General features: G+C 37.6%; 1 protein-coding gene across 1 annotated transcript; it reads right to left on the bottom strand.

The window, feature by feature from the left end:
- Nucleotides 1-56,535: 56,535 nt before the first annotated feature.
- Nucleotides 56,536-60,860, bottom strand: AGTR2 (angiotensin II receptor type 2). Its single transcript, XM_001488224.6, has 3 exons — nt 60,729-60,860; nt 60,516-60,577; nt 56,536-59,262 (listed from the first exon to the last, which is right to left on the bottom strand). The coding sequence occupies exon 3, from the start codon at nt 59,225-59,227 to the stop codon at nt 58,139-58,141; it is 1,089 nt and encodes a 362-aa protein (XP_001488274.1). The 5' UTR covers nt 59,228-59,262; nt 60,516-60,577; nt 60,729-60,860; the 3' UTR covers nt 56,536-58,138.
- Nucleotides 60,861-72,089: the final 11,229 nt, after the last annotated feature.

Below are 72,089 nucleotides of genomic sequence, written 5' to 3'. Positions count from 1 at the left end.
ATAAAATTCCAATATTTAAGGGATAGACAGAAATCAAAGACTCTCTAAAGCAGATTGAGAAAAGCGTAGAACACAAAGAAAGACTACTATCATGACATTCAAAAAGGAGAAAGTGGTCCAGAGTGTCCAATGCTATTAAGAGTCAAATAAGATGAGACTTGAAAAATGTCCACTGAATTTTGCAATAAGGGGGTCATTGGTGACCTTGGCAAGATCCTATCAGTGAAGTGCTTATGCTGGGTTCCATATTTACAAGGGTTAGAACGTGAATGGGAATTGAGGAAGTGGAGATGCAGGTGGAGAACACTGTTATTCTAGAAATCTTGCTAATAACAATAGCTAAAGACAGCGAGTGGTGTAGAGAGACGTAGGATTCAGAGAAGTGTTTATTGCTTTGTTTTTTGTAGGTCGCAGAGATTTGGCCATTATATCTTGAAGAGAGAGGATATTTGAGGATATAGGAGAAATAAAAGATAATTCATAGACTGAGGTTCAGAGGAGGCAGGAGAAGGGTATAAACGAGAATGAAGGAAGAAAGATTATTTCTGACAGGGGAAGAGCTAGATACCTGTTCACCTGAAGGTGCACAGGAGAAGGTGAAGCCAAGTACACAACAGCTGTTTGTATAGTATGTGCCCTAGGTGCTCTGTTCCCCCATCACTAGGCCAAATCCTTACTCATCATTCAGACTTCAGCTCAACTGCCACTTCTGCAAGGCAGTCTTCTTGTACTTCCCAGAGACAAGGATAGGTCTCCCCCTTGTATGCTTCATAGCACTGTTTTCTTCTCCCTCATAGCACTTTTGACAGTTTGTAATCATGCATCCATTAATGTGATCATTTGAATGTCTGTTTCAGCCACCAGACTGCGAGCTCCACGAGGAAAAAAGTCACACCTTTTTTTTTGCTCACTTCATTATCTCTAGGATGTAGTGTATAGTGCCCGGCATAGAGTAGGTATTGAATTAACCCCTGTTGAATCATCTTAAATGTACACAATTAATGGCACTAGGTGCTGACCAAACAGAAAATCTCCATTTTGTTTCCTGTAAGGGGCAGTTCCTATAAGGGAACTTTAATCTAGCAGAAAAGATAAACCACATATCTAAACGATTACAAGGCAGAGATAGCACTTGGCTTAACTCCACTTCTTCCCAAAAGTGGAGCCCCATCCTACCCAGAATCAAACACTCCTTCCTTTTCACTTGCATTGCACTTTTCTCATACTGATATTCTAGCATCATCTTTGATTTACAATTTATTAGCTTAGTTCTCCAGTCTTCCTGTCCATTCTGTCCACTTCTCTTCTGTTAAATCAAGTCAGAGTCAGTCTCAGTGGCTTTCAACTGAGAATCCTAATACATGTGGCAATTTTCACTTCAACATTGAACCATTGGATTCAGAATCATTTCAAAACTAGGTTTTCTCTGTAACAAATTTTTATCAAATGCAGTTTTAAAACACATTTGGTAGAAATTTTAAAATTTTATCGAGCAAATGGAATTTTTTGCCTTTGCTTTTGTCTGCTCAATGGCAGATTAGATTTTTGCAGAATATTTAGGTAATTGAACTGCTCAGTTTGCTCAAAACGACCAGCTCGCTGGCATAATCACAGTGGTTTAAGATTATGCTAGTGTCGTGACAGATTTGGTTCTTTCTTTCCTTTCTTTATCCTTTTTTTTTTTTTTTTTTTTTTTTGAGGAAGGTTACTGCCAATCCTCCTCTTTTCGCTGAGGAAGACTGGCCCTCAGCTAACATCAGTGCCCATCTTCCTCCACTTTATATGTGGGACACCTACCACAGCACGGCTTGCCAAGCAGTGCCATGTCCGCACCCGGGATCCAAACCGGCGAACCCCAGGCCGCTGAAGCGGAACATGCGCACTTAACTGCTGGGCCACCGGGCCGGCCCCTCCTTTCTTTATTCTTTAAAATAAAGATACTGCTAGACTCAAAAGCACAAGAGCAGCTACGCATTGATGTGGGTTTTTGCCAGTTCAGATGAGCTATGATCTCCCATAAGGGCACAAATTGTAGCATGCTTTGAGGCACTCAGGGAAAGCAACAAAGAAGAGGCTGCTAGAGAATCTGGAAAGTTCTATCCAAAACCCTCTGATCCAGAAAAGGCATTACTGTGCTTCTGGGAAATATTTTAGGGTATTTGGGGAAGCACTAGGCCAGAAGTTGGGAATTTGCAGCAGTTGGCTGGGACGCCTAAGTGTAACATGGTATTTATTTGTTTCTGTCTTTGGCGAAATCATGACAGAACCTCGTCATTGCCAACAATTTCCTGAAAGTCTTTGAGTCAAATTTTGTGGATGTCACAATGCCATTTAGTCTGATATGATCTGGTCCGGTGCATAGAATTCTACGTCAATGGTGTCTAGGAGGTAGTATCCGTATTTTCAGCAAAATTGCCAGAAAAGGTGTATAACATTATAGCTGATTATAGCTAATAAATTATAGCTGATAAAGCCAAGAGTTTCAAATTTCATCTAAACTATGTAAAAATGTTTTCTTTCCTACATTCCATTTCTTAACCTGATAAAGAAAAGTTGTGGGCTTTGTAGTCAGGCACACTTGGGTTCAAATTCTAGTTCCACCACTTAGCAGTCCCCTTCAGGCGAGCCACTTACTCTCTTTAATCCTTAGCTTCTTCATCAGCCAAATGGGAATCATGCCACTTTCCTCACGGGATATTTGTGAGGTTTAGGTAAAGTAACCTTTGAAAAGATCCTGTAACACAGTGCCTGTCTCAGAATACACTGTTCAGATCTTACTGTTCTTCCCTTCTTTTAAATACTGGAGATGCAATTTAAAGCTTTACTTTCCACTTACTTTCATGTAGAAATTAATTGTATTTGGGGAGAAATTTGTCTTGTTCTTTTGCTATGAAATGAACAATCTTTGGGAAAATAAATTCATATTTTATGTAGTGGCATCTAATGCATATGACTTTGCATTCTAGAAAATCATAAAATGAGAAAATCGTAAAATCTTTTAGAATAGCAAACAGACCACAGACAAGACCAAGATTCGGGAAGCATATGAATAAGAACGACTTGAGTATTTTGTCAACATGCTATCAGAAAATAGCTCAGAAAAGTATTTGAGGAGCAGACTAGTAACATGGCCCAGAGAGTTGTATGATAAGAAGGATCTCCTTGTGATGAAGAGGTCTTCTGAGAAAGAACAGAGGTTTGAATACAAATTAGGTTTGGGAGAAATAAGCTTGTGCTTTACAAAATGAAGGTTTCTTATTTTTCTCAAATTTTTTGAAGCATTATACTTTGCATTGAACAGTAAAATGACCTAAAAATATTTGGGTATTGGTTTTTAGCATAGTCAAGATTTCACATTCCAAATTTTGAAGCTGGTTGAAAATAAATATAATCACAATCTTGGAGATTTAATTTCTTTCTGTTCTCCTTGATTTTGTATTTATGGTTTTAGAGACTTTTTTTTTAATTTGAGAGTAGTGCCATGGCTGATAACAGAAGAATATTACTCCTTTTAGACTTTTTTATACTTTATGTCTTTATTTACTCTTTTTTCTTTAGTAATTAGGAAGAGAGAAGGAAATCAGATACTCAGTGGAAAAAGCTATGTTAGAAACACGTCATGGGTTCTGATGTTCCCTTTTTGCAAAGTCAGCTCACTTTGTCTACTAGGGATCTCTTTCTGAATCGTTTACCTATGCTGCCCGTGGGAAGATGGAATAACACAGTCGACCAGTAAGTTTGGGAGGAATATCTGGGTATGATTGCCTTGATTTTCCCCCTTTTTCCGTTTTGGAGCCAGCCTTCCCGCAGACATCATAAGTTATCCTCTGTCCCTCCGGATCATAGCTTATACATGTGCTTAAACCTGCAAACGGAGGTACAATCCAGTTCTGTCTAAGACTGGGCGAGTATATTTGCCTAATTCTGGGAATCAGTGAGCAGGCCAACTTGGATACCAGACTTAAAGACAAATCCTTGAACCAGACTTTCCCAATAATGTAGGTGATATCTGGGCATCCATGTTATAGTCTTTGTTTCGTTTCTCAAAATATTTACAACTTGGGTTAAAAGAGAGTTGGTATTTATTGGGTGCCTTTTCTCCCTTTCCCCAGAGAGCATATCACGTAAGAAAAATGTTTTTTCTAAATCCTAATAAAAAACACTAACTGAAATAGATCTGAATGAAATAGATCATATAGATCTGAAGTAGCATATTGCATTTTTAACATTTGCTCTTTTAACGTGTTACAACATTATATCTACTAATTTTCTCCACATTTATTGGAAGGAAATTGGGATTTGAAACTTTAAAGTTCTTCACAATGACTAATGCTAACCCTTTACTTAGTGATTATGGGGAAAAAGCCAAATCAATGAAACAGCTGAGGAAAGGTTGGTATACAAGAAAAATTAATGTTCACAATTTGGAAGGAGTCTGGAATAGCATATGATATCTGGCATCCAAAAACAATTCTCCATTTCATGATTAAAGGAACATTTTTGAACCATAACCAAACACAAATGCAGCATTAAATAGAATTCAGATGGTCAACTTTCAACCTTAAAGGGAGTAAAAGTCAGTGTTTTGCTTTTTTAATTACTAGCAAAATAAAGACAACCAATGGGATGGAAGTGTTTTAAAAGATTTTGTGAATTCTTTAGCATTGGGCATTAAACTATTTAACAGTGACTACCTAGTATTTTACAAAGGCCAAAATCCAAGATAAATTCCTAAATCACCATGTTCTGATATCGCCACCAGAGGTGTACTTGTTTTTATTTCTTGAATTATAGACTATAAATAGGACCTAATAGGAGCGACTATAAAGTAACATGCCTGTCTCACACAAAAGTGTCAGGACAAATATGATCACATTCACATTGTCTCTTTAAAGGAGCGCCTCCTGTGTTTATTTCAGTGACGCTGCCATTCAACAACGTGTGCTCAGACTCCTCTTTTAAAATGGTGAGTAACCACAGCAGAGTGCGCAAATCTTAAGTATACAGATCGATTACTTTTACGTATGTGTTCACCCACGTAACCTCCACCCAGATCAAGATGTAGAACGTTTCAAGAACCTCAGAAAGTTCCTTTGTGTTCACTACCAGTGATTACTCTTCCCCAAAAGAAACCATTTTTCTGAACAGCATCAACATAGACTAGTTTTGACAAGTTTTGAATTTCATATAAATAGAAGCATACATTATGTATTCTTGGGTATCTGGCTTCTTTTGCTCAGCATTGTTAAGTAATCCATGTTCTTGTTCTGTTTATAGCTATGTAATATTGCATTGTGTGAATATACCACAGTTCGCGTATGCCTCCTATTACTGAAGTGTGTTTGCATGGTTTCTAATGTGGAGCTATTATGAATAACATCACTATGTATCTTACTGTACACATTTTCTTATGGACATAAGCATTCCTTATCCAAAAGTGGAATTGTTAGGTTATAGAATGGTATTTAGCTTTAAAAAATAATACTACCAGCCAAGAAGAACTGAAAGCAGAACCTCGAACACATATTTGTACACCCACTTTCGCAGCAACATTACTCTTAAGAGCCAAAAGGTGGAAACAACTCGAGTGTCTATCGACAGATGAATAGATAAATAAAATGTGGTACATACATACAATGGAATATTAGTTAGCCTTAAAAAGAAATTCTGACATGCTGCAACATGGATGAACCTTAAGGCTATTATGCTAAATGAAATAAGTCAGTCACAAAAAAAGGAAATATAGTGAATAATTCCATTTATATGAGATATCTAGAGTAGTCAACTTTATAGAGATAGAAAATAGCATGCTAATTGCCAGGGGCTGGGGGGAGGGAGGAACAGAGAGTTGTTATTTAATGGGTACAGAGTTTCAGTTTTGCAAGATGAAAAGTTCTGGAGATGGATGGTGGTGATGGTCGCACAACAATGTGAATGTACTTAATGCCACGGAACTGTATACTTAAAAAAGCTTAAGATGATAAACTTCATGTTATGTGTATTTTATCATAATTTAAACATTTTTTTAAATACTACCAAATAATTTTCAAAAGTGATTGTTGTAGTTTATACTTCCACCAGCAATGCACAAGAGTTCCAATTGTTCCACAGTCTCACCAACACTTGGTTTTGTTCATCCATTCTATTTTAGCCATAATAGTGAGTGTGTACTAGCATTTCATTACAGTTCTATTTTGCATTTCCTTAATGGCTAATGATGTTGAGCATCCTCTATGTTTATTGTTTATTTGGATACCATCTTTTTGTCAAGCGCCTGTTCAGCTCCTTTGCCCGTGTATTTTTGTTGGTTTGTCTTCTTTTTTTCTTTTTGATTTGTAGGAGTTCTTTATATATTCCAGGTATAACCTCTTTGTCAGATTAATGTATTACAAATATCTTCTTGCACACTGTAGCTTGCCTTTTCACTCACTTAATGGTATCATTTGAAGAACACTTCTTATAGCATATTCTTTTGAATTTCCTAAATAGAAAAATATTCATTTAATTTGGGTGGATTTGATTCCTAGAAAGAATTTTTCAATCTTTAAAGCTGAGATGATGATAATGCTGCAACTCCCCACCCTCTCCAAGTCTAACCAAAGGGATATAAGGGCTGTCTCTGAGGTCACACACTGATAAGGGTGGAAGTAAGTTCTTATTATAAGTAGCTAACTTAGAAATTGCCTTGGCAGAAACTAATCTTTCATGTATAACTTGTTTATATATCTTGGCTTCCTCCTTGGAGCTGAGAGGGAAGCTTAAAGGGGAATAACTGGGTCAAATAGTAATGTTTGATAAAGAATATTAATAGAGTAATTAATCTAGCCATGTATTACCATTTGAAGTTTAAAATTACTCAAGACAATGAAATAACATCTATGGGCAGGTGTATGTGCATGCATGTGCAAGAAAAAAGAGAGAAGAACAAACTGTCCCCGAAGATAATACGAAAGGACAAGTCCTAAAAATGATTTGGATGATGGCAGAACCACTGAAGTATGTAAATGGTCTTCCAAAGTGATGGCAATGTATGTCTCATTACTTTTTAGTCATAGGTACAGTTGGGCAAATATCCACTAGGCCCCTTGGACATGGGCCAGTGGAAATTAGTGGCCTTTGTGAGATTTGCCTCACCTCTTGCCCACCTCACCCACTCATAAGATATTTTAATCTTCAAACCAGAAACTGAGGGAAGTAACTGCCTGATCCTCAATGGAACCTAGGCGCAGCCCTAGCATCTAAAATGCCACAATTATTGACTGTTACAAAGTTCGTAGATTGGTCCAAGTTCAGACAAGTTAATACAAGGAACTATCTTTCCTTTTTTTCTTTTCTTTGTCTTTTTTTTTTTTTTTTGCTTTTATTCATTTAATGAAGGAATTCTTAAAGTAAGGTAAATAGATTGTAATTGCTGTGCATTGTATAGAGGAATGGGCCTGTTCAGGCCGAACACAAAATCAAGCCTTAGTGAAAAGCCAAGGAATCCTAGTGAGGAGACAAAGCCCACACACGCATTGTTAATATGAGCAAATGTAAACATCTTTTTGAGTACTTACCGTTTTCCAGGCACTGGGATAAGTTGTTTATATTAATTTCTCATATTACCTTTACAACAACACAATGAGTTGAGCACTATGATCATCTCCAATTTATAGTTGAAAGAACTGAAATATATGGTGGTTAAGTAACTTACCTGAATGAGTAACATGGATAACATATGACAGAGCTAGAACTTAAACCTGACCTGTCTGGCCTCAGAGCTATAAACCTCTGTTGCCTCCACCACTGAAGCCTACCTAACCTGAGTACTCAAAGGGGCTTACATGTCAATTGGTGCATTTGGTCAAACGTGCTTATGAGACAAGGCTAGTCTCACGTATACTGGTCAGAGCTCTTAGGTATAGACAACTCAGTCTACTCCAGCCAGTTTAAGGAGAAAGAGATTTAGTAAAATAATTTGGGTACCCTGTAGAATCTCTGGGAGTGCCAGGAACCAGGCTTGGATACCAAATAGGCAGGAGCAATGATTCAGCAATGAGAAATGCCCAACCATACCCCAGGATGGTTATAGTGCAAAGACTACTGCTGCTGCCTCCTGCTTCGCAGGTTTAACTTGAGCCTGGAGACATAAACTCTGCCACAGTTGTTTCAGAAGAACCAGGTGCCTCAGCCGCCCTGCTTGACAGAACATCCATCTCCCCAAATGCATTTTCTGCAGAACCAGGTCGTAGGCCAGCGCTCTAGCTGCAAGGGAATCTAAAAAATGAAATTTTAACTATTTGGTCACCAAGTATCGAAAGACAAGTTAGCAGAAAGATAATACAGATAGTGAATGATTTAACCTATAACATCATTGATACTATGTGGCAGAGATTTTCACCTTGGACTTCTTCTGGCAGTAACCATTCCGTGGGTAGTTAGTTAGGGACTTTATTGAGTATTTCAGGTCAGGAAAATTGAATGAAAATTTTAAACAGAAATTCTGACTTCCTTCAAATTAATTCATGTAGAGAAGCACCTAGCCCGCCTGAGCACAGACCTAGACCTGAATTATACTCTTTATCAAAGAGTTATACTCCATCTCTCTCTCTTTCTATATATATATCTCTATCTACCTATATAGTACTCCCATCCAGTAGCTCAACAAAAAACCTGAAGCCGTCCTCAATGTCTTGCTCTCCCTGCTTTCACCTCAACTAATCAGTTACCAGGACCTGTGATCGCTACCGCCTACATCTTTCTCAGAATATCTCCTTTCCGTCATTACTGTTTTTGCATTGGAGTTCACTTAAAGATTACACAATCTCTCACACCATAGTCTATTCCCTGTGGCTGGAATACTCTTCATTCTCTAGTCCAACATAAAAATCCATGCTTCAAAACCAAATTTAGGAGTCATCTTCCTTTACATCTACCCTAACTTACCAGGTTTCCAAAGTTCTCTGGTCACACTTCTAGTATAACATTCTATTTTGTTGTTGCCCATGAGTCTTTCAACTGGGCTCCAAGTTATTAGTGGGCAAAAGTTATCATCTTATTCCTGTCTCTATCTATGGCGCCCAGCCTTCTGCCATATACGTGATAGTAACTGCGTACTGAAGTGATCTAAATGGAAGTCCATATAGAGGATATGATCTTATCCATGCTCTGATTTTGATTTATCATTCTGTAGCAGGGTTATATTACTAGTTCGTTTTCACTATTGCTGTTGTTAGATTCAACCAGTTTATTTTATTACTTTTAACTGTGGGAAAATACACATAACTTTCCCATCTTAAACATTTTTAAGTGTACGGTTCAGCAATGTTAAGTATATTCACATTGTTGTGCAACCGATCTCCAGAGGTTTTCATCTTGCAAAACTGAAACTCTATGCCCCTTAAAAAACAAACCCTCGTTTTCCCCACCCCCAGCCCCTGGCAACCACCACTCTATTTTCTGTCTCTACAAATTTGACTACTCTAGATAGCTCATATAAGTAGAATCATACAGAATTTGTCTTTTTGTGACTTGACCAGTTTATTTTTAACTCCAAAAATGTTACATTACCAATGAGCATCAGAACAGCAAAACTTTAAAGAGGAAATCTTCTTCTTTTAATTATTTCTTCACTCACAGAAGGGTTTGTCCTAATTGGACATCTCCAAGTTTATCAGAATTCTCTATTTCCTGTATTTGAGGAGCTAATATGTGTTTTCTTAGTGTACAAGTTTCCAGATTCCTTGGAGAAAAGACAAGATAGCAGTTGGCATCGCCTGGGAGAAGAAATTCCAGTTAGGGTCTGTAAGCTCTTCAGTGAGTGCTGTGCAGTGGGAAAAAACAAACAAGTGTCAGAAAAGACAGTAAGCAAATTAAAGAAATACCAGAAACATGACGGCAACCATTCTAGGGAAAACGGTATCTGTTTCATTCACTCTCAACAAACTATTGGACTAACTGAAAGTTAAACTTAAGATTTATCTAGATTTTTCCTCGGGGAAAAAATAACAATGTGAAACTTGTGATGTTGAAATTTTCAAAATCTAATGCCATAAATGATTATCTCTACACAATATCAAACCGTCTAAATTAAAATGACAAATTCAAGTCGGCTTCGAAATGTTGTCTTTCTTGTTGTTGTTTTTTTGTATTGCTCACGCCTCATCTCGTTCACAATCAAGTCCAGAGCACTTATGATGGTCTGCAAGGCTCTACGTGACCTGGTCCCTGTTAACCTGCCAACCTCATCTCCTGTCACTCGTGTCTGCATTTACCGTTCAGCCTTCACCAGCCACAGTGACCTCCATGTTATTTCGTAAACACTCTCAGCAGACCTCAGGGCCTGTCCCTGTACTCGGAAAGCTTTACCCCAGACGTTCTCATGGTCCACCCCTTTACTTTATTCAGGCCTCTACTCAATGTCCCTTCCTCAAAGAGGCTTCCCCTGGCCACCTTTCATAAAAATAGTACCCCATTTCTGTCATTTTCTATCCCCTAACTTGGTTTTACTCTTCTTCACAGAAGTAGTCATTATCTGGTACATTTTAGTATTTTTTTACTGTCTGTCACCCCCTACTAGAATGAAAAGTCTGTGAGGTCCACGGACTTTGTGTAATTTGCTGACGCTATATCCCTAGCAGCTAGCACCGTGCCTGCCACATAGTAGATATTAAAAGAAGTATTTCATGTTAAAATTAAAAAAATTTATAATAATAAAATACCAAATAAATAAATAAATAAAATATTAAAATAAATATTCACTGAACTGATGGTTTAAAGTCCCATTTGCCAAGTCATTTTGGGGCAGGTGGAAACAGTCTCCATGCTGTAGGCAAATAGTATTAGATTCTGTGCTCTAATTGGCTACAAATACAAAATCTCCATGACCTTTCCTCACGTGAATTCAGGTGCTCTCCAAGTATAGCTCCCAAACCAATAGCATCAGCATCATCTGGGAACTCGTTAGCAGTTCCCAAAGGAATCAGAAATTCGGGGGCTTGGGACCCAGCAATCTGTATTTTAACAAGCCTTTCAGGTGATGCTTAGAGAACATCAGTCTAATCCAAGTCCTTCACCACAATCAAAATCTCTAAGAAGGATATTCCAGAAAGAAGTTCTCTTAAAGGTAAAAACTGAAAAAGAATAAATGTATAAAACCTAAGTCCATAAAAGGCAAGAATAGAAAGATTGCTGATGCCTTTTCTAGAGTTTCTTTTGTTTAATGCTAGCAGAGGATTTTTTTTCTGCATACCCTATTAGATCTGGGTCACTATAGCTTGCTGTGGATGTCATTTAAAATGACCCTTATACCTGCTTCCTCACGATGAACTTAAGTATCTACTATTGAGGCTGAATTTGAGCTTTCTCTTTGTAGATATCTAAAACCTCTTGATTCTAATTGATTTTTACTGTCTTCACAAACATTAAAACATTTCAAGGATATATCCCTATATTCTGGATAATTTTCAAAATGACATATTGCAACTTGATAACTATTGAGCATAAAGGCCAAGATCTCATTGGACAAAACTGGATGCAGAAAGGACAGGCATCTTGAATGGGGTGTGTACCTACATTGGTGATCATTCCATTAGGAGAAAATGCCAACATTCTTGAAAGCTCTGCCTTTGGTTTTGACTTTTTTCAGGATTATTAGGACATTTGAATAAAATAACATTTGAATAGCTTTAGAAAAGTATAAAACACTATACAAGTAGTAATAATACAAATAACAGCTAACCATTAATTGGATACCTTTCAGTGTTAGGCACTATGCAAAGTACTTTACATACATTATCACAATCTCTCAGCAATTCTTCAAGGTAAGTATTATTATCTTCATCTTATGAATGAGTGAGGTTAGGTAACCTGCCCAAGGCCATAGAATTAATAAATAGTACAGGTGAAATGTGAACCAAGATCTGTCATATTTAAAATCGTATGCTGCTAACCACTACACTCATTGACTCAGCATCACTTTCACTGCATCTATATCTACATGTATATATTGAGATAAATTTCTTTTTTTGTTGTTATTGTTGATGTTACTTTTTTTTTTTTTGAGGAAGATTAGCCCTGAGCTAACATCTGCTGCCCAACCTCCTCTTTTTGCTGAGGAAGGCCGGCCCTGAGCTAATATCCGTGCCCATCTTCCTCTGCTTTATATGTGGGACGCCTGCCACAGCATGGCTTGCCAAGCAGTGCATGTCCGCACCCAGGACCCAAACCGGCAAACCCCAGGCTGCCGAAGCAGAACGTGCGAACTTAACCGCTGCGCCACCAGGCCGGCCCCTAGATAAATTTCAAATATGGTACATTCTCATTGTAGAAATTAAAACATAAAAGAACTATTTAAAACAAAAAGTTAAACTCCCCTTTGCCACCATCCAACCGCAACCCCACTTCTATTCATATTTGAAATGGGCAAAATTCTGTGTTTGCCTCGACAGGAATATTTTCCTACTATAAGTTAAGCAGAAATGTTCTGAAAATATCTGTCTGTTTTAATAGCTCCCCTATAAAGAGAGATCTGTTTTAATTATAATAAATGGAATAGATATTACATTTCTTAAACATGATTCATGTAAGTGCACTTCAATTTTTGAGGCAAACATTTGCACTATTAAGATAGTACCAACTAAGCTTGTTACTTGCAAAATAAGTGCTTTAGTTAGTTGAGCTGTCAGTGTGGACACAGCCCTATATCTCTGTCTTCCCATTCAGCTGTGATTCCTCCTCTGTCAGCTCTATCATGTGATGAATTAGTCAGAAGCCTGGCAATTCATCCAGATTTGATTCATTCTCCAGAAGGGCAGGTGTATTTATTCAACAACTCTTTGGCAGTAGCACAGATTTTTTTTTTTTTTTTTTTTTTGATCTGCTGAAAGAGAGAACGCTTGGTTCTACAATTGTCTTTAATGAATGCTGGGTTGATCCTGGCTTGGAGGAGTCTCACTGCAGCTCTAAATACCACAGGTCAACCCCTGAACACTCCCTTTCTGTACCCACTCCACTGATATCACCTACTAGGACTTACAGTAACATAGCAGAGAAAGAATTGGGTGAAACGTTGTCTTCTTTCTTCTCCACTCTTTTGGGCAATTCCTGCTCAGCAAGTTCCAAGCTGGCTCAGTGCTACTGAATTATTCTTTGATGCTTTTCTCTGGAATTAAAAGAGAAAGGCAGCATCCTGCCGCCATCGACATTTTACTGCTGCTAACAAAATGCACTGCAGTAAGTGACTGCCTCGGCTCACGAATCCTGGCACCTGAGCCTTTGCTCTTTCCACTCAGTTTTAGGGGCCAACTTCCAAAAAGTTGGCTCCAAAACCCAATATGCTCTCACTGAGTCATCCTGTTGCGATGCTATTCAGACCTTCTAGACGATCCCATTTTGATCCTTCTTTGTCCAGAGGCAATAGGACTCTGAATAATTCCTGGGGGAGTTGATATTCTGGCTGAGGTTCACCTGAGCACGTACTCACCTGTCTGTGCCATTTGCTGTGGCCGCACTGGGACTGCCCTATTGCGATGTGAAGAGAGGCAGCCCCAGAATCCTACGGTAAAAACCTACCAGCCTGAGTATTAGTGTAGGAGTTGGAGACAGCTCTTACAGCCGCTCCTACCAAGAATTCTACAGATACTTAAGACAGAATGGACTTTTTAGTAGAAAGAGAGAAAGGGAGATACTTATACAGTGCTTGCTATGTAGTCCATTAACAATTAGCAGCAAAGGGCTACAGATCAATGTCCTAAGAAGAATGGAATTTTTAGACTCTGAGTATAGAGGGAAGTTCAGCAGAGGCACTCCATCCACTATTCTCCCTACTGACTCACCATCCCCTTAGTCTCTCCCCACTCCCACCCCGATACATTCCAGAGACAGACACTCTCCCTGTGGACGGCAAAATTGCTATATCCATCTTGAGGAATCCAGACCCAAACATTAATTGAAATTCTACTAAATACACATGTGGAATATGCTACAATAGAATAGATGTAATAAGCTAGAAGTCAGAGAGGTTGTTTGGATAGAGGCTGTATAAAATATTAACCATATTTCCATAAGGTAAAGCTGAAGTGGACAAAGGTGGCTTCAGCATTTCAGACATACACAGGTGCTCCAAACATGAGAGAAAAAAAAACAAGGCTTTCTTGACCACCTTTGTGAGCTGATCAGGTAGGAGGAATGAAAGTTGCATGAACGTTAATGGAGCACCAGCCAGGAAGTCCCGGGCAGCCTGCCACTCAAGGTTTAGGGAAAGGCGCCATGTGTACATATTCAAGTGCTGGTTCATCTGCGGGCACCTGCTGCACTTCTGCTTTTATACAATGGACACTGCAAGACAAGACTGAGGTGAGGAAAAGCCCAATGTCAAAGACTGGGAAACTAGCAATACATGGTGGCCTCGAGAAGGTGAACTGTCTTTATTACTATTCCTTGCCATAATAGGTAGGGAACAGGAAAAGTGGGAAAATTCCTTGTTTCAGAAAGATAGTCTGCTTACATCCAGGACAAGTCTAGGAAGGTGCCTCACTGATACCAGAAGCAAAAAGACCTGTGAATACAAGGGAACTTCATTTTTAGACGTTCCGCCAGGCCTGGCTATCCGCTAGGAAAGAAAGATTCTGAGCAGCCATACGCCATGAGATGCGTGGCTTTGGGCAAGGTTTGAACCCCTCTGAGCCTCAGTTTTTCATGAAAAAGGAGAGATTCTCCCATCCTATCCGAATAGTATTGTTATAAGGATCATTTATGGTCCTCAGTGAAAACAGTGCCCCTGCGAATGTGAGATACTTTTTTGTTCTTTCTGGAGTCCACGAAGTTATACTTCCAACTATTTCTGTAACTACAAAGGAGAGAAGCAGACCATTCTGGGCTCCGTAGATCTTCCCTCCTCACACCCTCCACACAGACACAGACACACATACAGAACGACGCCTGGGCTGCAAGTAGTTCCTGGGTACACAAACCGCAAACTTTGCAGAGGTACACCATACCCAGGTTTCGTTCTGGCACCTTCTATTCATATACCGTCTTTTACTTTTTGTGCTGTGTTCAGATGACCGAGAGCAGTCTAAAGGTGATCGAGAAGTAATTGGAGGTTTTTGGGTCATTTACCTGGAAAGTGTGGATACAAGAGAGACTCAAGAGAGAAAAATGAAAAGATGAAAATATAATCCCCAGAGGAAGAAATATTTTCACAATGATATAGGATTCTATCTAGACCCCTGCTTTCACCCTCCACACCTCATTTCTCCTTTCCTAATGACTTGCACACTCCTGACGTCTGTATAAGACCTGGAGAGAGGATCCAGAAAGCTGACCTGCATACTAGCTGAGGAGTCACTGGGTGAGATAACTCACATGACTGCGCATTCCTCTTTCTCTCTCAAAAAAACGTAAATGATTGCAAGTGGCAGAAGCAGTAGTGTTAACAAAATTATATTCTAGTAAATTATTTACAACCTTCAGCAACTTAAAAATTATTGATAACAAGTAACTTGTGATGCCTATCACAAACACAGTGCATTAGGATATGGTCATGGAAAATTGTGACCAGTTTGGGATTATCCTGTCTGTACCACATATTTTATCATGATAACACAGGTTTCGTGTCCCCAGTAGGCATATGAGCTACCTGAGGTCAATAGTCACATTATCCATCTTTGTATTGTCTTCAGTGACTAGCATAGTGTTGTGCACGAAGTTGGTAGCCAATCAGTATTTCATCCCGCTTCTACACTTAAGCGGGTTGAGCAATAGTAGCTAATAGAAACTGTGTCTGGAGACTTTGCATTGTGGGAGTTTGCTTGCTTACATCCTGGTGGCCATCCTCTGAGGCAGACCAAAGAATACTGACAACTGGAAAGTCATTGTAGATGTGTTAGAAATAAAATCACTTTCTTTAAAATAAACTCCTTTCCTGTAAAGTTTTCTCCATTTGCTAGGATGAGGCACATTCTTCTATAGAAGCTGGAGCTTCAGCACATTATGATTGTAGCCTCCACCTCGTGTAGGTAGCTTTTATTATTCTACACTGAAGAGCAGCTATTACATTAGTAGGTTTAAAACGGAGTTTTGAATTTTGTTGAGTAATAAGACTGTAAATGCTGCACAAAATTAGCTAATTTTGTTTTTAGAAAAACCTAGCGCAGCTCCACAGATGAGCTTATCTCTAAGTCCTCAGCAAGATGTCTATTTAAGATAATGTCTATTTAAGATATTTTCCATCAATGAAAGTGTAAATTGATTTTATAATTATTGGTTTAAGTTCCTCTTGAGGGTACTTTTGACTCTGAAGGTTTAAAAAAACTCCTCTATTTCTAAAAATTCTTTCCTTTTCTATTTTGGAAATAATTCTAACACTAACCATCATGTTTCAGAAAGGATTTTTATAGAGTCATTTAGATACACATAATGATGTACATTTTTTTATTAATTCAACACAAATTGTTTACCACAGCTGGGGATTCATGGGCAAAAACAAAGAAGAAACTCTCTTGGAAAATTCCCTTCACATTTGAGTTAGTCTATAGCCATCTTGAGACACTAACGGCAGTGATAGAAAGACAGGATGGTGCACAGTGCAAACCAGTGACATTAACAGGAGAATTCCAATCAAAACAGACATCAAGATGAGTTGATAACTAAAGTTAAACTGTTTGTTATATACGAATTACCTCATTTGGGAGTCTGGAGGAGGGGCGCGGATAAACCCACGTCTATGAGACCAAGCTCTTCAGAGGTGAAAATGGAAACTAACTCAACACGATTTCTGTTCCTCAAACCCACTCTGAGAGAATAATTTATCCAGTATTGACCAAATTAGTTTGCTGGATAGCAACTGTTTCATTTTTTCAAGTGTAATTCACAGGGGTTAGTGGAGATTATCTGTTTCTCGGCTACCAGTTCTTTAGGTCATGGACACCAATCCCTCATAGCATGCAACCAATTGAACTAATTGGACCTAGAAACTATTTCCTTCCTTTCAACATCTGAGCACCTATTCTATGTAGGCACCATGGCGGGCCCTGGGAATACCCTCTCCCTCCATATAAATGAGGGAAACTTCATTGGGAGGAAGTGAGATAAGAAAGAGGGGAAAAAAGAATATATTACAATAATTCCAACTTTTAGGATTGCCAGAAAAAATACAAGATGCCCATTTAAATTTAAAGTTCAGGTGGACAACAAATAATATTTTAGTATAAGTATGTCCCATGCAATATTTGGGACATATATGTATCTTTATTTGCTAAATATGGCAACCTTAAAATATGTTCCTGTATCTAAAACCTTCAATAGAAGCATGAAAAATACAGTGGGAACAGTGAAAAGGGAACATTAAACCCTCCATGGGTGGACCAGTGTGGTGTTCATCAAGGAAGAATTATCTGCAAGCAGACCTAAGAGGACCACAAGGATGGAAGAAAGGCATTGAGATGATTAGAGGTGACCCCATATGTAAAAGCGACCGCTAGTCTAGACTCAATCAGACAAGAAGAGCTGCAGAACAAATAGCATTGTTGTGCCAATCAATATATGCCAGTAAAATACCCCCAAAAATAAGAGACCAAGAAGAGATAGAGACACCCGAGAATAGATACAAAAATCTTGCTCCTGCGTATATATTTGTAGTGGCTGGGGTGGCAGGGGGCAGGTAGAAATTCATCACAGAGCAAACTAATAAGATTAGCATCAGACTCATTGCCTGATCTGGTACATTATTTTTAAGTAATGTCAGAAGAGCTGGCGTCACTGACTAGAACAGGATGGGAGACCTGATCTTTCTCATGGTAATATATAATGAATTTAAGAAGAATTACGTGATACCTAGCTAAAGATCTAGATTAAAATCCTGGATCTACCATCATACAATAGCCATGACTGTATAATATTGTATGATAAAACGTTAGTCATATGATCTTGAAAAAGTTACACACCTCTCTGAATCTCAGATTCCTTGGCTGTAAAATGTGACTAGTAATCGTGACGATTACATGTGATACTGTCTATAAAAGCTCATACCACAAGGCTTAACATATAACAAACTTCAATGAATATTGGTTATCTTCCATCACCAGCACTCTCCCCATGCATCCCACCCCAGCCATCATATGGCTGGGATAAGAGACAGTCCAGGAGGCAATACTGAACCAGCACTTCAGCAGAGCTGACCATAGTACCAAACAACCACCTCACCGTTAGAGAGCAGGGCCCTTCCTATCAGCTGAAAGTGGTGAACCAACTTTATAAATTCCAATACGGAGAAAACGTCCTTCCTGGAAGTATGACAGGAGAAGCTACTCCTTATAGAACAGGTTACGGGACTTTCAGGTACTTATGACTAAACTTTTTCTTTCCCTTAAGGAAACATCACTTAACGTAATTGTGACCAGAGGGCTTACCAGTAGTAGACAGTGCTTGGTTTCCCAGTACCAGGTTTAATCACTCTACCAGGAGGCAACTCAAGAGGCAACTCAGGCCTCTCATGTTAGGAGCCTCTCCAACGCATGAATCATTGATAGCAAAAACTAGTAAAGAACTTCCTTCACAGCAGGCACACTTTTAAATGTTTTACTTATATTAACAGCTAATAATTTTACATTTGAAAAAAATTAAGGCTCAGAGAGGTTAAATAACTTACATAAGGTTACACAGAGATGGGATATAAATCGAGGCAGTATAGCTCTAGGGTCCACACTCCTAACTTTTGTACTCTGTTGCCCATGCTGCTATGACCATTCTATAACTGAGCACTCGGCTAAGTGAGTCACGCGTTTAGCATGAAAAAGTAGAATATACCTCTTACTCATAAGGACTTTATAATCTAATTTTTTAAAAACACACAAAGGATACAGACTACACCATAGATCCGGGCATGATTAAATCCCAAAGTGAGTGGTTTTGGCAGCAGCTGTGATAGGAATTCAAAGGAAGTGAGACGAGACTTCACAGAGGAGGCTGAGATTAAAGGAGCAATGTTTTGAGCCTGAGTGATGTTTCTAAAATGGCTTTCCTCTCATGGTTTGGCTCTCTTAATGATTGATGCAGTTTACCGAACCATTGATTCAGCAACCAAGATGAGCATCATTGCTGGAATGATCAAGTAGCTATAATGAAACCTGGATCCCTCATCCAACTTATACACTGCCATTCTTCTCCAAGATCCTGCGCATCTTCTTTATAAAGCTCATGCTTTCTATCATTTGACTTTAAAGTCCTTATCTAGGACTTTCCTTGGCTAACAATCAATACCACTCTCCCAATAACTTTAAAGATCTATAAACCCAGAAAAATCTTGGCAGTGTATATATTTGATGGCAAGGTCATATGTACCGTGGTTTTTATAAATTTGTATACGGTTAGAAGCAAAATTTGAAATTCAATTTGCACTTCATTAATGAAAGAAAAGAGTTCTGCACAACACTGCCCACCTACCTTTGCCATATTCAAATGACAATTGCTTAGCTGCCATCTTGTGGCAAACAGCACGCACTGTAAAAAAAAAAAAAAAGTATCCAGCATTTCATAGTAAGAGTCAAGATTTCCATTTTAATGTCTTCTTAATGGATGGTTCCATATCCATTTCACCTTCCCTTCAGGTAAGCACTTTTTCTATTTTTTCTGATCTGAGGTTTGTTTGATGCCAGATTAATTTCAACATTTATGCTTCAGTAGTTCTTTTGTGACACCGATTTTGCTTTACTTGAAAAAAAAAACAGATGTTCTGTGGGTTGAATGAATGTTTATAAATGCACAAGAATTTAATATTGCCCTATTTTAAGACAAACTATGAAGAAGTAGTTGAATGTGACACCCCCCCACACACACACACACAGTGTTTTTTAAAATCTCAGCACTGTGTACTTCATTCTGAAAGACCACCAATTAGAGACACTAAAAGGAAATCTGCCTTCACAGTTTATTTCCAGTGAGCACACTCATTATTCTTGAAGTTGGTCAGTTCCATTTTTGAGCCTTATTTATTTGTGTTGAGAAGAGCTTGGCTCCCATCTCTCATATACTTTGATTTGCCCTTAGATATGCATACTTATTCCCATCTTTAGGTTAGAACTTAGATATTAAGGCCTTAAATATAACTCTGGCTAATGAATGTATGAAGGAGAATTGGCTTCAGAATCAAGTTTGTTTTGCTACCTATGTTGCTGTGCAACCAAGGAAGGCAGTGTACGTTAGTGATGAAATGTACTGTGTATGGACTCAGACTATCTAGGTCTATATCCTGAATCCTGGATTTCACCTTTACTAGCTGTTTGATCTTGGGCAAGTCACTTAACATTTTTATGCCCTAGCTTCACAAATTTAAAACAGGAGTCATAATGGCGTTTACCTCATATGGTTGTTGAGAGGATTAAATGAGTTAATGCAGATAAAGTTCTCCAAACAGTGCCAAATAGAGAGTAAGTATTCAAAATATACGAGCTAATATGACTTACTATTTTTTATTTATTGTTAAACATTATATATTAACAACATTAGTTAAACAATGTTGTAATTCAACAATATTATTATTCTTTATGCCTTTTTTCTCCCTAATGCCAGGTCACTCTGCGGATGTCTGACTCTCAGTATTCAATCATCCTGCTCTTTTAATTGATTTAGCAAATGTTTATTGAGTCCTTAATATGTGCTACACATAATTCTAAGTCCTGAAGCTACAAGAGTGAAAAGGACAGGCAACATCTTAGCTCTCATGTAGCTCACAACTGAGAAGATATTAGATGATAAACAGATAATTCATGAACAGCATACTTTCAGGAAGTAATGTGTACTGGACAAAAATAGGACAGAGTGATGCAATAAAAAGTAAGGGAAATAGAATATGCAAAGGCTCAAAAGCAGTAATTTAAATTATCTACAAAATCAGAGGAATGAAAAAGAAATGGTATGAAATGAGGTTAAAGAAGTAGGTAGTGGGCCAGCCCAGTGGCACAGTGGTTAAGTTTGCACGTTCTGCTTTGACAGCCTGGGGTTCACCGGTTCGGATCCCGGCTGTGGACCTACACACTACTTGTCAAGCCATGCTGTGGCAGGCATCCCACATATGAAGTAGGGGAAGATGGGCACGGATGTTAGCTCAGGGCCAGTCTTCCTCAGCAAAAATAGGAGGATTGGCGGCAGATGTTAACTCAGGGCTAATCGTCCTCAAAAAAAAAAAAAAAGAAGAAGAAGAAGTAGGTAGGGACCAGATACCAGAGGGCTTCGTACAGCATGGTAAGGGCTTCAGATTTCATTCTAAGCACAATGGGAATCCATTGGAGGGTTTTAAAGCAGGAGGTTACATGATCAAATGTATATTTGCTTTTTAAAAGATCATATTTTATGTTTCATCATCGTAAAAGCTGAGAATGACTTGCTTCATTTTTCTCTTCAGAAAGTGAAGCAGATGTGTAAATAGAAACAAATGTGAGGGATGACAAGAGTTCCTTCCTCAAGATGGGTTGCATTCACAACCTTGAGTTCCATGAGATACCACTTTATAACAAATTCTCCCCTTTTTGCTTAGGATATTTCTGATTGTTTTTGGTTGATTTCCAGCCAACCAAAATCCTTCTAACCACTTCACTCTTCTCCCTCTAAACTTGTAAAATTCCTTCTCTCTACCTTTCTCATAATACTGATTTTCACCTTTATTTCTCTTATAAGCATCTTCACAGTGAAAAAATTATGGTCTTCTAAGGATCTACAAGTTCAAAGCATCTGAATTTACAGTCTTTTGGTGATACTCTTGTGTATCATTCTGTCTTTGCCTGCGACAGAACTAGAAGCCAAAGAATTGGCAAAAGTAGGACACATTGGGGCGCTGCAGACCATGGGAAACTGATTAATGTCAAGTACCAGCAATAGACCCCGACCAGACAAAAGAAACATGGTCTCCAAGGAAATACCATAATAGTCATACGGCATGGAAAAGCTGTTGACAGACTGATAGCAATGGGTAAAAGAATTTCCCAGCAAGTGTACAGAGCACAACCACAGAGAGTTTAGAAGCACAGAAGTCAAAGATCTAAGCTGGCAGGCAGCACCAAAGACAGTCTGGTAGCTGGTAATAGGGCTTCAGTCACAGGAGCATAGCTTGGGATCAGAACTGGCAAGATAAGTCAGGGTCCTCATCTTTCGAGATCTGTAGCTTATCAATACAGAAGTCTCAGGGACCAGGTAGAGACCAGGTTACCTGAGCTAGGGTAAATGGTTGGAGAAGAACTACAATCAAGTTTGCCTTGACTTGAATTCCTCGTGTCTTTTGTTGCAGCTCCACGTATTTGTCCTAAGGCGGGAGATATGGACGAATCTGCAGTTGGTAGGGGGCTGAGATAAAAGACCCCTAAACGTAGGACAAACTTACTCTATTGCCTTTATTTGCTAATTGTCTATGGATGCAGAAAGTAGCTTAAAGCAGTGAGAACTCAAATTACTTGCCTCTTTAACTACTGTTCTCTTTGGAAAAGGTCAGATTTTTGAGATGCAGGACTAACAACTCAAGTGAGACCAAAACACATCTTCTCAGAGGCACTAAACACTTCCCATGTGATAATGTTTTTGGTCTCGAGTCCTGGAAACTAATACCTTTAGAGAAGAGCAAGAAAGAAGGCATGTGTGCACAGGGAATCAGGCAGGTCACTGAACACATTGCTGGCCAAACAGCTAACTGCATAGTAAAGTAGCTCAGAGTAACATCACAGAGAAATTGCATTTTTTATAGCCCTATGTTCCCCAATCTAAAGGGACTAAGGGTGAAGTGAAACCAACACATGGCTTCAAACGAAAGCTGATGTTAGCTTGCAAGTCTCAAATTAATGTTTATACTTACCTCCCCTGCAAATGCTGCTGCTTCAGTCAAGCAAGAAAACTTTGTGATCTTAGTGGAGGTTTCCAGTTTCAGATTAAAAGAAAAATGTATGCTTCAGATGAGTCATTGACTCTGGACCAGGGCAAATCTTTCTGATCTTAAAACGATTGGGCTTCTTCCCTGGGTCTTTGAGAAAGAGACTGAAATTTGCTATGAAATGCTGCTTTTATTTTCGACTATGCCTAATGCAAAATCACAAACAAATAATCACAAGAGTCAGAACAGAATCTATATCTTTCATTACCCTACAATTGGAGAGAGTCATACGAGATGCTGAAGTATCTAAACCACATAGCCTTGAAAAGTCAGATGTTAAATGCTTGCTACGTGAATACTGCGGAAGTTTGGGGACTCTCACTTTTGGTGCTAGGGTCAACACTTTCAAAGACATTGCTTGCTGGATCTTCCATTAGAAAGCCTTATTAATCACATAAAGGCTGATTTCTCAGTTTCACTATGGTATTTCTATCACACTCATTCTGAAATCACCAGTAACTGACAAATTGATGCTGAATGCTTCTGGGGAGATGACACAAAACTGTAAATTAGTGCCATCCAAATTCACAAACATTGCTTGGAGATTCTATTACATTCTCCATCTCCCATTCCACTGAAGCATTATTCCAAACACTAACTGCCCTTTCCAGGGCCCCTGATCAGAGCCAGCTACATAATTTTTGGGACATGGTGCAAAATGTAAATGCAGGGCCCCGTGTTCAAAAAGGATGATAAAAGCATTTTTCTTCCTTCTGCAGACGCTGTCTCAACTTGTCATGATATTCTTTTAATTACCATATAATGCTGCACTCCCTTAAGCACAAGGATACTCCTGGGACAAATGTAGACACAGTTACCCAGGTCCCTGCCCCACCGCTTAAGGAAGGGGACATGAACACCTGACCCCGACCCTCACCATGCTCATACCTAGGTTTCTGCCAGTGACAGAAGGTGGCAGCAATAACTAGATGGGGGCAGGGAACTGGGCAGCCAAGAATCAGTCCTGGGGAGGCCAAGAGGCAGCAGGAGATGAAACCATGCATGGGCTGAGGCAGCCTGATCCAATGCTCCAAGACCCGAGCACATGCTCCATTTTCCCATCAGACTTAACTTACAAAACAAATTCGAAAGTAAAATGATTAGAAATTTCAAGATGGCAACCACAAAGTATTAAACCCCAAGTGCAGAGCCCCCTTCTGAGCAAGGGACCCTATGTGACTGCATAGGTCACTATCCCATGAGACCGGCTCTGCCCCTAATGCAATTTTGCCCCACTACAAAGAAAATAGAGGTACCAAGGCATGGATTTCTTCACGTTCCTATCAACCATCTACAACCATAGCAGTATCCTGTACTCATCCTTTTCTTTTTTCACCATTTCATCAAAGTATGCTTCCTTCTTGTCAATGCTAATTCATTTAGGTGTGCTCTGTAGCCCACCCCATTATCCCTTCCTCTGAACTTTCCTCTGTCAAGTATACTCTTTCCTGATCTTTAGCATCTTCTTCTTTATTGTCTCTTTCCCTTCAGGTTATAAGTATATAACCTGAAACCAAATCTTTACCAAATTGTAAAACTCCTTCACTGACACTGAGTACCCCTCTAATTTCTATCCCATTTCCTTAATTATCTGCACAGCCAAGGCTCTGGAAATAGTCATCTATCTTCACAATATACCCCAAATCTTACCTCTTTTAATCATCTGCATTATTCCCCTCGTCCAGAATCATCTTTCTCCTAAATTACTGCAACCCCCTGCTAGTCTATCTGCTTCTAACTCTTGCCCTTCTAGAATCCATTCTCCACAAAGTATTCACAGTGATTTTTCAAAACACAAGTCGAGCCCTATCCATCTTCCACTCTAAATCCATGGCAGAAACCACCTATGGGGTACTTTTTATGTACATAAGGTTTTAATTTTTATGTAGTCTTATTTGTCAATCTTTTCCTTTGGGATTTCTTTCATTAATTTTTACTCAGAAAGTTCCTTCTCAGCTCAAACTAAACAAATATTCACCTTTTTTTGTTGTCTTCAAAAATATTTTGTTTCTCATATTCAACTATTTAATGAATTTGATGGAAGGAGTATAATTGGGATATAACTTTTTTCCCAAATATTTAAATAATTGTACCAGCACCACTTACTGAATAACCTTTCTATTCCCCCCACTAGTTTGTAAGACTGTGTCGGTCATATTCGAATTTCTTTATAAAGTCAAGCGTTTCATTGCTGTTGGTGATGGGAGTGGGAGTGGCGGTGGTTGTTTTTCTGCTGGACTGTTTCTTTACATTGATCCAGATATTGATTCTTGTGCCAGTTCCACATCTTCTTGGCTATTGTAGTTTGGAGAGAGGCAGGGGTGGGAGGCGGGTGAAGTTAGAATATGTGGTGTGACAAGGCCTCTCTAATGACTCTTCCTTTTCAAAATTTCCTTGGCTAGTCTCACTGTTTATTCCTCCAGATGATCTTTAGAATCTTTTTATAATATTCCAATATAAATTCTTCAGGAGGTTGGAATAAAAATTACATTGGACTCATAAATTATTTTGAAAATGATTTAACAATTTAGAACTATTCAGTGTTGCTGTCCAGAATTATGATGTGCCTTTGCATTCATTTGTCTTCTTTCATAGCCCTCAATTTTTTTTGCTTTTCTTCACATAAATCCAAAGTTTTGTGGGGTAAGTTTATTTCTAGGTTTTTATTTTTTTTTCTAATCTTGCAAAATGAACTCTTTTGGATAATATTTTCTAATGAGGTTTTGTAGTTTATATGCAAGCTGTTGGTTTTATATGTATGTATGTCCACCTTGTTCATTCTCATTCTAACAATTTTTAAATTAAACTTCTTGGGATTTTTCAGGGAACAATCATATAATCTGCAAATAATGAAAATCCTTCCCCCTTGTTTTCAATAGCTGTAGTTGTCATTTCTGTTTTATGATGCATTGTTCTTACTAGAGCTTCCATAATATGACAATAACAATAACAATAATAAAAATAAATTATAATAATAGCAGCCACAGGGATAGGAGGCAGTCTTAAATTATTTCTGACATTAAATCATTTTAGTATTTTACCTTCAGAATCTTTGCAGCAAGATATTCTGGCCTCATATTTTGCTATTCCTTTACCCACACATATTCGTCATAATCACACCAGTCTATTAATGACAGCCATTATAGCATGTGTTTTTCTCAGACAATAACTTTTTTATTGATATATACTTTACATACCATAAAATTCACATTTTAAGTGGAAAATTCAGTTGTTTTTAGTATATTCACAAAGCCATGCAATGATCAACACTATCTAATTCCAGAACATTTTCATCACCCTCATAAGAAATCCCATACACGTTGGCAGTCTCTTCCAATTCCCCTCTCATCCCATCCCTGGCAACCATTAATCTACTTTCTGTCTCTGTGGATTTTCCTATTCTGGACATTTCATATAATTGGAATCATACAATATGAGATCTTTTGTTTCCAGCTTCTTTCACTTAGCATGTTTACAAGGTTCATCAATGTCATAGAATGTATCAGTACTGTGTATCTTTTTATCGCTGATATACCACTGTACACTTTTATCAAATTTTGTTTATCTATTCATCCACTGATGGATATTTGGGTTGTTTCCACTTTTTGGTGATTATGAATAATGCTTCTATCAACATTCATGTACAAGTTTTTGTGTGACTATATGTTTTCAATTCTCCTGGGTATATACTTAGGAATGGAATTACTGGGTCATATGTTAACTCTACATTTAACTTTTTGAGAAAGCGCCAAATTGTTTTCCACAGCAGCTACACCATTTTACATGTGTGAGCAATTCAGCAATGTATGAACATTTCAATTTCTTCACATCATCACCAATACCTTTTACTGTCTGTATTTTTCATTATAGCCATCCTAATGGATGTGAATTAGTGTCTTATTTTGGTTTTGATTTATTTTTCCCTAATAATGAATGATGTTGAGCATCTTTTCATGTGCTTAATGACCAGTAGTATATCATCTTTGGAAAAATATCAATTCATGTCCTCCACCAATTTTTCAGTTGGGTTGTTTATCTTTTTTTGTCCAGTTTTAAATGGTCTTTAGACACTCTAGAAAAAAAGTCCTTTATCACATATATGATTTGGAAATATTTTTTCCAATTCTGTGAATGGTCTTATCACTTTCTTGATACTGTCCTTTGAATCACAAAAATGTTCTTTTAATTTTGATGAAGTCAATTTATCATTTTTTTCTTTCATTGCTTATGTTTATGACTTCATATCTGAGAATCCATTGCCATGTTCAAGGCCGTTAAATTTTATGTCTGAGCCTTCTTCTAACAGTTTTATAGTTTCAGCCTTTATATTTAAGTGTTTGATCCATTTTGAGTTAGTTTTTGTATATGGTGGGATGTAGGGGTCCAATATCATTACTTTGCATGTGGCTATACAGTTGTTTCAGCACCATTTGTTGAAACAACTATCCTTTGCCCATTGAATTGTCTTGGCACCCTTGTGGAAAATCAGTATGAATGTGAGACCTTATCTCTGTACTCTCAGTTCTAGTCCAGTGTTCTATATGTCTGTTCTTACACTAGTACTACACTGTATTGGTTGTGACAGCTGTGTGTTAAATTTTGTAATGGGGAACTGTGAGTCTTCTCACTTTCTTCTTCTTTTCAAAATTATTTTGGCTATTCTGGGTCTCTGAAAATTTCCATGTGAATTTTAGGATCAATTTATCAATTTCTGCAAAAGCAATAGGTGTGAGTTTGAGAAGGTTATATTGAATCATTAAATCAATTTGAGGAGTACTGCCATTTTAACAATATTAAATCCTCTAATCCATGAGCATGAGATACCTTTCCATTTATTTAGGTTTTCTTTAATTTCTTTCAGCGATGCTTTGTATCTGTCAGTGTACAAGTCTTGCACCTCCTTGGTTAATTTACTCCTAAGTATTTTTTTATGTTGTTGTAAAGGGAATTTTCTTAATTGCATTTGCAGATTGTTCATTGCTATCACAGAAAAATGTAAGTGACTTTCATATATTGATCTTGGGTCCTGCTGAAGTTTTTTTATTTGCTTTGTTAGGATCTTAGTGGACTCCTCAAGATTTTATAGGATCATGTTCTCTGTAAGTAGAGAGAGTTTTACTCCTTTCTTTACAATCTGAATGCCTTTTATTTCCTTTTCTTGCCCAATTTTCCTTGCTAAAACCACCAGTAAAATAGAGGTGGTAAGAGTGGACACCTTTGTCTTATTCCTGACATTAAGGGGAATACTGTCAGTCTTTCATCATTAAGTACGATGTTAGCTGTGGGAATTTTGTAGATGCCCTTTTTAAGGTTCAAGAAGTTCCCTTGTAATCCTAGTTCTTATCATGAAAGGACGTAAGATTTTGTCAAATGCTTTTTCCACATCGATTGGAATGCTAGTGAGGTTTTTATCTGTAGATATGGTGTATTCCACTGATTTGGGATATTAAACCAACCAACCGTGGCTTAGATAAATCCCCATTGGTCGTGGTGTATAAGCCTCACATAATATAATATATATAATCACATAATACATAACTACATATAACATATAATCACATAGCATATATAATATATATAATCCTTATACGTTTCTGGATTCAGTTTGCTAGTTTATTTTTGAGGATTTTTCTGTCTATATTTTTAAGAGATATTGGTTCATAGTTTTCATGTGATTTTGCTATCTGAGTAATACTGGACTTACAGAACAAGTTGGCACATATTCTCTATTCTTCTATTTTTAGAAGAGTTTGTGAAAGATTAGTGTTAATTCTTCCTTAAACATTTGGTATGAATCACCAGCGAAGCCATCTGGTCCTGGGCTTTTCTTGGTGGGAAGTTTTTGATTACTAATTCAATTACTTTACTTGCTATAGGTCTATACACATTTTCTATTTCTTTTGTAGTTTTAATAGTTTCTGTCTAAGAAAATGAGCATTTCTTCAAAGTTATCTAATTTGTTGACATACAATTATTTAGTATTCCCTTAAAATCTTCTTCATTTCTGAAAGCTTGATAGGAATTTCCCCTCTTTAATTCTTGGTTTTAGTAATTTGAGTACTTCTATTTTTCTTGGTCAGTCTGTCTAAAGTTCTGTCGATATTGGTGAGCTTTCAATCAAGTTTTGGTTTCTTTGATTTTCTCTTTTGTTTTTTATTCTCTATTTCTTTTATTTCCATTCATATCCTTCCTTATTCTGGATTTGGGTTGTTCTCTTTTTTTTTTGTAGTCTCTAAAGGTGAAAGCTTAGGTTATTGATTTGAGATAAATTTTCCTCTAAGTACTGCTTTAGCTAAATTCCATAAGTTTTGGTATATTGTATTTAATTTTTCATTCATTTCAAAGTAATTTCTAATTTCTCTTGTGATTTCCGCTATAACCCACTGGTTATTTAGAAGTGTGTTGTTTACTTTTCACATATTTGTTAAGTTCCCAAATTTCCTTCTGCTACTGATTTCTAATTTTACTCCATTGTGATCAGAGAACATTGTATTATATCAAAAACTGAAATTTATTGTGGTTTGTTGTATGGACCCCTCTACAGGGTTTGTTGTTGTTACTTGTTGGTGGCGATTGTTTCTTATTTACTGACATTTCTGAACTAATTCTGTAAAGTCTGTTCTTTTTCATGTGCAGCCACTGAAGTCTGCTTGGTTAGCTTAGTGGTCAGTTAATGATTGGACAAGGATTTCCTTAAGCATTTGGACCAATAAGTCTCCCAATCTTTGCCAGGGACTCTGTGTGCGTGCTGAGGAACAATATCAACATTGAGTCAGGCAGTTTCAAGTTCTGCTTTAGCTTTCATTTCCTGCTTATGCAGAACCTCAAAATCAACCAGAGTTGAAAGCTTAGTGCCTTCTCAAGTCTTTCCTGAGCATGTGCACAGCTGCACACAGCTTTGGGCATGCCCATAGCCTTCTAAATTTCCTTTTCAGAGGTTTTCAAAGCCCCCATGGACCTCATGCCCCAACATTTCTTCTTAAACTGTATGGATAGCTATTGTTTGTCTCAACTGTTATCCACAACCTCAGGTAGCTGCAAAGTTAATTATTTCCCTATAATTGATTTCAGCAATCACTCCTGAAAAAAAGCTTTTCACACTGGGTTAGCTCTAGGTCAAGTCAAGTAAAGATAAGTCTTAAAACTGGGCTTATGCATGGAACTGTCAGACAACTCAAATAATAGTGATTTGATGAAATAGCGGTTTTGAAAGAGCTCCAACCCCATTCTGACTCCTCCAATGGCTGCTAAGCTGTTAGTTTTCAACATAATTGAGGGCTTTGGGATTTCACGGTTAGCGATAGAGTTTGGGAGAGGGGCATAAGAATAGGACATGTTAGTATGCCACAAGGCTCACTTTTCTTACAGCGATTCAGCCATTTTTCTTAAATAAATACACTACCAAATGATCCAAACATTTGTTTAATTTCTAGAGCTCTTAAAAATGTTGATTTTGACTATTTTTGTCAGTGTTCTCATTTTATCATGGGCGAGAGCATTTTCAGAGGTCCTTTATCTGCCATTTCCACTGACATCACCCTACTTGGTTTGCTTTTTGAAATAACAATCTTTAACATAAATTTTATTTAAAAAATGCATCTGTCATAGAAATTCATGAAATGCCATTAGAAAATAAAGTGGAAAAATTTTTAAATGGCCCAAAATATTATCCTCGATTATTAATATTTTGATGTATATGAGATGTCAAAAATATTTTATCTCTGTATAACACAGGGAATATAGTCAATAATATTGTAATACCTTTGTATAGTAACAGATGGTTACCAGACTGGCTGGGGTGATCATTTCATAATGTATATAAATGTCAAATCGTTATGTTGTACACCTGAAACTAATGTAATATTGTAAGTCAAGTATACTTCAATAAATAAATAAATAAAATATTTTATCTTGAGTGCCAATTTTCCTTGATTTGTAATAACTATAGTCATGTGCCGCATAACATTTTGATCAATGACTAGCTGCGTGTACAATGGTGGTCCCACAAAATTAGTACCATATAACCTAGGTGTGTATTAGGCTATACCATCTAGGTTTGTGTAAGTACACTCTATGATGCTCACACAACAACAATATCTCCTAATAACACATTTCTCAGAACATATCACCATTATTAAGCAATGCATGGCTGTATAGTGGAAATGGGATTGACAAGGTTTCTGAGACCATACCTGGGCTTGTACGGACAGTTTAATTAGTCATGTCTGCCGTGAATGTAGAAGGGGAAGTGGCAGGAAGTATGCTATACATTTGTTATCTTTGGAAAATATTTTTCAATTTGTCTTATGTGAATAAATAATTTTTTCCACAATAATGGAATTTATCATATATATGTTATTTTTTTTACCTTTCTTTATATACCTTCTTTTTCACTTAGTAATATATAGTGACTATTTGTGTCAATAAATATCTCTATCTGCATTTTTCAACCTTCTCTTTATAACATCATATGAATAGGTAATGATTAATTTAGCTTATCTTTTGTTATTCAAGTTGTTTTAAGATTTTTACTTTTAAAAATAACACTGTGATGAACAAGCTTATATGCAACCTTTGTACTCTAGACAAATCTTTTCCTTTAAATAAATTTGCAGGATTGAAATTTCTGTATTAAAAAGTATTATAATTTTAACATTTTTATTTATATTACTCAATATTGCCCCATAAAATTTGTAACAATTTATAATCCTACCAGCAGTATATTAAAGTACTTAATTCTCCAAAACTGTATCAACATTGTATGGTATCATTATTACAATCTTTACCATATGATAATTTTAAAAAATGACTATTTTATTATTTCTTTAGTTTTCATTCCTTTATTAATGATGTTGATCTTTTTAAAAAATATTTATTGCCAAATTTATTTTTCTCTTTGGAATGGCCTATTTTGAGGTATTGGGAGGTTAATCTTCTTCTAATTGTCTTGGAAGTAGTCCTAACTATGTATTTTAAAAATTTATCCTATATATGCAAAAATACTTCTTTCAGTTTCAAAATTTTGCTTATAGAATTTAACAATAAATTAAAATTACTCTGGAAACCAAAATCATTTCTTATATAGACTCCAGGTACAAATGGATTTGTATAGTCTTGGGACTATTTTCTTTTTATTTCCCATTGGTCTTGGTCTACGTGTAGCTTTTTATAATTTAGCCATAATTTGTTATTATTCAAAATATTTTATTTCTGGCCAAAAGGAAAAAACCTCACAGGGACTTAGAAGTTATTATTACCACACTGTCAGACTGCTGATCGCCACTCATTGCCCTTTTTTCTCCCCCAAAGATATAGATAGTCTCTATTTTTTTTTGAAATTTGTAACTCATTTAGATCATTTTTGTCTGTTCTCTTCTCTCCCCAAAAGATTAATTTGATAATTGTCTCCATCCATCTAAACGTTTTAATTTTTAACTTTAACAGGAATATGTGAACATAAACTTATTTTAAAAATAAAAATCAAGCGTAAAGGGAGAACTATAGGGAAAAAAATACAAATGAACCATCAACCTTCCTAACTCACTTTTCCCCACTAGAAAGTAAGCTCTCTGACCAGAATTTTTTTTTCTATGTTTTATTAATGTATCCCAAGTACCTAGAACAGTGCTAGACACTTAAATAACTGCTTCATCAACATCTGTTGAAAACTTTACCAAATGAATGAAATAACATTTAAGTACAGTTACAGTTTTCTTTTTTCTTTACTTTGCATAGATATGTGTATGTATAAAGCTTTTCTCTTATTTTTAAATCTTTATACTAAGCAAATTGTTTTGCAATTTAATATTTTTTCCATAATATTATAACTTGAACATCTCTCCGCTAAACTTTGATCTACCTTATTCTTCTAAGAGCTGCATAGCGCTCCATGGTCGAGATGGATCATGATTCATTTAATCATTCCTTATTGACACAAGCTTCTCCCATAATGTTTTGTTATTTAAAAATTCTGGAAGGAACATTCCTGTGTGTGTGTGTGTGTGTGTGTGTGTGTGTATAACATGTGAGCATTTCCATAGGATAGATTCATTCCTAAAAGTAAAATTTTGTGTCACTTTGTCCCAAATTGCTCTCCAAAAAGTTTTACCAATTTACCTTTATAAAGGGCTGATATTCTACTGGTACGCACTGATGGAGTGCATTGATCAGTGTCCATTATTGGTCGGAGCCAGTGCCATACCAATTATTAAATTTATGCAGCATCATCCCTGTTCACCGAAAAATAATACGTGAAAATTTTCTCCCACATCTTCATCCACCCTGTATATTAACAATCCTTTAAATTTTCAGATCCAGTGAGTGAAGAATAATACCCATTATTGATTTAATTTGCATTTCCCTGATTGCTAATTAGACTAGGCATCTTTTTTTTTTTTTTTGAGGAAGATTAGTTCTGAGCTAACATCTGCTGCCAATCCTCCTGTTTTTGCTGAGGAAGACTGGCCCTGAGCTAACATCTGTGCCCATCTTCCTCTACTTTATATGTGGGATACCTACCACAGCATGGTTTGACAAGCTATGTGAATAGTTCCGCACCCGGGATTCAAACCGGTGAACCCCGGGCTGCTGAAGCAGACTGTGAGAACTTAACCGCTGTGCCACTGGGCTGGCCCCTAGATCAGGCATCTTTTAACGTATTCATTGGTATTACTTTTTCTGTGAAATGCCTTTATTTTTCTATTGGATTACTGGTCATTTTCTAATTGATTTGTAGACTTTCTTGAGATATAGATGTTAATTATTTTTCTGTTACATGCGTTGCAAATATTTTGTCACTTTTTTGTCTGTTTGTTATTGATTGTCTTGCCATATAGAAAGTTTTATAATTTGGGAGACTTCTATTCTGCTGGGAGGCCCTTCACCATGCCAAATTATAACATATAACTGAATAACTTTGTGTTAAATTCATATTCACATTCTTTGGCCACATGTTGACTTATAGATTTCAAATCATTTCCTTTGAAACTTTGAAGATCTTGCTTCACTATCTTCTAGTATTTAATGTTGCAGGCATCAACCTGAATTTTGTTCCTTTCTAGGTATCCTATTTGATTCTCTTTGGAAACATTTTTGTAATGCTGACATTTAGAAATTTCACTAACGTGTGTTTTGATATAGTTCATCTCTAATTATTTTTACTCTGCGTTTTGTGGGCCCTTTCAAGATAAATCCTCCAGCCTTCATTCATCTCATAAAATTTATCTTCTACTATTTCCTTGGTCATTTTTTCCATTCTGGCATTCCTTTTAAATGTATGTTGAAACTTCCAGGTCTAATGTCTATGTCTTTTAACTTTTTCTAAAACTTTTCTTCTCCTTGACATTTTGCACTCCATTCTGAGAGAATCCAAATATTAATTTTTCTATTCCACTAATTTTCGACACTATCAATTCTGTGATTCAGCTTATCAGTTGTGGGGTTATTTTTAGCTATTTCCTTAATAATTACTTTATACTTTGAAAATATAGTACGCAAAGTTAGAAAATACAAAATTTAAAAATTTAAAGGGTACACTGAAACAATAAGATGTTCAACCACTCATGTCCCTGAGATATCCACTTATTCATCACAGGGCAAATATTGTGACCAGTTCCTTGCATCAATTTCAGAGATATTCTATCTATATAGAGAATGTTCATGTATATGTATATACATATATATATATCTCAAATATATATGTACACTTTATAAACAAATGATAGCAAGCTATACACACCATTCATCAGGTTAGGTTTGTAAAGATTTTGTTTTACTTAACAATTTATCCCAGAGATTGTCCCATATTAGCTCATATAAAACTGCCTCCTTCTTTATAACAGTTGCAACGTCTTATATTGTACCAATATCACATAATTTATTGCAAAAGTCCATTTTAAATAGGCACATGAGTTGTTTTCAATTTTTTCTATTATAAATAACACTTGAATAGATGTCCTTTCATAAATTTCAGTGCTCACATGTGCCAGTATAAACTTAGGATAAATTCCTAGAACTGAAATTACTATGAAAAATGTTATGGACATTATTGTCAAATTTTCCTCCATAAGAGTTGCACTAATTTACCTTCTCAGTTCCAATGTATGAGAATTTCTATTTCCACAAACTTTACCAACAAAATATTCATCTTGGCCAATTTGATAGGTTAGACTTTACATTGCAGTTTAAATTTGCATTCTCTTAGAAGTCAGGATTAGATTTTTTTATTGTTTCAACAATGTATATCCTCTCTGCAAACCACCATCCTCAATGTATCAAAGCTTTCCTCATCATTTTTAACAGAATATTAAAGTATAATACAATTCCTGAAAGTGCACATATCATAGGTGTACACCCCAAGCTAAACACACTCATGTAACTGCCCCCACATCAAAACTCCTAGCATTATCTCTCACTCAGAAGTACCATTCATGCTCCCTCTGAGTCACTATCCCCCTACCAATGATAACTGCTGGTCTGACTTCTTTTTTTTTTTTTTTTTTTAAAGATTTTTTTTTTATTTTTTCCTTTTTCTCCCCAAAGCCCCCCGGTACATAGTTGTGTATTCTTCGTTGTGGGTTCTTCTAGTTGTGGCATGTGGGACGCTGCCTCAGCGTGGTCTGATGAGCAGTGCCATGTCCGCGCCCAGGATTCGAACTAACGAAACACTGGGCCGCCTGCAGCGGAGCGCGCGAACTTAACCACTCGGCCACGGGGCCAGCCCCTGGTCTGACTTCTAACACAATAGTTTATTGCACTTTATATTAATAGAATCACACAATATATACTCTTTTGTGTTTGATTTCTTTCACTTAACATTGCTTGTAAAGTTCATTCATATTGCTGTGTAGTTATTACCAAACTTTTCCAAAATAGTTGTACAAATGTGTACTCCTAGTAGAAGGATATAAGAGTTCCAGTTGCTCCAAATCCTTGACAAAACTGTTTTTTCTGTCTTTTTCATTTTACCTGTTCTGGTGGGTGTGCAACAGTATGACAAGGTCTTCCTTTTTTTTAAAGATTTTATTTTTCCTTTTTCTCCCAAAGCCCCCCGGTACATAGTTGTGTATTTTTTTTTTAGTGGTGGGTCCTTCTAGTTGTGGCATGTGGGATGCCGCCTCAGCATGGCTCGATGAGCGGTGTCATGTCCGCACCCAGGATTTGAACTGGTGAAACCCTGGGCCGCTGTGGCAGAGCGCACGAACTTAACCACTTGGCCACGGGCCGGCCCCAACAAGGTCATTTAATTTTCACTTTTCTGATGGCTAATAAACTTGAGGAAATTTTCATATATTTATTGACCATTTGGCTGTTCTCTATTGTGAAGTGTCTGTTTAAAGCATTTTGCACATTTTTAACTTGAGTTGAATGTCTTTTTTCTTATTGATTTCTAGGAGTTCTTTATATATTCTGGCTACAAATATTTTTAAGGCATATGGATAAATTGCAAAATATTACAAGTATTGTCTCTCACTTTGGCTTGTTTTTTTTACCTTCTCAATTGTGTTTTTTGATAGATTATTTTCTCAATTAAAACGAGGTCCAATATGTTCTCTGTCTTTTTGTGTGTGTGTGTGGTTAGCATTTTTGTGTCCTGTTTAAAATGTCACTGAAAACTCCAAGGTCACAAAAATCCTCTGTGCGTTCCTCTACATAAAACTATTCTATAACTTCTCACTATTGGATCTGCAACCTATCTGCAATTAATATTTGATATTTATGGATGATGTGAGGTAGGAATCAAAATACACTATTTCACATGGACATACAATTGATCAAGTAATATCTGTTGAAGAATAAATGTCATTAAATATTTTTTTAAAGCATTTGTATTTATTTTTCTCTCAGATATCTACCTAAGTCCTCTAATTTTCTTGTTGGTTTATTCATCTTTTATATATTTATTTTGAAAGACATTTTATGTGTTAACAAAAATTAGCCCTTTGACCTCCATAAGTTTAATATTTTAAAATTTTAATTCAGATTGTAATTTGTCTTTTTATTTTATTTGTAGTAGATTTCTCTGGCTATGCATATTTTTGTAAAGTTTATATAGTGAATTTTTTTTTAATGACGTCTGGACTTTAAGACATGCCTAGAAATATCATCCCCACATGACAATTATAAGAAAATTCTTCCATGTTATCTTCTAATGTCCTTAGAGTTTTATGTTCAAATCTTTTATTCCTTTGGAATATATTTTATTTTAAGGAATATATTTTATTCTAATGAATCTAACTTTATTTTCTTCCTGAGGGATATCCATTTGTTCTAAAATCATTGATGAAATAATCCAATTTTCTCTGATGTCATGACAAATTTTAGTACTTATATGCTTGTATTTATTTGACTGTTTCCATACTCTTTATTGTGTTTAAATGATCTGCTTATCAATTTATGGATCAAAAGAACATTATTTAATGATTGCATCAATTCCTCCAAATTAATCTTCTTTTCCAGTATTCCTCAACATTTTTGCACATTTATTTTTTCAACATAAGGGCTATAATCAGCTTGTTCTATAAATTAATAAAAATTGGGTTTTTTTCATTGGCCATTTACTGTGTGCCAGATACTATTTTATTTGGTTTTTGTTCTGTTTTGTTTTTTTGTTGTGGTAAAAAGCACAAAGCAACTCAACAATAAGAAAACAAACACCACAAAAAAATGGGCAAAAGATCTGAACAGACATCTCATCAAAAAAGATGTACAGATTAAAAGTAAGCATATGAAAGATGTCCAAAATCATGTATTATTAAGGAATTACAAGTTAAAACAACAATGAGATACACTTTATATGTATTTGAATAATGAAAATCCAAAACACTGACAACACCAAATGCTGGTGAGGATGTGGAGTAACAGAAACATTGCTGGTGGGGATGTAAAATGGTACAGCCACTTTAGAAGACAGTTTGACAGTTTCCTAGAAAAAGTGACACTGTGTTACCATATGAGCCAGCAATTCTGCTTCTTGATATTTACCCAAATGAATTAAAAACTTATGTCCCACAAAACCATGCTCATGGATGTTTATAGTAGCTTTACTAAAAATTTCCAAAGCTTGGAAGCAACAAAGATGTCCTTCAGTAAGTGAGTGGATAAGTAAGCTGTGGTGCATCCAGACTACGGAATATTGTTCAGTACTGAAAAGAAACGAGTGATGAAGCCATGAAAAGACATGGAGGAGCCTTAAATGCCTATTACTAAGTGAAAGAAGCCAATCTGAAAAGGCCACATACTATTTGATTCCAACTATATGACATTCTGGAAGAAGCAAAACTATGGAGAGAGCGAAAAAGATCATTGGCTGCCGGGAGTTCAGGGGGAGAAAGGAATGAATAGGCAGAGCACAGGTTTTTTAGGGCAGCGAAACTACTCTCTATGCTATTGCAATGATGGATACATGTCATTATATATTTGTCAAAACCCATAGAGTGTACGGCACCAAGAGAGAACCCTAAAATAAGCTATGGACTTCGGGTGATAATGATGTGTCGAAGTAGGTTCATGAATTGTAATAAATGTGCCACTGTCATGTGGGATGTCAATAGTGGGGGAGGTTGTGGTGTGTGGGGACAGGGGGCATATGGAAACTGTATAGTCCACTCAATTTTGCTATGAACCTAAAACTTCTCTAAAAAATAAAGTTTATTAATTTTAAAAAACATAACATAAATTTAACAAAAATTCAACAATTTTTGTGCGCATTACGTTATTGTTAAATATATGTACATTGTTGTACAACAGATCTGCAGAACTTTATCATCTTGCACGACCAAAATTCTATAACCATTGAACAACTCATCAATTCCTCTTTCCCCCAGGCCCTGGAAACCACTTTTTTTCCTATGAAATTGATTACCTTCGATACCTCACATAAACGGAGTCATGCAGTAAGTTGTGACTGGCTTATTCCACTTAGCATAATGTCCTCAAGCTTCAACCAAGTTGTAGCATATAACAGGATTTCCTTCTTATTTAAGGCTGAATAATATCTTATTGTATCTATATATCACATTTTCTTCATCCATTCATTCATTGATAGACATTTATGCTGCTTCCACATCTTGGCTATTATGAATAATGCTGCAATGAATATGAGTGTGCAAATATCTCTTTGAGATCCTGTTTTCAATTCTTTTGGATGTACATCCAGAAGCGGGATTACTGGATCATATAGTAGTTCTGTTTTTAATTTTTTGTGTGAAACGCCTTACTCTTTTTCACAGCGACTGCACAATTTTACAATCCCACCAATGGTGTGCAGGGTTCCATTTTCTCCACATCCTCACCAGTACCTGTTCTTTTCTTTTCTTTTTTTTTTTTATAGTGTCCATTCTAATGGGTATGAGGTGTTATCTCATTGTGGTTTTGATTTGCATCTCCCTGATAATTAGTGATGTTGAGCAACGTTTCATATGTTTATTGGCCATTTGTATATCTTATTTGTAAAATGTCTAGTCAAGTTCTTTGCCCCTTTTTTAATTGAATTACTTGGTTTTTTTTGTTATTGAATTGAAAGAGTTCTTTATATATTCCAGTTATGAACCCCTTATCCAATATACGATTTTCAAATATTTTCTCCCATTCTGTATAGATTGCTTTTTCACTCTGTTGGTTATTTCCTTTGCTGCACAGAAGTTTAAGTTTGATTTAGTCCCATTTGTCTATTTTTTTCTTTTGTTACTTGAGTTGTTGGTATCATATCCCAGAAATCATTGCCCATCCAATGTCAATATTTTCCTAGGTTTATGTGTAAGAGTTTTATATTTTTCAGTTATGTTTAAGTCTTTAATCCATTTTGAGTTAATTTTTGTATATGGTGTAAGATAAAAGTCCACTATCTTTTGCATGCGGATATCCAGTTTTCCCAACATTGTTTGTTGAAGAGACTATACTTTCTCCATTGAGCACTCTTGGCACACATATCAAAGATCAGATGATCATACACGTGAGGATTTATTTCTGGGCTCTCTATTCTATTCCATTGGTCTATATGTCTGTCTTCACACCAGTATCACACTGTTTTGATTACTGTAGCTTTGTAATATAATTTGAAGTCAGGAAATGTGATGCCCCAGTTTTGTTCTTTTTTTCAAGACTGTTTTGTTTATTTGAGGTCCTTTGAGGTTCCATATGAATTTTAGGATTTTTTTAAATATATCTGTAAAAAACGTCATTGGGGTTTTGATAAGGATTATATTGAATCTGTAGATTGCTTTGGGTATTATGAAGATTGTAAAAATGTTAAAACTTCCAATCCATGAACATGGGATATATTTCCATTTATTTATGTTTTTTAAAATTTTTTCAGCAGTATTTTATAGTTTTTGGTATACAAGTATTTCCTTATTTAAGTTTATTCCTAGTACTTTGATAGTTTGATTACTATGTGCCTTGGTGTGGGCCTCTTTGGTTTCATCCTACCTTGTATTCTTTTAGCTTCTTGAATTCAAACGTCCATTTTCTTCCTCAGATTTGGGAAGCATTCAGCCATCATTTCTTTAAACAAGCTCTCTGTCCATTTATCTCCCTTTCATTCTAGAACTCCCAAAATGCAGATATCAATCTGCTTATTATGTCCCATAAATTCCTCAGGCTTTCTTTTATTCATTCCTCTTTTTTTTTACTCCTCTGATTTGATCATTTCAAATGACTTTTCTTCAAAGTCCTTGATTCTTCTCCTTGATCAAGTCTGCTATTGAATACCTCTAGTGAATTTTTCAAGTCATTTTTTATATTACTCAGCTACAGACTTGCTGTTTGTTTTTTTAAATACTCTCTATTTCTTTGTTGATATTCTCATTTTGCATCATGCATTGTTTCCTGATTCGTTTAGCTGTTTATCTGTGTTCTTTTGTAGATTATTGAGCTTTTTCAAGACAAGTATTTTGAATTCTCTGTCAGGTAATTCACAGATCTCCATTTCTTTGGGGTTGGTTTCTAGAGATTTGTTCCATTTATTGGGCCATCTTTCCTTGTTTCTTCAAGTGCCTTGTAACTTTTTATTGAGTTTTATGCATTTAGAAAAACAGCCACCTCTACCAGTCTTTACATACTGGCTTCATATTGGGGAAGACTTTGACCAATCAGCCTGACTAGAAATTCTGAGAGGACTCTGAAATCTTATTGGGAGGGATGTAACTTCTCTGGGATAGTACATGTAATTTCCAAATTAGAGACGTTTGCTGGTTTCTTTTTCAAGAGCTCATGCTCTCTCTGGTGTCTGTCTTTGGTCCTGCAGGATCTCTGGTGCTACAACAGCAAGCCACCCCTTTCTCCTTTGTTCTCAGTGGTCTCCAGGCATACAAGTTATGCCAGCTCCCCATCAAGGTCCCCCAAAAGGCAAGACAGATACCTATTCCTCTGGCAGCTCTCTGAAAAGCTAGAATACCAGTTGCACACTCCATTCTTTTCCTTCTCTCCTGTGTGGGAAGCCACAAGTTGGAAACCTTCCCTTGATTACACTAAGCCACACCAGCATCTGTCTGTGGCTCTGTATTCCCTCTAGTGCTACAGCAAGCTGCCTCCACTCTCCATCGCTTTCAGCAGCCCCCAGGCATCCAAACTATGCCACTTTTGTTAGCACTCCAAGTCAAATGAGAAAGAAACCAGTCCCTCAGGTAGCTCTCCAAGAATCCAGAACGTTAGGCACACATTCCACTATTCTCTTCTTCCCCCTCGTCCCCAAGAAAGAAGCCAGGAACCAAGCTGAGTTATGACAGCTAAGGGGAGGGATAATTGTAATGTGAAGTGGCTCTTCTTACCCATTTCATGTTACTGTTTTGATTTTGCACTAGCTAAGCTTAACTGCTTTCTGGAGCTCTCCTACAGGTATTTTGGTTCATATATTGTTGTTAAGTTGGTGTTTCTGTGAGGGAATGAGTGCAAGAATGTCTTGTTCCCCCGTCTTGCTGGTATCACCACCATATTGATGGTTTTATTAGACTATATGAAAAGTATGACTAATTTAGGGAGAAATTACATCATTATAATGAGTGTCTTTTATCTGAAAGCAGGGAATGCCTTTCCATTTATTCAATAATTATTCTTTTGTGATCATCATTAATATTTTTAAATTGCCTTATAAAGTTCATGAATATACTTTTTAAATTTTTTTTAGGCGTTTAATTTTTGTTACCATTGCTTTTATTGTAAATGAGATTTGTTTTGCATTATATATTTTAGCTGGTTGTTTATTTTACTTTATGAGAAGTTTATGGATTTTTGCACATTGATCCATTGCTCAGCCACCTTACTAAATTCTCTGATTATTGAGTTATTTGTTAAATTTCAGCAATTTCCAAGTACTCAGGTTTTTCGTCTTTTTTTCAGAGAAATCTGATCTGCATTATAAACACTGAAACTCAAGTTTCTCTAAAGCTGTTAAGTTTTTATATGGGAACACTTAGGATCTACTCTCTTAGCAAATTCGAGCATATAATACAGTATTATTAACTATAGTCACCATACTGTACATCGGATCCCTAAAACTTATTCATCTTATATTTGAAAGTTTATATCCTTTGACCAACATCTCCCCTTTCCCCCCACCCCCAGCCCCTGGTAATCACCTTCTTCTCTGTTGCTGTGAGTTTGACTTTTTTTTTAGATTACACATATAAGTAGATCATAAAATATTTGTCTTTCTCTGTCTGGCTTATTTCACCTAACATAATGGATGTGTTAATTAATTTGATTGTAGTAGCCATTTCACAATGTGTGTGTGTGTGTATGTATATATCATATCATCATGTTGTACACTTTAAATATACACAATTTTATTTGTCAAATATACCTCATTAAAGCTGGGAGAAAAAACACATGAAAGCTATTAAGTATTCTTATTTATTTTTTCTGTGTTCTATTTTAATTGTTTCCTTAGGATGTTGGTTCTTATTTTTTGTTGAGTTTATTTACTCTTTTGCATGCCGTTTTTTTCCTCAAATATTTAATCACTTCCTAATTGTCTGTTCATATTTGTAGATGCAGCTCTAAACTAAACTAATTGCTAGAGTGTATTTCCTGAGAACCCTGTCCTTTTGTTCTATTAATACAAATTTCAATTGTAGGGGCCAGCATTCCAATAGTTGTGTTGTGCAGAGGAAAGAGTTTTATACATCTGGCAGACTTTCCTAAGGAATATAAAAGTCATTTATTTTTCTACATGGGGGTTTCTCATCCACTTGGAACTTAAATATTACCCAGAGTAACCCTTCTTCTCTGAAATTAACACTTACTCTGAAAGTTTTTCACATCTCAATGCCATTGTAAAGAGCTGTCCTAGTGGCATTAGCCCGTAGGCAAATTCCTGAATCATTCCTTCCAAGAACCAGGATTGGCACAGGTGTTCTACTCTAAAATGAACTGATTGACCCATTATCCACGAACTGTTTTTTCTAGTCTGAACTTCCTTTGATCTTAGGGTTATTTGGAGTTCTGGGAATAATCAGCTTTTGTGTGTCCACTTGTCCACCTCTTCGGGGTGGCTGGATGTGAAGCTACAATATACTACATCGCTTATCTATTCCCATCCACTTTATACCTTCCAGATAGTCCTGTCTACTGATGGCATGTCTCCCAGATTTCCAGGTGCAATAGCTTTTATTTTTGTACTTCACTTGTCATTTCATTGGTATGTTGGGATAGAGAGTCTATAAATGGATGTGCTCAAGAAATAATCTGGAACTTGAAATCTTTTCATCTATGATACCATCCAAATACTTTGAAAAACACTGACTATAGCTACCGTTGATCTCAGTAGGAACAGATTTTGGTGTCTTCTACAAATCCTGTAAATTTATTTTAGTCAAGAACGAGGTGAAAACAAAGTTTCTTTTCCATGTTGGGAATCACCAACAAGTAGTTAAAGAATATTTGTTAAAAGCAAAGGCCACTCATATTGGCTGAAAGAGTATATAAGCTTAATAAAATGAGGTAAGCCAAAGCTTGGAGCATATAAATGTGAGGAAATCTTTAAATATACGCATTTTGAGCAGCATACACTTTCATAAACATCTAGTCTGAGTGTAAATTTATATATCCTTTGTGTTGGGCAGTGTAGCAAATTATTCCAAAAAATAACAATCCAATCCCTTGGAATAACAATTCTATCCTTAGAAATGTATCATAGAAAACTAAAACCGAGGAATATACAAAATTGAGCTACAGGGATGTCAACCATAGTATTATTATTAAAATTAAAAAAATTGAAATAATATCCATTTAATAATTAGTTATTTATTTTGTTTTTTCTTTAGCCTTGATAGACTTTATTTTTTAAAGCAGTTTTATATTCACGGCAAAATTGAGCAGAATACACAGAGAATTCCCGTATATCCCCTGCACTCCTCTCCCTACGTGCACAGGCTCCCCCACCATCAGCGTCCCAGCACCAGAGTGGTACATTTGTTACAATTCATTAACCTATATTGACACATCTTTATTACTCAAAGTGCATAGTTTACATTAAGTTTCACTCTTGCTATACATTCTATGAGTTTTGACAAATACATAATTTCATGTATCCCACCATTATAGTAGTTTTACCATCGTAAAAATCATTCTCTTGACAGTGTCTTTCACAGAGGATATTTGTCTAAAAAAAAGTTAGGGCACTTCTATGAGATAAAATACAGCCACTTCAAATGAACAATATTAGCATAAATGTGTCCTCACAGTGTATTGAGTGAAGCACTCAGATTTGGTGCGTGTGTGTGTGTGTGTATTAGATGGATAGATAAATATAGATAGCTAGACAGATACGTGTATTAGTCAGTGTTCTCCAGAGAAACAGAACCAATAGGAGATAAGTATATATATGTACATATATATATCTCATAAAGAATACATATATTATTATAAGGAAATATATATATTATAAGGAATATATATATTATAAGGAACTGGCTCACGGGATTATAGAGGCTATGTCCCAAGATTTGCAATTGGCAAGCTAGAAACTCAGGAAAGCCAATGTATAGTTCCAGTCTGAGTCCAAAGGCCTGAGAACCAGGAGAGCCAATGGTGTAAGTTTCAGTCCAAAAACTGGCAGGCTTGAGATAGAAGAGGAGCTCATGTTTCAGTTCAAGTCTAAAGGCAGGAAAAGACCAATGTTCCAGCTCAAGCCAGTTAGGCAGGAAGAGTTCCTTCTTATTTCCACGAGGATCGGACTTTTTTTTCTATTCAGGGCTTCAACTGATTGGGTGAGGACCACCCACATTAGAGACAGCAATCTACTTTACTCAGTCTACGATTCAAATGTCAATCACATCTGAATACACCTTCAAAGACACACCCACAATAATGTTTGATCAAATATCTGACCACCTCGTGGCCCAGTCATGTTGACACATAAGATTAACTGTCATAAGTCCACCCCTTGTCAACATGGCACCAATACACATCTCCTTAAACCATAATAAATCACCAAGTAAAGGCAATAATAATGTTATAATTCCACCTAACATGATATAACTATCCTATGTACAACAGAAACACACCAACCTTTTCTCCAGAAGAGGATGTAAAGTCCTTGAGTGATGCTTACTCTTTTTCTTGATATCTCCTAAATTAAATACTATGAAGTAAAATTAGCAATACTTAAATACTATGATGTAAAGTCAATGCATCTTATATTACATGACCAGGGAATAAGAGAAAAAAGAAACCGAATATATATTTTGTGTACATATATATATATATATATATATATATATATACAAACAAATGTATTCATAACAAAATAAAGAAGAAATACTTATGACAATTACAGACCTATGTATATAACTGGTCATTCAGTTGTACTTGGTATTTATAACTACCTTCTCCTACTACACATTCTATATTCCCTTTGCCTTCAGCAAGCCCCTCAGCTGGTCATGGTTGTTTGCCTGGTGGGGTGACCCAAACTTCATTCCTGAAAAGTCTCGGCCATTAGTATTCTTGACTAGATCAAGTTGTTGTAGTTTTCCATTGACTGTAATCACTGTGCATGGTAATACTAAGAGAAACCTTAAGGTATCTCCTGTATTTCAGACATACTCTCCCTCACCTCCGTCATGGAATAGTCATCCCAATTCCCTGTGGCAGTCAAGATCAATCACCCCAACCAGCATAGTAACTCTCTTCTTTGCCTCTTGATTCAGGGGCATGAGGAGCCCAAAATGGTCAAATGCCAGTCCTAACTTCCAATTTAGTGGAATCATGGCTGCGTCTCTCGTTGGAATCATTCCTCTCTTTGGAATGAAGACTTCCAGGTCAGCAGAGCATAAAGTCACAGAAACGAAAAGCAAAAATTTTGGTAGAGAGTCACTAGGGATAACAGTGAGTGATGCCACTCCCATTTCCACCCCTTTGTTGCTAAATCTGTGAATCCTGGGTATGAGAGAAACAGCACCATATATTGGATGCAGATTTAATGCATATACAGTCTTCTGGAGAATCTTACCCCCACTCTACAAGGTATTGCAACCAGCTGATGCCATAAATGAGTCTTCAAAAGGCCATTACACCCTTTTATCAAGGTACCTGCTTCAAAATGGTGAGGAACATGGTAAGACCAGTGAATTCCATGATCGTAGGCTCGGTACTGCATCTCTTTTGCTATGAAGCGAGTTCCTGGATCAGAAGCAATGTTGTGCGGAATATCATGATGATGGATAAGACATCCCATAGTTCATGGATGGTGGTTTTAGCAGAAGCATTGCATGCAGGAAAGGCAAATGGATATCCACAGTAAGTGTCTATTCCAGTAGGAACAAAACGCTGCCACTTCCATCATGGAAACAGTCCGATGTAATCAATCTACCACCAAATAACTGGCTGATTACCCCAGGGAATGGTGCCATATCAAGATTTAGCATTGGTCTCCTCTGCTGGCAGATTGGACACTCAGCAGCAGCCTTAGACAGGTTGTCCTAGGTGAGTGAAAGTCCATGTTGCTAGCTCATGAACAACCTCCATCCCTGCAACGATGGCTACTTTGTTCATGAGCCCACTGGGCAATGACAGGGGTGACTGAGGATGGAGGCTGACTGGTAGCCACAGAAAGGGTCATCCTATCCATGTGATTACTAAACTTCTCCTCTGCTGAGGTCATCCTTTGGTGAACATTCATTTGGGACACAAATATTTCCACATTTTTTGCCCATTCAGAGAGTTCTGTCCACGTACCTCTTTCCCAATTTTCCAACCACATTCCTTCTAAGTCCCTGACCATCCAGCTGTGGGGACCTGGAAATGGCCACCCCAAGATATGTCTCTTTGGCATGAGGATTATTTGAGGCTGGTTTCTTTGCAGACAGGAAAGCAACTGAAAAGTAGAACTTGCTTACCCTTTTGTTAAGAGACATTTACATTGTAAAGGAAATCCCCATCTGTAAAGATATCCCCCTCTCTACCAGGAAGAAGGGGAGATGACCTTATCTCTAGAAACTCTTAATCAACACCAAAGGCAAGGACTTAAATCTGCATAATAATCTTATTCCTGTTTCTGGTAACCTCCTGTAACTGACTTCCCTCCCCCTCCCAACTCTGGCATTTCCTTAAGGATTGAGCATCTTTCCCTTAAGGACTAAGCATCTTTCCTTAGGCTAGGAACTGATTGCTGCGCTCACCTGTGACCACCCAGCTCAAGACAATAGGCTTGCCCCCTGCTACACCCGCCAAGATAGCAGACCCACTACCTGCTGTGTCCATCAAGTGCTGTGCTGACAGGGCAATCTTGTGACTATTGTGGGAGGGACATTTCAATCATATGTGAAACATCCTGTTTGGGGGTATACAACCACTCTGTATACCTCACTTCTTTGGTGCCCTTTATTCCTTCAGGAAGAAAGGCCCCAGGCCACGGTCCTCATAAAGCTTTGTTTAATTTTCTCCTGCTATTCTGTCTCATGTGAATTTAATTCGTTCTCTGACCAGACGAACCCACGTTAGGTAGAGGAAAAGTCTTCCTCCCCTACACAGCCAAACCATTGGCCACAGACAGTGAGCATAATCGGTCTATAATCACACAGCTTTCCATTTTTTTCTTTCCAGCAAAGTGAACAATCGGGTGTACTCCTTGAAGTTCTTCCCAATGGGAAGATTTCCCCTCACTGCTATCCTTCAGGGATGTCCCAGAGAGGGGTGGCAGTGCTGCAGCTGTCCACTTTTGGGTGGTGCCTGCATATTGTGCAGAACCATCTGTAAATTAGGCCTGAATCTTCTCTTCCTCTGTCAGTTGCTCATAGGGAACCTCCATGAGGGCGTAGGTGCAGGCTGGGAGAGAGATGGTTGTGTAACAGGAATGGGGACCAATGACATTTGGCCCACTTATTTCTGTAACTTACTTGTGCTTCCAGGGCCTGCTTGGGTCTGATCACGTATATAACGATTCCATTTCATGATGGAGTGAAGCTGTGCACACCCAACTTTATTGCTTGGAGGGTCAGATAACACCCAGTTCATGATGGGCAGCTCAGGTCATGGTGTAAATTTGTGGCCCATGGTTAAGCATTCAATCTCTGCTAAGGCCAAGTAGCAAGTCAAGAGCTGTTTCTCAAAATGGGCGAAGTTATATGCAGAGGATGACAGGGTTTTGCTCCCAAATCCTAACAGCTTGTGCCACACTATTGATTCTGCTGGATCACATGACCAAAGTGGCAGTGTAGCTTGCATGACAGCCTGGACTGATTGCAGAGCTTTCTCTTGTTTGGAGTCCCACTCAAAATTAGCAACTTTTGGGGTCACTCAGCAACTGGGCCAGAAATAACACACCCAAATGAGGAATGTGTTGCCTCCAAAGTCCAGTGAGACCTACTAGAAATTGTGCATCCTTCTTGGTGCAGGAGGGGTCAGATACAACAACTTATCTTTCGCCTTAGAAGGAATATCTCTATATACTTCACACCACTGGACCTCTAGAAATTTTGCTGAAGTAGAAGGCCCTTGAGCTTTTGTTGGATTTACTTATCACCCTCTGACATCCAAAAGTCTTACAAATAAGTTTGAAGTAGTTGCCACTTCTTACTTACTAGGTCCAATCAGTATAATTTTATCAATGTAATGGACCAGTGTGATATCTTGTAGAATGAGAAGGTGGTCAAGATCCCTAGGAATGAAATTATGACATAGAGTGGAGAGTTGATACACCCCTGAGGTAGAACAGTGAAGGTGTGTTGTTAGTCTTGCCAGCTGAAAGCAACCTGTTCCTGGTGCTCTTTACTAAAAGATAAAGAGAAAAAAGCATTTACCAGGTCACTAGCTGCATATCAGGTATTGTGCTGCATACAAGGGGATGTGTTAATTTGCTTAAGACGTGAAACCTCATTTGGTACAGTAGCTCCAATTGGAGTCACCTCCTGGTTAAGCTTAGAGTAATCTGCTGTCATTCTCCAAAATTCATCTGTCTTCTGCACAGGCCAAATATGTGAGTGGAATGAGGGCATGTTGGGAATCACCACCCTTGCTTCTTTCAGGTCCTTGATTGTGGCGCTAATCTTTGCCATCCTTCCAGGAATTCAGTATTGATTTGGTTTACTATTTTTCTAGGTAGAGGTGGTTCTAGTGGCTTCCACTTGGCCTTTCTCATCATAATAGCCTCTCTCCACAGGTCAGGGAACCAGTGTGAGGATTATGCCAGCTTCTGAGTATATCTATTCAAATTATGCATTCTGGAACTGAAGGAATAACCACAGGATGGGTTTGAGGACCCACTGGGCCCACAGTGAGCTAGACCAGAGCTAAAACTCCGCTGGTCACCTGACCTCTGTAAATCCCTACACTGTCTGGTAGACCACATTGACTTTTTGGGTCTTGTGAAATTAGTGCCAGTTTAAAGCCATTGTCTATTAATTCCTGAAAGGTCTGATTATTTTCTTTTCCCCAATGCACAGTTACCCTGGTAAAATACCATAGCTACCTTTAGAGAAGGCTAGGAGAAAGATAAGAGGTATAAATTTTTGTAGTGTGCTGAAGTCTTCCCTTAGGGAACATGGCCTCCCTTTCATTCTGTGTCTGCAAACTGGCTTAAGACTAGGAATTAACAGCGGGCCATGATGCTTTGTTTTCATGTTTCAGGTTAGACGTTCGTTCACTTGAACTAGAACTTCTGCTTATGCGGATTAAGTAAGAATTTAGTAGGCTTCCTATCTATTTCACTTCTAGGAACACCATGACCAGTTAGCCAATGCCGTAAGTCTGTGCCAGTGAGACTATCCTGATTGCTGCTTTAACTCTGCTGTCCATTATGGTAACCATGCCCACCTTGCCTTTGGGAGTTGAGTGCTGCCCCTTGACCCCTGCCACACCAGAATCCAATTACTTCCATTGCACTTAGGCTGCCCAATTTCAAAAAGCAGGTCCTGCTGTAAGTTCTGGCCTACAGAAAAAAGTGAACCTAGAGCTCTTCAAGGATGCCAGGGCTCACCTCACAAATTTATTTCTCACTGTATTAGTAAAAGGTGTGTCTTCTGGACATTCCCAGGGCGGGCGAGTAGATCTAAAATAACAAATTCGCTTCAAAATTCCAGTTTCTCTAAGACTTTGAATCCCTTCCTCTACATTAAACCAAAGCAGGTATAGCATTTCTAACTTGCTCACTTTGGTCCACCTTGTTGACGAAAATAATCCATAACCAATCTATAAATGAAAATTTGGGAGAGTTTATTCTGAGCTGAAATCTGAGGACCATGGCCCAGGGCCTCTCTTTCTGAAGGAAGAAAGGGCACCAAAGAAGTGAGGTATACAGAGTGGTTGTATACCCCCAAACAGGATGTTTCACATATGATTGAAATGTCCCTCCCACAATAGTCACAAGATTGCCCTGTCAGCACAGCACTTGATGGACACAGCAGGTAGTGGGTCTGCTATCTTGGCGGGTGTAGCAGGAGGCAAGCCTATTGTCTTGAGCTGGGTGGTCACAGGTGAGCGCAGCAATCAGTTCCTAGCCTAAGGAAAGATGCTTAATCCTTAAGGGAAAGATGCTCAATCCTTAAGGAAATGCCAAAGTTGGGAGGGGGAGGGAAGTTTCACCTTTATCTCAAGGGCCTTTGTTCTTGCCATAGGGAATATCTAAAGCAGATATACAATGCATGCTCAACGGCAGTGGTCAGGCCCTTTTGGAAAGACAAGGTCAGGCCAAATTAGGTTTACACAAAATGGCTTCCTCATAAACTCCAATATATCCTATTACTTGCCATTTTTATTTGTCAACCTTTTGGTCCTTGTTTCAGCTACCCAATCAAACTATTAGAGCCTTTTCTAACTCTCCAAGCTGCAACATCAAATGCAGAATCTCTGACTAGTGAGCCCATATCAATAAACTTGGCCTGATCCAGCTTTCTGTTCCTTCCATCATTATCCTGCACCCTTAATACCAATTCCCATATATTTTCCCTGGATTTCTCTCTGCCTGAGTTAAAAAAAACTCAAGTAATTCTTTTGTAGTGTAGCGTTCCTCCTCCTGGGTCATACTTTTGCCTCACCTTTAGGGGTCTGTTGACACTTGAATGTAGTTATAGATCTAGAAGTAAAGATGGGTGATGCGGAGACTCAGAATTCAAAGGCACGACTACCTCAGGAGAGCCTGTTGCAGTTTCCTCAGGCAATGCAAGATTATGCCCCTCAAATAGCGGTAGAGAGGCTGCTACCACTGGGGGTGAAAAAGCCTCTTCCACTGGCAAGGAATACTCATCAGAATTTAGGGGCTCAACGTCCTCAGCTTCATCAAGGTCTTCCCACACACCCCCATTCCAATTTACAGGCTCTCATTCTTTTCCAATCAATGTCCTCACTTTAACCACAGACCTCTGTGAGGCTGGGAGTTCAATTTGCATTGTAATTCAGCCAATTGAAGGAAGAGATTATGCATTTGACTTTCCGAGTCTCAGCCCTGAGGCTACAGGGGATAAGGATTTCCTTCAAGGCACACCTAGAAGCTTTCAGGTGATTTATGCAGCACTTGAACCGGGAATTCAAATCTCTGAGCTCATCCTTTTCTCACTTTGTCCCGCAACATTAGGAACAACTAGTTAATCTCATTATATTCACTAGTTTGCCAAAAATGTTAGAAAGTATATTATACACAGTCACCCAGCTCCTTGCTTCTTATAAGTGGTTGCTTAAGAATATCCATGGTGATATTTTCTACATATACATTGCTAGATCATGCTACGGACAATCAGTGAGCTCTCTACTACTAGAAATGGAGTCATTAGCTTCTTTAAAACTAATCAGATTGGACAGCCAATTCTAGAAACCCTAGAAGCAATTCAGAAAATTCATCCTTAAAATTCTGTTCCTCTAGAACCACTCTCGGTACCAAGATCTGTATTAATCTGCTGGGGCTGCCATAACAAAATATTATAGACTTAGTGATTTAAACAACAGAAATTTATTTTTTCATAGTTCTGGAGGCCGGAAGTCTGAGATCAGGGTGCCAGCATGGTCAGGTTCTGATGAGAACTTTCTTCCTCGCTTGCAGACAGCCACCTTTTCACTGTGTACTCACACAACCTTCCTTGGTGTATGCATGTGGGGAGAGAAAGAGAGAGGAAGAGAGAGAGGGGAGAGCTCCTCCTCTTCTTATAAGACCACCAGTCCTATCAGATTAGGACTCTATCCTTATGACCTCATTTAACCTTAATTACTTCCTTTGAGTGATAGCGGCTCAACACAAAGTTAACATAAGGGAAACCACATTGTAGAAAAGAACCCATGTTGTAATTTGGAATGACCTCTGATTAACTAAACCAGACACACTCTAGATTTTGTGGCCCCCCCTCAGCTGCTATAAGTTGATAACTTTGTTCTTTTGAGTTCCTTAGGTAAGAGATGGCTCCTGGGCAGAGTCTATGCAGGTAGCCATCATCAATGACAACAGAAAGATCAGGGTATAGGGAGTTGCTCTGGTCTCTGATGCATATCCAGTAAAACAAAGGCCTATCAGGGACTAAGACCAGATGACTGCCCTCACCCGGAGATCAGATGGATACCCCTACCCAGAGACCAGATGCCTCCCTCACCTGGAGACCAGCCCCCTATATAACTGGCCTGTAGTCTTTGTTCTGTAAGATGGTTCTTTCTGACATTGGTTGACCATCTTCCTCCTTGCTAGCAAGCTGTAATAAAGTCCTTTCTCTCTTACCACCTTGACTCCTAACTATTGGCACGTCTTGCAGCAGGCAGATGACCAGACGACCGCCCCCACCACCACCACCTTGGGCAGTAAGAAAAGCTCTATCTCCAAATACAGTCTCATTCAGAGTTAGGGCTTCAACATATGAATTTTGGGGAGACACAATTCAGTACTCAACAATAGGATATTAGCATACCCAGTGAGATGATTGCAAACTATTATCCACAAATATTTCAAGTTGTTAAGATAGCAAGAAACACTGAAGTGGATTTTGTTTGATGTGGAAATGATCATTGCAGTGGTAATGGATATAGAGTAAGTAGGGACCCATTATTCAGAGAGAAGGCTACAACTGGAAATCTGGGGTTTGGCAGCAATCTCATGATTTCAATTTTTCAGGCAAATGGAGCTGTGCCAACTGTATCCCATTCATACTGGTATATTGGGCTTGGGGTTTTTGGGGACGAGGCAACTGGCAAAAAGGCCTTCTAAGAGGAAGGAAATGAAGTACTAGACCCTTTTTCTAAGAAGTTCAAAGTTATCACAATGTATCTTATGCACTTAAGTGTCACTTACTAGTGTCATCAATCAAGAAGGAACATCAGCCCCATTCCCCAGCCCCTCCCCCAAGCAAGGATATTCATTTTTATTGAGAAGAGGTTTGAACTGTGACTCCAACTGCACAAGAATGTTTCCTTTAAGAAAGGAGGGGGCTGGTTCCTGCATGTCATGTTCCCTCTACTGGATTTCTGCTGATCCCTCCTGGCTCCATGGAGACGCCAAAAGAAATAAAGATGTGTTTGAGACCTGGTCTACTGTGGCATGCATCAGATATAGGTGAGTGTAACACTGGGGCAAGAGACTTCCTTTTTCTTTCTCTTGCACCCTTAATGGATGGCTTGTACCTAGAACTCTTTTAAGTGGACAGGACTCTGCCCTAGACTACCGAACCATCTGTTCTCACATGAACCGACTGATAAATAACGTAACAAGAACAGCTGCAGAAAGTGGGCCAGTGGTTTTATCAGATTTTCCCCCACTGCGCAATGGTAATCGGGTGTAATATCATGGTTTGCTTAAACACCTGAGGATTTGGGATTTATCATAGGAAACGAGGACCCAACAGAGAAGAAAGAATATTTTCTAGTAAACCAAATGGAAGTGTGAGATCAAAATATTTTAAATATTAAAAGATCTCTACCACAAGGTGGTGAAAGATATATCCAATAGATAATAGATGAAAAGAGAAATAAATATGGGTATGGATAAAGAAATAAAAATAAAGAGTATATATATGTATCTGTGTCTATATTTATATCAATAATCTTACCCCAGGCTACCAACTGATTATCTCTGTGGTTAATTTTTATCTATATAGTTACATTTTTTAACAATGAGAAAGTATTAATTCTTAATAAGAAATACATATCAATTATTTCTAATTTTCAAAAGAATTCTCTCATCCCAGAAGAATTTTGAAAAGAATTTTCTTTCTGAAGATGTTATCTCATTGTATGTTTGTGCAAGTGAGCATCAATGTCTAGAAAGCTAGTCAAGTCAGCTGTAAGCCACTGGTCTTCTGCAGGAGAAGTGATTGTTTTTAACGATATATGAATTTCTGTTATTTGAGTGAATCATCATTGCTGATATAGTTTATCTAAGAATTAACAAAATAATTAAGTGCTACATTTTTCTTACTATCAACCACAATCCTTTCTTGCTTCAGTCACTTCATGTGTTAATTCAGCTTGTCAAGTTTGGATTTTTCTTTTGTTCATATGTGAGGCCACCAAACAGTTTCCCACTCTCAGATTTCTGTGGGGGAAAAAAAAGGAAAAGTCAAAATAGAATGTGCTTTCCTTCAGATTGTCCTCTCATTTTGATACAGACCTCAAAAAATCAGAAAAAAGAAGATTTTTCCAAGACATTCTATTTAATAGATCTAATTTAAGGATATAAAGTGTACAAATAATACTTGCCTTTCCATAATAAAAATGCATATATTCACTCTGTAAATTGCAACAGATGAATTTCTCTGCTAACCTTATATAATTCTTTTTCACAGAGCTAAAGCTCATGTCAACATTTTTGTTCCTCAAAAGAAGTGTTTGAGATGTCGATCTTGCTTTGTCTATGGGGTGGAGGGGGCAGAAAGGGGTCGTAGTTACTTCGTGTAGCTCCGTACAGCATGGAGCACAAGAAAACGGCAGTGGAGAACCAGGGAGAAAGCCTCATCCATCTGCCTCCTCTCTCTTTCTCCACAGCTGCAAATATACCACCTGCCCAGAGCTCTCGTATTGCTGTGGTCAGAGCCGCGCCAGCAGTGAAGTTTGGGGGGAGGGTTGGAGAACTGTGCAAGACAGCCTCTGAAATATCTGCTTGGCAGCCTAGGATTCATATTTAAACTACTAAATACTGCTATTGGGATAACCCAGATTATCTGTCAGAGCCAAATTTAAAAACTAGTAGAAATTCATTTGTGCCTCAGTTTCCTTATTTGTAAAATGAGAATAACTGAGTCATTGCGGGAATAAAATGAGATAATGCATATAAAATACTTAGTCTATAGAATATAATGCTTACCTAATAGGGGCTATTGTTGTTATTATTACGTAGTTCTTGGGCATTGTGTAGGTGAGGTAAAAAAGGTGGGATCATGGAAAAGAAAGGGGATTATGTAATATCCAAAAATGTGGCCAAATGAGAAGAATACAGTTTCATTTGCTATCTGAGAAGCATACCTGAGATTTACACTTTCAAAGAGAAAAGAGGACATTTATACCTCTGTACATTCCTGCAATCAGAGTTCACATGTTCACGCACCATCTTCTCAACTGACATTTCTCCTTAGTCCCAGGAAAGACCACTCTAATCCAAGCCTTAGAGAATTACTCAGGGCTCAATACTGGATTCCTATAAAAGTGGAGGCCAGACTTAAAATCCTAAGTGCTAGAGAAACAATTCTCTTCAATAAGGGAACTCTTGGGGTGTGGGGGGGTAGTATTATAATTAGTATAATAATAATTATTGCGGTAGGAGAACTGACATGAGCTGAATGTTGAAAGCTGAATAGGTGTTCATCAATTAAATGAGAGACCCTAGGGGGTGGGGGGGGGGATTGGAGGTATGTCCAAGAAGACAGAGCTGTGTGACCAAAAGCAGAGAGGCATAAAAGAGCATTAGGGCTTAAAAAAGTAGTAAGCGTTTTCGTGATGATTGAACAGAGTGCAGGAGAGAGACGGCAGAGAGAAGGAAAAGCCAGAGAGGCAGGAAGGATCCGATCTCCCACGGTCTTGTAGACCATCATAAGAACTCTGGACTTTCCTTTCATAATTAGCAGGAAATTACAGCTGAAGACTCAAGAGCGGGAGACTAGAAGAGTATGGCAAGAAGCCAGATAAGGAATGCTGGGGGCTGGAGTTGAGAAGTATCAGGGAGGACTATAAGGAGGAACGGATACAAGAGAAGGTGAGACTCTATACTTGGAGGTAGTTAAAATAAAAAAAAATAAGCACACATGATCTTCCAATTAAAGGTTTTATTTATATGAGATTTTAATAAAACTATTTAAAATATGAAGTCATAGTTGGTTATACATTTAGCTATTTGTTTTTAGCGATAACAATAGATTACATGATATTAAGATTTTCCCAGAAAGCAGATCAAGAGGATTCTTCGTTCTATAGCCCTGGGACCTGGCAGGGTCACTCAGCCTCCGAGACTTTATTTCGACCTCAGAGGTCAGCATTGGTCTAGGAAGGTCCTAGATAACCTGCTATTACGTGGGCTGGTGCAGAATGAAATCTCTAACTTCTAAAACTAGCAATCATGCTCTAAGTAAACTCTAGGTAACTCAGTCAGTTTCAGGTACTCCTTTAACTTAGGAGTTCTAATAGTGTTGAGAAGGAGATCTATAGACCAGCAACTGGTTTAAAAGAGTTCCACAGCATCCTATAAATTCTGGAACAAACAGCATCCATAGATATATGTTAAGACTGCCCTATGGTCTATATTTTCAAAGCCACATTGCAGTGCCCTGACAAGAAGGATTTTTGCATGACACCAAACTTGTCATTTGCTGATCTCTTTGTCCTCCTTGAGCATCAAAATTCTGTTCTGGCATAACTTTTCCTATGCCAGTTAAAGGTTTATTACAAGTTAAAGAGTTATAGAAGCCACCCAGATATTTTGGGAAGCAATTCAGAACCAAAGCATCAATAATAAAAGTCAAGTCAACTTATTATATATCAAAGCACCACATCCAAAAGGTCAAGGATGTAAAAAGTGACCTTTACATTTTATAACACTACACAGTGTTTAGTTATTGTTATCAAAAAATTAACAGAGAACATAGAAACCTTTAAACAACAGTTAAAATGGATAGAAAGTTTTAAAAAGTGCTTATTCAGAGTTTAGTGAACACAATATTTGTTAATTATATATCTATGTTACTATACATTTTACTTTCAATAACTGTAAAAATAAGCTAAAATGTAGGAGTACACGTGATCTTATCTATATTCCTAGCCCTACTCAATCTGTAGCTATATCTTAAATATAAACCTATGCTCAAGTGAAATGTAAAAGGATTATTATTTATAATATTTTTTAAAGTAGAAGGCATGTGGCTAGAGCCTGAATAATCTGGTACCAATCTATTGTAGTAAAGTTCACTTAGAAGTGCTCATGTCTCTTAGCATGACGCCTTGTAAATAACGCAACAAGTTAAGAGACTGGCCTTGGTTCAAGAAGAAAGCCTGATGAAAATGAATATAAAAATCAGTAAACAAAAACTCCAGCATTTGTCAAGGAGAAATCTGAAACCCCAAATCACAATTCACAATTTGTTATTAATTATAATTTGAGATCAACCCCTAGTTACTTCTAGGTTATGAATATGTCTCCCCAGTGGCAGTCTTGTACTGATTGATCAGAAAAAAATTAGGCAATTCCTGAACGTCACTGGAGGATAAAACTTACAGTTACATTTGGTTCCCTGTTCTAGAAGAGTGAGAAAAGATTACATTAAGGGAAAAAAACATTATTTTACTGAAGCCATTAAAAGATAATTCAAGGGGACCTCAAACCAAGTAGCCGTGTTGATAACATGCATTCCACTCTCATGTTTAAGACACAAAGGTCTCCATTTCTCTAAGGGAACTGCTCTTTCGGCACGACACTCTCTCTCTCTTGCCTTGGAGCCAAGTAATTGGAACCCTAAACATACGGCGGAGCTTCTGTTGGAACCGGTTTCCAACAAAACAATACAAAAAGGGATTAATGCAGCTGTTGGTGAATCCCAGGAGGATGGCAAAAGGAAGTGCCAGGTCAATGACTGCTATAACTTCACAGCTATTAACGACACCCATCCAGGCCAGAGCATCCAGGAAGGTCAGAACATGGAAGGGAAGCCAACAAATGATGAACGCCAGAACAACAGCAGCTGCCATCTTCAGGACTTGGTCACGGGTTATTCTGTTCTTCCCATAGCTATTGGTCTTCAGTAAGTGTTTTCTGATTCCGAAATAGCACGTTGCTATGAATATTAAAGGAATAATAAAACCAAGGATATTTTTCATTAAGGCAATCCCAGCTGACCATTGAGCATATTTCTCAGGTGGGAAAGCCATAATGCAAGCATTCACTCCTAAGTATTCAATGGTTCTGACATCTCGGAAATAAAACGTTGGCAATGAAGACAGACAGGCCATACACCAAACAAGGGGAACTATATAAGATGCTTGCCAGGGATTTCTTCTTTGAGACAGAAAGGGATAGATGACAGACTGGTACCTATCAACACTCATACAAGTGATAAAAAAAATACTCGCAAACATGTTCAGGGTCAGGAAAGAACCAAAAACTTTACACATCATAGGTCCAAAGAGCCAGTCATATCTGTAAGAATAATAGGTTGCCCAGAGAGGAAGAGTAGCCAGAAGCAGTAAGTCAGCCACAGCCAGATTGAAGATGTAAATGCTGGAAACCTTCTTAGGACCCTTTTGACAACAAAACAATGTAACCACAATAGTATTGACAAGAAACCCAATCACAAAAATAATGTAGTAGAGAACAGGAATTGCATCTAAATGCTTATCTGATGGCTTATGTGAGCAGTTAAAGGCAGACTCATTGCCAGAGATGGTCACAAGCCCAAAATGAAGACTGCTGGTAATGTTTCTGCTGATGGTGGCAAGAGTGAAGTTGCCCTTCATGTTGAAATGTCAGCAGCACCTAATTCTTACACCTTCTGTGGAAAAAAGAAAATGGAACTCTCAGAAGACATACTGAGTTTAGGATTTCATTGAGTCATTAGCATTTTGAAAGTTTGTGGAAAGCAAAAAAGGTGAGTGATTATAGAAAAAATTACAAAACAGAACCTTGCCATGTGAAATAAGAATGAATTTTACTTCTTGAAGAAAAGAGAATTTTCTCAGTAGTACCAACATATTAAGACATTTCAGCATCAGAGATGGAAAATTCTAAACAAAACTACATTTTGCCCATCTTTTCTATCATATTTTCAAAAGGTTTAAGGAAAATTAATAAATCAAAAGGTTAGCCAGGATAGGAAATGTGTGAAACAAATAAGAATGAACCAAAAAATTAGAAAAGTTAATATTTCAAAACACTTGAGCACATATCTCAGTCTGTATACTTTCTAGAAACCACACTGCTGCTTGCTATTGCATAGAGAAATGTCTTTTTCAAGTAACTAATTATACACAAATCATTACAGCTAGGGAAAATGTAAATAACATAAGCTATGGAAAAAATAAATCTACAAAAGATTGAAAGAGAACATGCAAAAGGAACGTATTGGGATGGGGGATTATGGCTGGGTTTTACTAATTAAAAATAATTCCTTTGGTTCTACTTTTCCATTGTTTTCACAATAATAATATAATTAAGAGGAAGTTATGAAATATGCATATTTCCAAAAGTCTCCTGTTCACATTTTAATAGAGACTACTAGTTTTAGATACAAATATTTAAGTTTAATCCATTTTAAAGAAAATCCACTTATTTTTCAACTATTAAAAGGAAAAGAAAAAAACAGCCAAATCTGATTTAGGGTCAGGTAGAAATAGTTTTGATTGCTCAGTGAAATAAGAATTGAACATCAATGATTAATCATGATATAACTGTACCATTTTTCTTTTGCTATCTTTTCAGTTTAACACAACTAAGTAGTAACATTGCTACATGGCTCTCAAGTGTTATAATTAATGTTCAGGTTTTTATGATACTGTTTTTTTTAGTAGCAACATTATTTTAAAACAAAAGAAAATTAGCTGAAGATAAACACAGTCAGGGAAAGACTATTCTTTTAGATAGTTTCAAAAATACATACAAATAAACTACTCAATGAAAAACCTAGCCACAAAAGAATCTCTTAATAAACAGCAAAGTTACCATTTTTGTCTAAAGCTCATTCTCTCATAATCTTGACCTAACAAATTAACATGAAAGAATCTAAAATAAACCCACTTGAAGACTTACTGGTTGTTGGAGTTTAAACCTTAGTTATCATAAATCAGCATGCCTAGTTTCTAAGTGCACCCCTGTAAGAGAAACAGCAGTTAAATAATTTAGGAGTTTTGCAAAATACAGTGTTAAAATACAGGAAAAGGGAAAGTTCATCCATTAAAAATATTTTTATTTAATGTATGTTCTACTTTCCAAATAGAGTATATATAAATTGTGCAGACCTACCTTAAAAATTCAAGCTGAAGAATGCTTTGAATTCTGTGCTTATTCGTTCCCTTAGTCTCAGGGACGTAATAGCACCAGATCTCTGGTTTCCTTCTTATATATTCGGTCTGTCCACTGGGAGCCTTCAACCTACATAATTCTAGGGCTGACTTATGAACACTTGCCAGCTTTCCAGAGGTTTTTTTTTTTTTTTTGGCTGCGGAACATTAATCTGAAATTCTCACTGTCTCCAATCATAACAGCTCATTCAAATAAATCTAAAACAAAAAAAAAATGAAGTTTCCACAAATGTGTTAGAGAATTTCAAACTCAGTGGCTTACTTTAAAAGAAGAATATAATTATTTGCAGGATTTCTTCTTTTTTTCCCCCTAATACTGGCATTCTAAAACAAGTTAAAGAGTGGAGACTAGAGAATTTCTTCTAGTCGCAGAGTCTTTGTCCACCAAAATCTTTTGCAACCTTTATTATTTTTTGAAATTTTTGCCCCCGCTTATTAAAGAACAGTAGCAACTTTACTTGAAGCCTACAATTTCTCACATCTCTTCCCTTCTTTAAGCAATTTTTGTTGGCTTTTTGCTGGAGGGGTGGTAATAGAAGGGATATAATTTTCCTGTCCTGAAAAAGAGGTAACATTTAGTGTCTCCTTTCTTAGGTCTCTGTCATACTTGTGGTCTAAATACAAAGCACACAAGATAAAGAAGAATTAGGCAGCTACCGAAGTCTAGATCATGGTTGGTTTTTCTTTTTGTAAGGGTGAGTGTGATCAACCTTACACAATCAGTCCAGTAGAAGCAAGAGTGACAAAAGGAACAGGATGAGAACAAGTGATGGTAGTGACAATACTAGCTGACAATAAATGCTATGTGCCAAACACTGTGCTAAGCGCTTTCTACTCAATAATTTAATAGAGAGGCATAGTAGCGCATACTGGAAGGTACACGGCCTCTGGGATCCAACTACATGGCTTCACAAGATCAGCAAACCACTTATTAATTCTATGACCTTAGCCAAGATACTTGTTTCTTCGTGTCTCAGTTTTCTCATCTGAGAAATGGGGATGATGTTAATTACTTACATCGTGGAGTTATGAAATTTAAATGAGCTAATATATTTAAAGTGCTTAAAACTATGCCTAGAACACAGTAGGTGCTGGTATATACTATAATAGTACTTCCATTTTATAGATCAGGAAACTAGGGTTCACAGAGTTTATATCACTTTCCTGAGGTCACATAGCTATTAAATAAGGACATTTGAATTTAAAGCAAGGCAATCTAATGTCAGAGCCGACACTCTTAACCTCCACACTATGGCAGGGAGCACTAGCTGGTCCTTTAATCTCACCCTTAGTCCTGGAAAAAGAAAACATGCAATATTTACAGGAAGCCACTGCTCACCATTCATAAGCTGTTACAAAAGCGCTAAAAAGGGGAAAGACTTTAAAGGATTGTTCAATGGGAGAAAATATTTCTCTTAACTTTATTCCCAAAATGGAGACCACAGGTAGGTGAAATGTGTGACCGGATAGTTTACTACAGTGAGGACAGAAAACCAGAGAACCCAGGACACTTAAATGGGTATAAGGATTCCAGTTATTTCTATGGATCGTGTTTTTCTGATAGCAGTGAGATGGTGCCTATCCATGCTTCCAGCTGTTGGTGGAGGGGGGCAGGATCTGAGCCAGTAATCTAAGTCACCAGTCCAGTAGAAGGAGAGCAAGGAAGAAGAAGTGAGGGTGAGGGACAGAAGGCAAAATTACAAATGACATGAGACAAAGCAGATGGCTTTTGACATTTGTCTGTTTCTCCATTAATATTGAAGTCAATCCTACAGCACACAGGCAGATGGGAACAGTAAGAAGAGGCGACCGTTGCCTGCAAAATATAGTAGGATTCAAAGGTTTGCATAACCCCATTTTAATGTTTCTTTTGGTAGACTGGGTTTGAACATTGAGAAAGTGCTCCTAATATACATACACACCATTTTATTAAATCTTGAAATATTTGCCTTCTGTGCTCTGGACAGATTCAGGTTGAGGCTCTGTCCAAATGATGGAAAACCGATGTTTTGGAAACAAATGAGCGGGCACATATGGTTATCGGCAGGAGAGTTGAAATGGGAACTGGTTTCACTCTCTGTTTAAGCCTGGTTTCTCCCTCCATTTCAAATGTTTGTTTTTGCCACATACAGGGGAATTTTCCAGGCCAGAACCTCCTGAGTGGTCACGATGGGTCAGATTCCCACCCTGCTCTATTTCTAGCCCCCTCTCGTGCCCCTTGCAAAGACAGCCAGGAGGTGAGCTATAAAGTTCTGAGAACAAACTGCAGGCCGGCCTCCAGGAGACCCAGCTTTGAACACCCCCAAGGAGCAGGAGACCTTGTCTAGAGCTTTGGTCCTTCATTACAGTAAGTTCTGACGTAAATAAAGTTTAAAGAGGCACACATTTCCCAGAAGATTAAAAAGATATTTGCTCTGTTTCTTCATAATTTTAGGAGTAAAAATTTTCACAAGTCAAAGGAAAACTTTGTAACTGCAGGGAGTTAAGGGAAAAGAGAAAAAAAAAAGAACAATAATATTGACACCACTTGAAGCAAGAAAATACAGCATATTATTGATTCAGCAGAGGACTCCAAGTTAAGCCAACAGGGTAAATACATTTGAGAGTCAAATAAATGTCAGTCATGGGAAGCAGAACAACATAAAAAAATTCACTCTCCTGGGGGCACAGGGTAATTTTTCTGCTAAAAGATTGACTTAAAAAGCCTCAGGTCGTTTGAATAAATTAAGAAGTTCTTCAGGACAAGTGCAGTTTGGTTAGCAAAATAAAGAATAGTAAACCACATTAAACTAAATTTTTTCCTAGTGAATACCTGTTATTTATTGTGAGATTACTTAACAGTAAAATTTAAAGGACTAGGTTTTAAAAAAAAAAAAAAGCATGCTCTTGAGGGGAATTTCTCCTCTGCTAGAAGGATACAGGGTTCAGAAAAAATTTTATTTGTTCCTCTCACCCCCACTCACACATACAAATGAGATTTGAAGGAGAAAAGGAATTATTAAATGCAAAAGTCTGGATATACGTGTCCAGGTTACAAAGGTGAGGATTAGAGGTACAAATCATGGGACTATTAAACCTATATGGGCCTTCCTTTTTAATTTAAGGTTTTCAGAGTCATTTTAATTTTTTCCCACCTTGACCACCTCTCTGAGTCCCTGTCCAGACCGCCAGCATTTCCACTTTTCCTAACTTCAACACACACACACACACACACACACGCTCAAATACCGTACATACTTAATATGAATCTTTCCTCAATTCACTTACCCACAGGGAAGCCTTACTTTAATTGCCACTAGACTTTTTCAAACCTGGGAGTCCCTAAAAGGAGAATAATTAAGAGATTATGCATTATTGATACTCTTTGCAGATTCTTTAGTTTCCAGTATAACGAGAATAGGAACGTCAGGATGAAAGCAAGTGAGAAAAAACATAAGGTCTTCTATTCAGAGCTAACAATCAGATAGACCATTCTGTAGAAACCAGCCTAAAAATTCAGTAAAATGGCCAACATGAGTGATTATTTGCAACAAATTAACTGTCTGCCTAGGCATCACAGAGAGGTTGCTGGGAGGACTATTAAATCAGTTAACAAGATGGAATCCATGCAGGGGATGAGAAGATGTCTGACTCAGTACATTCCTGAGACCAGTTGCTTCCAGCTGAATCGGGTCCCAAGAACATAAGGAGAAGGAAGAGTTCCTATTCCCTTTGCCCTAAAGGCACCTGCGGGCCTGAGCATCATGTTCAGACCAGGATCACACAGAAGGCACCCTAGTTCTACCAAATAGCATCCCAATGCTACGTATCCCAACTGGTTGAAAAATAAAAAATGGAAAATTTTCTATACTTTTGTTTCATATTCAAAATATCAGCTAATCGATCTGACGTTTTCCCCTACTCATCTGACTAAATTGATTATGTAGAGTATCAGAATACGCCACCTCACAACATGCCACTTTGGTGTAAAGACAATCAAGAAGAAGCAGTTACAAGAAAAACTCTCTGCCCTCCCCCTGTTTGCCTAAAAGCAGGATGCAAATTTGTAAATATGTCTCCCTTTCTTTTACCAGGAAGGACAAGACTCTTAATGATCAGGAGAGAACTTTAGATTCTTGTCCGCCCAGAGATGAGCACCAGGAGGCATCTACATAACAAATCTTACTAAATAATCCTTATCTTCTATTAGTCTCCCCCATATATTTACCTTCCCACAGTTTACCACTCTAAAAGCCTAAACCCCCTTTTTTTGTTGTTAAAGATTTTATTTTTCCTTTTTCTCCCCAAAGCCCCCAGGTACATAGTTGTATATATTTTTTTAGTCGTGGGTCCTTCTAGTTGTGGCATGTGGGATGCCACCTCAGCATGGCTTGATGAGCAGTGCCATGTCCGTGCAGAGGATCCAAACCAGTGAAACCCTGGGCCGCAGAAGCAGAGCGCGCGAACTTAATCACTGGGTCACCCGGCCAGCCTCCAACCCCCTTTTTTTTGTCCTGTCACTTTGCTACAAATTTATTGTTCTTTGTTAAGATGCTATATAAGCCCAGGTTCTGCCCACCCCTTTGAGTTACTCATCACTGAGTTCTCCCAAGTGTATACACAATACACATGTTAATAAACTCTGTTTTTTCTACTTCATCTGTCTTTTGTCAGTTAATTTTGCAGCCCCAGCCACTGAACCTAAGAGCGTAGAAGAATTTTTCCCTCTCCTACAATTAGCTTGACTAAATTATCCAAAATGATCAACTAATTAAATTAACCAAAGCAACCAGTTGTCTTGGCAATATTTAAACACCATTGTTAGGTAATGAGGATGTTCCGAAAAGGTATGTGCCAGGTTGGATCTCTCATTGGCTGGTGGATCAACAAATCATTAAGTCTAGAGTTTGGTCCTCAGGCTTCAGGTCCAGAAACTGAATTTTCTCAGCATACCCAGGCTTTCAGCAATGGACTCATGCCAACAGAATTCTCACAAAACTGATATACCACATTGATTGCTAATGTATTATTTTACAATAGGGATATACTACTTTGCAATGGCCATAAAGCTTGTGTTCCTTATCTAAAGCACCCTCTTTATCTCCTTCCCAATATCAATAAAGAAAGGAAATCTGGCTTGGTGACTACGCAATCAGACCAGGAAAGCTGGTAACTAATGGGGAGCATATTGCACTTCAGTTCTAGGAAATTCCATAGCAGAGATTTATCATTCTGGAAGCCAAATTGATGAGTCCACCAAAGCATTCTCTCTCCTAGTTTTGCCTCTCTGAACCGTAATTTCTGGTAGTCACCCAATTCTATTGATATATTATTTTAGATATTACTATTACTGATGAAGCTATAGTCAAGTCCCCGCTCCAGGCAGCCTAAAAGCTCTTGTTTGATTAATTAGACAAACTCTCAAAGTTGGAGAATGGGGCTGGGTGGAAGAAATGCCTCACCGTTTGCATCTACAACAAAGAGAGGGAAAGAGGCAAAATAACCTCTCTCCAAAACTGGCCATCAGTTCAGAGAAAATAATGAGAACAAATGGTTACTTGGCTCTGTTCAAAGGGCTCATTTGCCCCAATCTCCCCCTCAGGCCCACAAAAGGACAGCAAAACAATAAAACATTGTACAGCTTCAGATATATTTTGCGTTTGAGGTATAAAACAACTTAATATTAGAAGACAGAACAAGATGAGGAAGTTTGGGGAGAAGGTTCTGCGAGTATTCGGGGGTCTTTACTCCAAGGAAATGATAAACAGGAGACTCATCATTGAGAATTCTGAGACTGCTTGAGCTTTTAGATATTTATCCTACAGATATTTGGATTCATGGTGTTCAATATGGATTTGTAAAATCTATAACTGAAAGCAGAATTTTTATTGTAAATAATTTCCAATGTATCCCCCCAAAATAGTTCATGTTCAGATATCTAGAAGTTGAAGAAATTCCTTTCTGTTATGTTATTGTATATTATTTCAGTATTAACACTCATGTTTTATATTAGTCCTATTATATATTGGTCATATGATTGAAATTATTCAACTTTTATTTATTTTTTAAATTGAAATATAATTCATATACCATAAAATTTACCCAGTTAAAATGTATAGTTTAGTGAGTTTTAGTATATTCACAAAGTTGTGCAATTATGACGATATATGTCTCGAACATTTCATCATCTCTAAAAGAAACCTAATATCCATTAGCAGTCACTCCCCAGCCACCCTTCTCCCCAGCCTCTATTCTCCTTTTATTTTAAGCTTAAAAGATGAGCTGTAGCCTAGTAATCCAAAAGACATTTTCTAGAGAAAAATATAACAAACAATACATAAATGAATGGACTTTAAGAACAACACTGCATTACTATTTTCATTGTGCTTTCGTTATTTTCAGTGGCATGAATCTGTGGCCCCACAGGTTGCAGTAAGCTAAACACTCATTCAGTGAACATTTAGTACCGTTAGTTGTAAGTTTACTTCCCCCAACTGTATACATTCTTGTTGAGTTATTTGTACTAAACTCCCAGTCAGAAGGTTTCTTTGGCAAAAGAATAAATGTCATGTAAATAGCCTTCAGGGTTGATTCCATCTCAAGGTCCCCAACCTTTCTGCAAAGAGAAGTCACTTTTCATTTCACCAGACATGAAATCCCCCGGGGGTTGTTAGGAGGTGCTGATGTTAAAGAACGTGAACAGAGTACAAGAGAGGGCACCAGGCACTGTGCTGGGCACTCGACACACATTTCACGTATACTTCTCTACGATCCCAAGAGACAGTTATCATCTTTCTTCTATAAATGAGGAGAAATTAAGAGACTGAAGCACAAAAGGGTTAAATAACTTGCCCAAGGTCAAACAGTTAGTAAATTACAGAACCGAGGCTCAAACCCCAGCCATTATTTCCATTACTATTCTGTTAAATATGAGGCACAAGATGAATTAACTTCCCCAATTCAAGAGGGACTTCTAAGCATTCTGGAAATCTCTGGGTTAAAGTCAATTTGAAAAATGTTTTAAAACATTATCAGGATAACTCAGCAAACGAGAATAATTGGTAAATATAACATACTTAGAGCAAATCTCACAGGTGAAATGTAACAAGAAGATTTTTCTTTACTGACTCTTACAGGTAAATGCCGCAGCTAAGATGAAGTCAATATGGTGAAAAGAGCTTGAATTACAACAGTTTAGGTCTTTGTTTATATAATTTAATTGACTGTACAAATCTTTTCTGAGTACTGGGAAAGCTTTTCAAAGAAATCTAAAACTGTATAAATATATAAAATAAAAAAAAACACACACATAACTTGTCCTATACTTTCAAAATAAATTTCTTTTTTTCTGTCAGATTGTAAATTTCTAAAAATCTTTATTTTTTCCCTTGAAATTTTGCCAAATATCTGAGAAGCTCCAGAGCCCACAGGCACTCCTATGGAAAACTTACGATGAATGATAGAGTTTAAGAGAAATGTGAGCTCCATTAAGTATCCAGCTAGCCAACCTAATAATGCCTTCCCACCGTGCAAGGCGGCAAACTCCAGGCAGGAAAAGACCATGGAAGACATGGGCGAGGAGGATCCAAGTCCATTGATTCAGTTGTCAAAAGTAAATCTTTGAAAATAGTCAATTGATTTGAGCCAGTATGTTAATTATGGCAGTTCTGTGCTTGTTTGGAGGTTCAAGCATAGAAGCTAGAGAGGAGAATGGTGCTGCTCTCTCTGGGTAGGAAGTACATGGAGAATGAAGGAATGAAAGGATTATCCTCTTCACCAGCCAATTGGGCCAAATATGGTGAGTACTGGAAAAGTTGGGTTCAACATTTTATAATGCTTGCCCTCTGTGTGCTCTTGTAGGATGCTATTGACATTATCCACACCATCTTTATAGCCTGACCTTCATTGAGGCACTCTTTTTTTTTTTTTTTGCTGAGGAAGATTCACCCTAAGCTAACCTCTGTTGCCAATCGTCCTCTATTTTGTATGTGGGCCACCACCACAGCATGGCCACTGATGAGTGGTATAGGTCTGTGCCTGGGATTGGAACCCAGGCCACCAAAGTGGAGCACGCCAAACATAACCACTAGGCAAACAGGGTTGGCCCGAGGCACTCATTTTTTAAACAAATATCTTCTCAAGGCCTACCCTGTATCAGGCCTTGGGCCAGGGGCAGAAAATACAGAGATAAATAAAACCTGCCCCTGGTTTCCAGGAGCTTCCAGTCTAATTTATTTCAAAGAATAAACATTTCGTAATAATTTCTTTCTCTTTTGACTTTGTTAATATGAGCAAGGGGGAGTTCTTAAGGAGATAAGCAAAGAGGAAAGAAAAATGAGGCTCACTCGTCCTCTAGAGTGTTTTCTACCAGCAGAGAGGAGCAAAAGCACTGTCTTTCAGAATCCACAGTAGACTGATGGCTATTGGGAGACGGACGCTGGTAATATAGTGCGAATTTGCCACTGGTAGAGTTCTTTCTGTCTCTCAGTCTCTCTCTCTCATCCCCTTTCTTCTCACTGCCCTTCCCCTCCCTCTCTCTCATTTCTCTTTCAGCAATTCATCTTCACTTTTGTCCTTGTTACTGTTTTTGTAACTTGTGTTGGGCAGACTGAAATGACAAACATATTTTTCCACGTGTTACATATTCAAAGTGATAAGCACGCCATGGCCATCATTGGTTTCAAGGACCAGACAGTACAAATAAACAACATATGGAGCCCGTGAGCAGATCAAGGTAAGAATGTGGTCGATAGTCACAGAGGCTGACCTGGAAGGAACAGCATAGTTGTGCTATGGGTTTATAGGAACTTAGGTTATATTACCACTCCAAATGGATTTAAGCATCCAACTGCTGATGAATCTATGTTCACAGATTAAAAATAAATGAATAAACGGTGTTTTGAAATATGTTACACCAAGTGCACTTTAAAAGATTTAAATGTATCAATCTATTTTTACCCACTTTTAGTCATATAGCACAGTAGTTAAAAACGTCAACCCTGGAGTCAGATGGACCTAGGTTTGGTCCCTGTTCTACCATTTACTAACCGTGTGACCTTGGATAATTTACTTCACATCTCTGAGTTCCAGGTTTCTTGTCTGGGTTATTGTAAAGATTAAACGACATGATGCATAGAAAGCATTTAGTATGGTACTTGAAATATAGTATATTCAATGAATATTTGCCATTGGGATTAAACCACTGTTATTACTTGTCAAAAGCAAGTAAGCCAATAAATTCACAAGTAAATAAGTAAATATATTATTCTGTGTTGCTTTATACCAAAACAAGATAAATACAGTTTTGCATAAGATACATGGCAGCATAAATAAAATATTTTCTAGAGATTAAGCGATTCATGTTCGTGTTTCTGCAAATGTAAAATGGGAAGAATAACAGTACCTCCTCATAGGTCGCTGTGAGATTGTGTGAAATACTGTGTATATAGAGTGCACAGAGCAGGCGCTAAGTAAGTGGTAGCATCTTGCACCTCGTTGCTATTGTTGCTGCCGTTCTTCTTCTTATGATGCTGCTTAAAATTAATAATAATACCTATGATTATTAAACATAACCATTATTATTAATAATTATCTAAAACTGCCTAAACTGTTCCTGTCATGTTCCCTGACTTCTAAACAAAGTAACAAACTAAAGTATGGCCTAGTAATGCCTAATGAAACGTTTAGAATGAAAGGCACAGCTTATGTAGACAGTAATAAATAAATGTCAGATCATGTCACTCCTCTGTTCAAAACTCCCCAGTGGCTTCTCCTCTCTCGACACAGCTCACAAGGCCTTACATAATATAATCTGCATCCTCCCAACCCACGTACACACCACCATCACCACTACTTCTAAGACCTCAGCTCCTGCCTCTTTCTCCCAGTTTACTCGGCTCCAGTCACACTGGCTTCCCGGGCATGCCTCCCATTCCCCAAGCACACTCTGCCCTCAAGGCCTTCACAAATGCTATCCCCTCTAGGTGAAACTTTCCTCCCCCAGATAGCCATATGCCCTACTCCCTTACTTCTTTTAGATCTCTGCTCAAATGTCATCTTATTAAAGAAGCTTTTCCATCCCTCTTTAGCTAAAATACTCCCATACTCTGCTTTTTCTTACATCATAGCTCTTATCATCATCTGACATGGCATTCACACACACACACACACACACACACACACACATGCACATATGCCTATAGTTATATTTGTTTACTGACTTCTCATACAAGAAAGTAATTCTTATTAACAGGAACTTTGCCTCTTTGGTTCATTGATGAATCCTTAGGTCCTAGAGCCAAATCTAACACAATATAGGAGCTCAATAAATATTTGTGGAATGAACAACTGTCACTTAAATAATTTGTTCTTTAACTGGAAGTACTTTGTTTCAATTTGAAACAAAGGACCTGATGGAAAATTCTCATATAGGTTACACCTAGATTTCTGACAACTCTCTATTCAAAAATGTATCCCAGGGGCACGTCCAGTGGCGTAGCAGTTAAGTTTGAGAGCTCCGCTTTGGCAGCCCAGGGTTCACCAGTTCAGATCCTGGACACAGAACTATGCACCACTTATCAAGCCACACTGTGGCAGGCTTCCACATATACAGTAGAGGAAGATGAGCACAGATGTTAGCTCAGGGCCAGTCTTCCTCAAAAAAAAAAATATGTATCCCAGTGGCCGGCCTCATGATGTAGTGGTTAAGTTTCGCACACGCCACTTCAATGGCCCAGGTTCACAGATTTGGACCCCAGGCACAGACCTACACAACTCATCAGCCATGCTGTGGTAGCAATCCATAGATAAAGTAAAGGAAGATTGGAACAGATGTTACCTCCGGGTTAATCTTCCTCAGCAAAAAAAAGTATCTCAAATACAGATTTTTTGAAACTGCTATGGATCTAAAGATTTCTTTCCTGTTTGTTTTCACTGTTGTTGTTGTTCCTAGGTTCAAAATAATGCCACTTGTTATGGAAAACATTTGTCATGATTGTGCTTTGGTATATTAACATTTCAAAGTCTATCTAGAGTCATGTAATTGAAATGCAATCTGAAGCACTCCTTTGCTAAATAAATTTATCAGCTGTAGGGCACAGAGCTTTATTTGTACTATTCAAATTTTAGGTCATACCAATTACAGTATTAAAAATGGATTTTAATTATTCAACTACCAATAAAAGACATAAAACCTTATGTTATGGACTGTTTGGCGAAATTCCTAATTGTTCTTTTTTTTTTTTTTAAAGATTGGCACCTGAGCTAACATCTGTTGCCAATCTTCTTTTTTTTCTTCTTCTTCTTCTTCTCCCCCAAACCGCCC

The sequence above is a fragment of the Equus caballus genome, chromosome X (genome assembly GCF_041296265.1).
Source record: "Equus caballus isolate H_3958 breed thoroughbred chromosome X, TB-T2T, whole genome shotgun sequence".
In the NCBI taxonomy this organism is placed as follows: Eukaryota; Metazoa; Chordata; class Mammalia; order Perissodactyla; family Equidae; genus Equus; species Equus caballus.
This window is presented reverse-complemented; position numbering and strand designations above follow the sequence as displayed.

Bases quoted from the DNA above. Each gene is read 5' to 3' on its own strand.
- AGTR2 (XM_001488224.6), bottom strand. From the start codon at position 59,227: ATGAAGGGCAACTTCACTCTTGCCACCATCAGCAGAAACATTACCAGC.